Source organism: Strongylocentrotus purpuratus, unplaced genomic scaffold (genome assembly GCF_000002235.5).
Source record: "Strongylocentrotus purpuratus isolate Spur 01 unplaced genomic scaffold, Spur_5.0 spur5_scaffold_21, whole genome shotgun sequence".
Lineage (NCBI taxonomy): Eukaryota > Metazoa > Echinodermata > Echinoidea > Camarodonta > Strongylocentrotidae > Strongylocentrotus > Strongylocentrotus purpuratus.
In genome coordinates this window covers 39705787-39777875 of record NW_022145607.1, presented here as the reverse complement: position 1 = coordinate 39777875, position 72089 = coordinate 39705787, and the positions used below count along the sequence as shown (strand labels likewise).

General features: G+C 36.8%; 1 protein-coding gene across 2 annotated transcripts; it reads right to left on the bottom strand.

Annotated features, from left to right (window-relative positions):
• Positions 1–40545: 40545 nt before the first annotated feature.
• On the bottom strand, positions 40546–57301 carry LOC105440244. 2 transcript variants are annotated; one of them, XM_030994781.1, is made up of 3 exons: positions 57113–57301; positions 57052–57082; positions 40546–41158 (listed from the first exon to the last, which is right to left on the bottom strand). In XM_030994781.1, exons 1-3 carry the CDS (start codon positions 57211–57213, stop codon positions 40928–40930), a joined length of 363 nt encoding a protein of 120 aa, XP_030850641.1. In that variant the 5' UTR covers positions 57214–57301; the 3' UTR covers positions 40546–40927. The 2 variants fall into 2 exon arrangements, with proteins under 2 accessions (XP_030850641.1, XP_030850640.1); XM_030994780.1 differs by having other exon boundaries at positions 40553–41158; positions 57052–57298.
• Positions 57302–72089: the final 14788 nt, after the last annotated feature.

The window sequence follows — 72089 nt, the reverse complement described above, 5'->3', positions numbered from 1 at the left end:
TGTGCAATTGGACAGTTTTTGCAAGGTTTTAGAGCTCTATACATCCTTTTATACATTGCGCAATAAATACAGATGAAAACCAGAAACCGATGACGCTAACTATAGAGGAGATCGAGTGCAACTTAATGATACCACTCAGGAGTCCACAGCGTTCTTTTAAAGAAAGATATTTGCAAATGTGATGAAAAACTAACAAATACGCCTCAAATGGTTCTTTTTGTGCAATTGGACAGTTTTTGCAAGAGCTCTATACATCCTTTTATACATTGCGCAATAAATACAGATGAAAACCAGAAACCGATGACGCTAACTTATAGAGGAGATCGAGTGCAACTTAATGATACCACTCAGGAGTCCACAGTGTTCTTTTAAAGAAAGATATTTTGCAAATGTGATGAAAAACTAACATATACGCCTCAAACGGTTCTTTTTGTGCAATTGGACAGTTTTTGCAAGGTTTTAGAGCTCTATACATCCTTTTATACATTGCGCAATAAATACAGATGAAAACCAGAAACCGATGACGCTAACTTATAGAGGAGATCGAGTGCAACTTAATGATACCACTCAGGAGTCCACAGTGTTCTTTTAAAGAAAGATATTTTGCAAATGTGATGAAAAACTAACAAATACGCCTCAAACGGTTCTTTTTGTGCAATTGGACAGTTTTTGCAAGGTTTTAGAGCTCTATACATCCTTTTATACATTGCGCAATAAATACAGATGGAAACCACAAACCGATGACGCTAACTGATAGAGGAGATCGAGTGCAACTTAATGATACCACTCAGGAGTCCACAGCGTTCTTTTAAAGAAAGATATTTTGCAAATGTGATGAAAAACTAACAAATACCCCTCAAATGGTTCTTTTTGTGCAATTGGACAGTTTTTGCAAGGTTTTAGAGCTCTATACATCCTTTTATACATTGCGCAATAAATACAGATGAAAACCAGAAACCGATGACGCTAACTGATAGAGGAGATCGAGTGCAACTTAATGATACCACTCAGGAGTCCACATTGTTCTTTTAAAGAAAGATATTTTGCAAATGTGATGAAAAACTAACAAATACGCCTCAAATGGTTCTTTTTGTGCAATTGGACAGTTTTTGCAAGGTTTTAGAGCTCTATACATCCTTTTATACATTGCGCAATAAATACAGATGAAAACCAGAAACCGATGACGCTAACTTATAGAGGAGATCGAGTGCAACTTAATGATACCACTCAGGAGTCCACAGTGTTCTTTTAAAGAAAGATATTTTGCAAATGTGATGAAAAACTAACAAATACGCCTCAAATGGTTCTTTTTGTGCAATTGGACAGTTTTTGCAAGGTTTTAGAGCTCTATACATCCTTTTATACATTGCGCAATAAATACAGATGAAAACCAGAAACCGATGACGCTAACTTATAGAGGAGATCGAGTGCAACTTAATGATACCACTCAGGAGTCCACATTGTTCTTTTAAAGAAAGATATTTTGCAAATGTGATGAAAAACTAACAAATACCCCTCAAATGGTTCTTTTTGTGCAATTGGACAGTTTTTGCAAGGTTTTAGAGCTCTATACATCCTTTTATACATTGCGCAATAAATACAGATGAAACCACAAACCGATGACGCTAACTTATAGAGGAGATCGAGTGCAACTTAATGATACCACTCAGGAGTCCACAGCGTTCTTTTAAAGAAAGATATTTTGCAAATGTGATGAAAAACTAACAAATACCCCTCAAATGGTTCTTTTTGTGCAATTGGACAGTTTTTGCAAGGTTTTAGAGCTCTATACATCCTTTTATACATTGCGCAATAAATACAGATGGAAACCACAAACCGATGACGCTAACTGATAGAGGAGATCGAGTGCAACTAAATGATACCACTCAGGAGTCCACATTGTTCTTTTAAAGAAAGATATTTTGCAAATGTGATGAAAAACTAACAAATACCCTCAAATGGTTCTTTTTGTGCAATTGGACAGTTTTTGCAAGGTTTTAGAGCTCTATACATCCTTTTATACATTGCGCAATAAATACAGATGAAAACCAGAAACCGATGACGCTAACTGATAGAGGAGATCGAGTGCAACTTAATGATACCACTCAGGAGTCCACAGCGTTCTTTAAAGAAAGATATTTTGCAAATGTGATGAAAAACTAACAAATACCCCTCAAATGGTTCTTTTTGTGCAATTGGACAGTTTTTGCAAGGTTTTAGAGCTCTATACATCCTTTTATACATTGCGCAATAAATACAGATGAAAACGAGAAACCGATGACGCTAACTTATAGAGGAGATCGAGTGCAACTTAATGATACCACTCAGGAGTCCACATTGTTCTTTTAAAGAAAGATATTTTGCAAATGTGATTAAAAACTAACAAATACGCCTCAAATGGTTCTTTTTGTGCAATTGGACAGTTTTTGCAAGGTTTTAGAGCTCTATACATCCTTTTATACATTGCGCAATAAATACAGATGAAAACAAGAAACCGATGACGCTAACTTATAGAGGAGATCGAGTGCAACTTAATGATACCACTCAGGAGTCCACATTGTTCTTTTAAAGAAAGATATTTTGCAAATGTGATGAAAAACTAACATATACGTCTCAAACGGTTCTTTTTGTGCAATTGGATAGTTTTTGCAAGGTTTTAGAGCTCTATACATCCTTTTATACATTGCGCAATAAATACAGATGAAAACCACAAACCGATGACGCTAACTTATAGAGGAGATCGAGTGCAACTTAATGATACCACTCAGGAGTCCACAGTGTTCTTTTAAAGAAAGATATTTGCAAATGTGATGAAAAACTAACATATACGCCTCAAACGGTTCTTTGTTTGCAATTGGACAGTTTTTGCAAGGTTTTAGAGCTCTATACATCCTTTTATACATTGCGCAATAAATACAGATGAAAACCAGAAACCGATGACGCTAACTATAGAGGAGATCGAGTGCAACTTAATGATACCACTCAGGAGTCCACAGCGTTCTTTTAAAGAAAGATATTTGCAAATGTGATTAAAAACTAACAAATACGCCTCAAATGGTTCTTTTTGTGCAATTGGACAGTTTTTGCAAGCTCTATACATCCTTTTATACATTGCGCAATAAATACAGATGAAAACCAGAAACCGATGACGCTAACTTATAGAGGAGATCGAGTGCAACTTAATGATACCACTCAGGAGTCCACAGTGTTCTTTGAAAGAAAGATATTTTGCAAATGTGATGAAAAACTAACATATACGCCTCAAACGGTTCTTTTTGTGCAATTGGACAGTTTTTGCAAGGTTTTAGAGCTCTATACATCCTTTTATACATTGCGCAATAAATACAGATGAAAACCAGAAACCGATGACGCTAACTTATAGAGGAGATCGAGTGCAACTTAATGATACCACTCAGGAGTCCACAGTGTTCTTTTAAAGAAAGATATTTGCAAATGTGATGAAAAACTAACATATACGCCTCAAACGGTTCTTTTTGTGCAATTGGACAGTTTTTGCAAGGTTTTAGAGCTCTATACATCCTTTTATACATTGCGCAATAAATACAGATGAAAACCAGAAACCGATGACGCTAACTTATAGAGGAGATCGAGTGCAACTTAATGATACCACTCAGGAGTCCACAGTGTTCTTTTAAAGAAAGATATTTTGCAAATGTGATGAAAAACTAACAAATACGCCTCAAACGGTTCTTTTTGTGCAATTGGACAGTTTTTGCAAGGTTTTAGAGCTCTATACATCCTTTTATACATTGCGCAATAAATACAGATGAAAACGAGAAACCGATGACGCTAACTTATAGAGGAGATCGAGTGCAACTTAATGATACCACTCAGGAGTCCACAGTGTTCTTTTAAAGAAAGATATTTGCAAATGTGATGAAAAACTAACAAATACGCCTCAAACGGTTCTTTTTGTGCAATTGGACAGTTTTTGCAAGGTTTTAGAGCTCTATACATCCTTTTATACATTGCGCAATAAATACAGATGAAAACCAGAAACCGATGACGCTAACTGATAGAGGAGATCGAGTGCAACTTAATGATACCACTCAGGAGTCCACAGTGTTCTTTTAAAGAAAGATATTTTGCAAATGTGATGAAAAACTAACATATACGCCTCAAACGGTTCTTTTTGTGCAATTGGACAGTTTTTGCAAGGTTTTAGAGCTCTATACATCCTTTTATACATTGCGCAATAAATACAGATGGAAACCACAAACCGATGACGCTAACTGATAGAGGAGATCGAGTGCAACTTAATGATACCACTCAGGAGTCCACAGTGTTCTTTTAAAGAAAGATATTTTGCAAATGTGATGAAAAACTAACAAATACGCCTCAAACGGTTCTTTTTGTGCAATTGGACAGTTTTTGCAAGGTTTTAGAGCTCTATACATCCTTTTATACATTGCGCAATAAATACAGATGGAAACCACAAACCGATGACGCTAACTGATAGAGGAGATCGAGTGCAACTTAATGATACCACTCAGGAGTCCACAGCGTTCTTTTAAAGAAAGATATTTTGCAAATGTGATGAAAAACTAACAAATACCCCTCAAATGGTTCTTTTTGTGCAATTGGACAGTTTTTGCAAGGTTTTAGAGCTCTATACATCCTTTTATACATTGCGCAATAAATACAGATGAAAACCACAAACCGATGACGCTAACTGATAGAGGAGATCGAGTGCAACTTAATGATACCACTCAGGAGTCCACATTGTTCTTTTAAAGAAAGATATTTTGCAAATGTGATGAAAAACTAACAAATACCCCTCAAATGGTTCTTTTTGTGCAATTGGACAGTTTTTGCAAGGTTTTAGAGCTCTATACATCCTTTTATACATTGCGCAATAAATACAGATGAAAACCACAAACCGATGACGCTAACTGATAGAGGAGATCGAGTGCAACTTAATGATACCACTCAGGAGTCCACATTGTTCTTTTAAAGAAAGATATTTTGCAAATGTGATGAAAAACTAACAAATACCCCTCAAATGGTTCTTTTTGTGCAATTGGACAGTTTTTGCAAGGTTTTAGAGCTCTAAACATCCTTTTATACATTGCGCAATAAATACAGATGAAAACCAGAAACCGATGACGCTAACTGATAGAGGAGATCGAGTGCAACTTAATGATACCACTCAGGAGTCCACAGCGTTCTTTTAAAGAAAGATATTTTGCAAATGTGATGAAAAACTAACAAATACCCCTCAAATGGTTCTTTTTGTGCAATTGGACAGTTTTTGCAAGGTTTTAGAGCTCTATACATCCTTTTATACATTGCGCAATAAATACAGATGAAAACCACAAACCGATGACGCTAACTTATAGAGGAGATCGAGTGCAACTTAATGATACCACTCAGGAGTCCACAGTGTTCTTTTAAAGAAAGATATTTGCAAATGTGATGAAAAACTAACATATACGCCTCAAACGGTTCTTTTTTGCAATTGGACAGTTTTTGCAAGGTTTTAGAGCTCTATACATCCTTTTATACATTGCGCAATAAATACAGATGAAAACCAGAAACCGATGACGCTAACTATAGAGGAGATCGAGTGCAACATAATGATACCACTCAGGAGTCCACAGCGTTCTTTTAAAGAAAGATATTTGCAAATGTGATGAAAAACTAACAAATACGCCTCAAATGGTTCTTTTTGTGCAATTGGACAGTTTTTGCAAGCTCTATACATCCTTTTTTATACATTGCGCAATAAATACAGATGAAAACCAGAAACCGATGACGCTAACTTATAGAGGAGATCGAGTGCAACTTAATGATACCACTCAGGAGTCCACAGTGTTCTTTGAAAGAAAGATATTTTGCAAATGTGATGAAAAACTAACAAATACCCCTCAAACGGTTCTTTTTGTGCAATTGGACAGTTTTTGCAAGGTTTTAGAGCTCTATACATCCTTTTATACATTGCGCAATAAATACAGATGAAACCAGAAACCGATGACGCTAACTTATAGAGGAGATCGAGTGCAACTTAATGATACCACTCAGGAGTCCACATTGTTCTTTGAAAGAAAGATATTTTGCAAATGTGATGAAAAACTAACAAATACCCCTCAAATGGTTCTTTTTGTGCAATTGGACAGTTTTTGCAAGGTTTTAGAGCTCTATACATCCTTTTATACATTGCGCAATAAATACAGATGAAAACGAGAAACCGATGACGCTAACTTATAGAGGAGATCGAGTGCAACCAAATGATACCACTCAGGAGTCCACAGTGTTCTTTTAAAGAAAGATATTTGCAAATGTGATGAAAAACTAACATATACGTCTCAAACGGTTCTTTTTGTGCAATTGGATAGTTTTTGCAAGGTTTTAGAGCTCTATACATCCTTTTATACATTGCGCAATAAATACAGATGGAAACCACAAACCGATGACGCTAACTGATAGAGGAGATCGAGTGCAACTTAATGATACCACTCAGGAGTCCACAGCGATCCTTTAAAGAAAGATATTTTGCAAATGTGATGAAAAACTAACAAATACCCCTCAATTGGTTCTTTTTGTGCAATTGGACAGTTTTTGCAAGGTTTTAGAGCTCTATACATCCTTTTATACATTGCGCAATAAATACAGATGAAAACGAGAAACCGATGACGCTAACTTATAGAGGAGATCGAGTGCAACTTAATGATACCACTCAGGAGTCCACATTGTTCTTTTAAAGAAAGATATTTTGCAAATGTGATGAAAAACTAACAAATACGCCTCAAATGGTTCTTTTTGTGCAATTGGACAGTTTTTGCAAGGTTTTAGAGCTCTATACATCCTTTTATACATTGCGCAATAAATACAGATGAAAACAGAAACCGATGACGCTAACTTATAGAGGAGATCGAGTGCAACTTAATGATACCACTCAGGAGTCCACAGTGTTCTTTGAAAGAAATATATTTTGCAAATGTGATGAAAAACTAACATATACGCCTCAAACGGTTCTTTTTGTGCAATTGGACAGTTTTTGCAAGGTTTTAGAGCTCTATACATCCTTTTATACATTGCGCAATAAATACAGATGAAAACCAGAAACCGATGACGCTAACTTATAGAGGAGATCGAGTGCAACTTAATGATACCACTCAGGAGTCCACATTGTTCTTTTAAAGAAAGATATTTTGCAAATGTGATGAAAAACTAACAAATACGCCTCAAATGGTTCTTTTTGTGCAATTGGACAGTTTTTGCAAGGTTTTAGAGCTCTATACATCCTTTTATACATTGCGCAATAAATACAGATGAAAACCAGAAACCGATGACGCTAACTGATAGAGGAGATCGAGTGCAACTTAATGATACCACTCAGGAGTCCACAGCGTTCTTTTAAAGAAAGATATTTTGCAAATGTGATGAAAAACTAACAAATACCCCTCAAATGGTTCTTTTTGTGCAATTGGACAGTTTTTGCAAGGTTTTAGAGCTCTATACATCCTTTTATACATTGCGCAATAAATACAGATGGAAACCACAAACCGATGACGCTAACTGATAGAGGAGATCGAGTGCAACTTAATGATACCACTCAGGAGTCCACATTGTTCTTTTAAAGAAAGATATTTTGCAAATGTGATGAAAAACTAACAAATACCCCTCAAATGGTTCTTTTTGTGCAATTGGACAGTTTTTGCAAGGTTTTAGAGCTCTATACATCCTTTTATACATTGCGCAATAAATACAGATGAAAACCACAAACCGATGACGCTAACTGATAGAGGAGATCGAGTGCAACTTAATGATACCACTCAGGAGTCCACATTGTTCTTTTAAAGAAAGATATTTTGCAAATGTGATGAAAAACTAACAAATACCCCTCAAATGGTTCTTTTTGTGCAATTGGACAGTTTTTGCAAGGTTTTAGAGCTCTAAACATCCTTTTATACATTGCGCAATAAATACAGATGAAAACCAGAAACCGATGACGCTAACTGATAGAGGAGATCGAGTGCAACTTAATGATACCACTCAGGAGTCCACAGCGTTCTTTTAAAGAAAGATATTTTGCAAATGTGATGAAAAACTAACAAATACCCCTCAAATGGTTCTTTTTGTGCAATTGGACAGTTTTTGCAAGGTTTTAGAGCTCTATACATCCTTTTATACATTGCGCAATAAATACAGATGAAAACCACAAACCGATGACGCTAACTTATAGAGGAGATCGAGTGCAACTTAATGATACCACTCAGGAGTCCACAGTGTTCTTTTAAAGAAAGATATTTGCAAATGTGATGAAAAACTAACATATACGCCTCAAACGGTTCTTTGTGCAATTGGACAGTTTTTGCAAGGTTTTAGAGCTCTATACATCCTTTTATACATTGCGCAATAAATACAGATGAAAACCAGAAACCGATGACGCTAACTATAGAGGAGATCGAGTGCAACTTAATGATACCACTCAGGAGTCCACAGCGTTCTTTTAAAGAAAGATATTTGCAAATGTGATGAAAAACTAACAAATACGCCTCAAATGGTTCTTTTTGTGCAATTGGACAGTTTTTGCAAGCTCTATACATCCTTTTTTATACATTGCGCAATAAATACAGATGAAAACCAGAAACCGATGACGCTAACTTATAGAGGAGATCGAGTGCAACTTAATGATACCACTCAGGAGTCCACAGTGTTCTTTTAAAGAAATATATTTTGCAAATGTGATGAAAAACTAACAAATACCCTCAAACGGTTCTTTTTGTGCAATTGGACAGTTTTTGCAAGGTTTTAGAGCTCTATACATCCTTTTATACATTGCGCAATAAATACAGATGGAAACCAGAAACCGATGACGCTAACTGATAGAGGAGATCGAGTGCAACTTAATGATACCACTCAGGAGTCCACATTGTTCTTTTAAAGAAAGATATTTTGCAAATGTGATGAAAAACTAACAAATACCCCTCAAATGGTTCTTTTTGTGCAATTGGACAGTTTTTGCAAGGTTTTAGAGCTCTATACATCCTTTTATACATTGCGCAATAAATACAGATGAAAACCAGAAACCGATGACGCTAACTTATAGAGGAGATCGAGTGCAACCAAATGATACCACTCAGGAGTCCACAGCGTTCTTTTAAAGAAAGATATTTGCAAATGTGATGAAAAACTAACATATACGTCCTCAAACGGTTCTTTTTGTGCAATTGGACAGTTTTTGCAAGGTTTTAGAGCTCTATACATCCTTTTATACATTGCGCAATAAATACAGATGGAAACCACAAACCGATGACGCTAACTGATAGAGGAGATCGAGTGCAACTTAATGATACCACTCAGGAGTCCACAGCGTTCCTTTAAAGAAAGATATTTTGCAAATGTGATGAAAAACTAACAAATACCCCTCAAATGGTTCTTTTTGTGCAATTGGACAGTTTTTGCAAGGTTTTAGAGCTCTATACATCCTTTTATACATTGCGCAATAAATACAGATGAAAACGAGAAACCGATGACGCTAACTTATAGAGGAGATCGAGTGCAACTTAATGATACCACTCAGGAGTCCACATTGTTCTTTTAAAGAAAGATATTTTGCAAATGTGATGAAAAACTAACAAATACGCCTCAAATGGTTCTTTTTGTGCAATTGGACAGTTTTTGCAAGGTTTTAGAGCTCTATACATCCTTTTATACATTGCGCAATAAATACAGATGAAAACCAGAAACCGATGACGCTAACTTATAGAGGAGATCGAGTGCAACTTAATGATACCACTCAGGAGTCCACAGTGTTCTTTGAAAGAAAGATATTTTGCAAATGTGATGAAAAACTAACATATACGCCTCAAACGGTTCTTTTTGTGCAATTGGACAGTTTTTGCAAGGTTTTAGAGCTCTATACATCCTTTTATACATTGCGCAATAAATACAGATGAAAACCAGAAACCGATGACGCTAACTTATAGAGGAGATCGAGTGCAACTTAATGATACCACTCAGGAGTCCACATTGTTCTTTTAAAGAAAGATATTTTGCAAATGTGATGAAAAACTAACAAATACGCCTCAAATGGTTCTTTTTGTGCAATTGGACAGTTTTTGCAAGGTTTTAGAGCTCTATACATCCTTTTATACATTGCGCAATAAATACAGATGAAAACCAGAAACCGATGACGCTAACTGATAGAGGAGATCGAGTGCAACTTAATGATACCACTCAGGAGTCCACAGCGTTCTTTTAAAGAAAGATATTTTGCAAATGTGATGAAAAACTAACAAATACCCCTCAAATGGTTCTTTTTGTGCAATTGGACAGTTTTTGCAAGGTTTTAGAGCTCTATACATCCTTTTATACATTGCGCAATAAATACAGATGGAAACCACAAACCGATGACGCTAACTTATAGAGGAGATCGAGTGCAACTTAATGATACCACTCAGGAGTCCACAGCGTTCTTTTAAAGAAAGATATTTTGCAAATGTGATGAAAAACTAACAAATACCCCTCAAATGGTTCTTTTTGTGCAATTGGACAGTTTTTGCAAGGTTTTAGAGCTCTATACATCCTTTTATACATTGCGCAATAAATACAGATGAAACCACAAACCGATGACGCTAACTGATAGAGGAGATCGAGTGCAACTTAATGATACCACTCAGGAGTCCACATTGTTCTTTTAAAGAAAGATATTTTGCAAATGTGATGAAAAACTAACAAATACCCCTCAAATGGTTCTTTTTGTGCAATTGGACAGTTTTTGCAAGGTTTTAGAGCTCTATACATCCTTTTATACATTGCGCAATAAATACAGATGGAAACCACAAACCGATGACGCTAACTTATAGAGGAGATCGAGTGCAACTAATGATACCACTCAGGAGTCCACAGCGTTCCTTTAAAGAAAGATATTTTGCAAATGTGATGAAAAACTAACAAATACCCCTCAAATGGTTCTTTTTGTGCAATTGGACAGTTTTTGCAAGGTTTTAGAGCTCTATACATCCTTTTATACATTGCGCAATAAATACAGATGGAAACCACAAACCGATGACGCTAACTGATAGAGGAGATCGAGTGCAACTTAATGATACCACTCAGGAGTCCACATTGTTCTTTTAAAGAAAGATATTTTGCAAATGTGATGAAAAACTAACAAATACCCCTCAAATGGTTCTTTTTGTGCAATTGGACAGTTTTTGCAAGGTTTTAGAGCTCTATACATCCTTTTATACATTGCGCAATAAATACAGATGAAAACGAGAAACCGATGACGCTAACTGATAGAGGAGATCGAGTGCAACTTAATGATACCACTCAGGAGTCCACAGCGTTCCTTTAAAGAAAGATATTTTGCAAATGTGATGAAAAACTAACAAATACCCCTCAATGGTTCTTTTTGTGCAATTGGACAGTTTTTGCAAGGTTTTAGAGCTCTATACATCCTTTTATACATTGCGCAATAAATACAGATGAAAACGAGAAACCGATGACGCTAACTTATAGAGGAGATCGAGTGCAACTTAATGATACCACTCAGGAGTCCACATTGTTCTTTTAAAGAAAGATATTTTGCAAATGTGATGAAAAACTAACAATACGCCCCAAATGGTTCTTTTTGTGCAATTGGACAGTTTTTGCAAGGTTTTAGAGCTCTATACATCCTTTTATACATTGCGCAATAAATACAGATGAAAACAAGAAACCGATGACGCTAACTTATAGAGGAGATCGAGTGCAACTTAATGATACCACTCAGGAGTCCACATTGTTCTTTTAAAGAAAGATATTTTGCAAATGTGATGAAAAACTAACATATACGTCTCAAACGGTTCTTTTTGTGCAATTGGACAGTTTTTGCAAGGTTTTAGAGCTCTATACATCCTTTTATACATTGCGCAATAAATACAGATGAAAACCACAAACCGATGACGCTAACTTATAGAGGAGATCGAGTGCAACTTAATGATACCACTCAGGAGTCCACAGTGTTCTTTTAAAGAAAGATATTTGCAAATGTGATGAAAAACTAACAAATACGCCTCAAATGGTTCTTTTTGTGCAATTGGACAGTTTTTGCAAGCTCTATACATCCTTTTTATACATTGCGCAATAAATACAGATGAAAACCAGAAACCGATGACGCTAACTTATAGAGGAGATCGAGTGCAACTTAATGATACCACTCAGGAGTCCACAGTGTTCTTTTAAAGAAAGATATTTTGCAAATGTGATGAAAAACTAACATATACGCCTCAAACGGTTCTTTTTGTGCAATTGGACAGTTTTTGCAAGGTTTTAGAGCTCTATACATCCTTTTATACATTGCGCAATAAATACAGATGAAAACGAGAAACCGATGACGCTAACTTATAGAGGAGATCGAGTGCAACTTAATGATACCACTCAGGAGTCCACAGTGTTCTTTTAAAGAAAGATATTTTGCAAATGTGATGAAAAACTAACATATACGCCTCAAACGGTTCTTTTTGTGCAATTGGACAGTTTTTGCAAGGTTTTAGAGCTCTATACATCCTTTTATACATTGCGCAATAAATACAGATGAAAACCAGAAACCGATGACGCTAACTTATAGAGGAGATCGAGTGCAACCAAATGATACCACTCAGGAGTCCACAGTGTTCTTTTAAAGAAAGATATTTTGCAAATGTGATGAAAAACTAACATATACGCCTCAAACGGTTCTTTTTGTGCAATTGGACAGTTTTTGCAAGGTTTTAGAGCTCTATACATCCTTTTATACATTGCGCAATAAATACAGATGGAAACCACAAACCGATGACGCTAACTGATAGAGGAGATCGAGTGCAACTTAATGATACCACTCAGGAGTCCACAGCGTTCTTTTAAAGAAAGATATTTTGCAAATGTGATGAAAAACTAACAAATACCCCTCAAATGGTTCTTTTTGTGCAATTGGACAGTTTTTGCAAGGTTTTAGAGCTCTATACATCCTTTTATACATTGCGCAATAAATACAGATGAAAACCACAAACCGATGACGCTAACTGATAGAGGAGATCGAGTGCAACTTAATGATACCACTCAGGAGTCCACATTGTTCTTTTAAAGAAAGATATTTTGCAAATGTGATGAAAAACTAACAAATACCCCTCAAATGGTTCTTTTTGTGCAATTGGACAGTTTTTGCAAGGTTTTAGAGCTCTATACATCCTTTTATACATTGCGCAATAAATACAGATGAAAACCAGAAACCGATGACGCTAACTGATAGAAGAGATCGAGTGCAACTTAATGATACCACTCAGGAGTCCACAGTGTTCTTTTAAAGAAAGATATTTGCAAATGTGATGAAAAACTAACATATACGCCTCAAACGGTTCTTTTTGTGCAATTGGACAGTTTTTGCAAGGTTTTAGAGCTCTATACATCCTTTTATACATTGCGCAATAAATACAGATGGAAACCAGAAACCGATGACGCTAACTGATAGAGGAGATCGAGTGCAACTTAATGATACCACTCAGGAGTCCACATTGTTCTTTTAAAGAAAGATATTTTGCAAATGTGATGAAAAACTAACAAATACCCCTCAAATGGTTCTTTTTGTGCAATTGGACAGTTTTTGCAAGGTTTTAGAGCTCTATACATCCTTTTATACATTGCGCAATAAATACAGATGAAAACCACAAACCGATGACGCTAACTGATAGAGGAGATCGAGTGCAACTTAATGATACCACTCAGGAGTCCACATTGTTCTTTTAAAGAAAGATATTTTGCAAATGTGATGAAAAACTAACAAATACCCTCAAATGGTTCTTTTTGTGCAATTGGACAGTTTTTGCAAGGTTTTAGAGCTCTATACATCCTTTTATACATTGCGCAATAAATACAGATGAAAACCACAAACCGATGACGCTAACTGATAGAGGAGATCGAGTGCAACTTAATGATACCACTCAGGAGTCCACATTGTTCTTTTAAAGAAAGATATTTTGCAAATGTGATGAAAAACTAACAAATACCCCTCAAATGGTTCTTTTTGTGCAATTGGACAGTTTTTGCAAGGTTTTAGAGCTCTATACATCCTTTTATACATTGCGCAATAAATACAGATGAAAACCACAAACCGATGACGCTAACTGATAGAGGAGATCGAGTGCAACTTAATGATACCACTCAGGAGTCCACATTGTTCTTTTAAAGAAAGATATTTTGCAAATGTGATGAAAAACTAACAAATACCCTCAAATGGTTCTTTTTGTGCAATTGGACAGTTTTTGCAAGGTTTTAGAGCTCTAAACATCCTTTTATACATTGCGCAATAAATACAGATGAAAACCAGAAACCGATGACGCTAACTGATAGAGGAGATCGAGTGCAACTTAATGATACCACTCAGGAGTCCACAGCGTTCTTTTAAAGAAAGATATTTTGCAAATGTGATGAAAAACTAACAAATACCCCTCAAATGGTTCTTTTTGTGCAATTGGACAGTTTTTGCAAGGTTTTAGAGCTCTATACATCCTTTTATACATTGCGCAATAAATACAGATGAAAACCAGAAACCGATGACGCTAACTGATAGAGAGATCGAGTGCAACTTAATGATACCACTCAGGAGTCCACAGCGTTCTTTTAAAGAAAGATATTTTGCAAATGTGATGAAAAACTAACAAATACCCCTCAAATGGTTCTTTTTGTGCAATTGGACAGTTTTTGCAAGGTTTTAGAGCTCTATACATCCTTTTATACATTGCGCAATAAATACAGATGGAAACCACAAACCGATGACGCTAACTTATAGAGGAGATCGAGTGCAACCAAATGATACCACTCAGGAGTCCACAGCGTTCTTTTAAAGAAAGATATTTTGCAAATGTGATGAAAAACTAACAAATACCCCTCAAATGGTTCTTTTTGTGCAATTGGACAGTTTTTGCAAGGTTTTAGAGCTCTATACATCCTTTTATACATTGCGCAATAAATACAGATGAAAACCAGAAACCGATGACGCTAACTGATAGAAGAGATCGAGTGCAACTTAATGATACCACTCAGGAGTCCACAGTGTTCTTTTAAAGAAAGATATTTGCAAATGTGATGAAAAACTAACATATACGCCTCAAACGGTTCTTTTTGTGCAATTGGACAGTTTTTGCAAGGTTTTAGAGCTCTATACATCCTTTTATACATTGCGCAATAAATACAGATGAAAACCACAAACCGATGACGCTAACTTATAGAGGAGATCGAGTGCAACTTAATGATACCACTCAGGAGTCCACATTGTTCTTTTAAAGAAAGATATTTTGCAAATGTGATGAAAAACTAACAAATACCCCTCAAATGGTTCTTTTTGTGCAATTGGACAGTTTTTGCAAGGTTTTAGAGCTCTATACATCCTTTTATACATTGCGCAATAAATACAGATGAAAACGAGAAACCGATGACGCTAACTTATAGAGGAGATCGAGTGCAACCAATGATACCACTCAGGAGTCCACAGTGTTCTTTTAAAGAAAGATATTTGCAAATGTGATGAAAAACTAACATATACGTCTCAAACGGTTCTTTTTGTGCAATTGGACAGTTTTTGCAAGGTTTTAGAGCTCTATACATCCTTTTATACATTGCGCAATAAATACAGATGGAAACCACAAACCGATGACGCTAACTGATAGAGGAGATCGAGTGCAACTTAATGATACCACTCAGGAGTCCACAGCGATCCTTTAAAGAAAGATATTTTGCAAATGTGATGAAAAACTAACAAATACCCCTCAATTGGTTCTTTTTGTGCAATTGGACAGTTTTTGCAAGGTTTTAGAGCTCTATACATCCTTTTATACATTGCGCAATAAATACAGATGAAAACGAGAAACCGATGACGCTAACTTATAGAGGAGATCGAGTGCAACTTAATGATACCACTCAGGAGTCCACATTGTTCTTTTAAAGAAAGATATTTTGCAAATGTGATTAAAAACTAACAAATACGCCTCAAATGGTTCTTTTTGTGCAATTGGACAGATTTTGCAAGGTTTTAGAGCTCTACACATCCTTTTATACATTGCGCAATAAATACAGATGAAAACCAGAAACCGATGACGCTAACTTATAGAGGAGATCGAGTGCAACTTAATGATACCACTCAGGAGTCCACATTGTTCTTTTAAAGAAAGATATTTTGCAAATGTGATGAAAAACTAACAAATACCCCTCAAATGGTTCTTTTTGTGCAATTGGACAGTTTTTGCAAGGTTTTAGAGCTCTATACATCCTTTTATACATTGCGCAATAAATACAGATGAAAACCAGAAACCGATGACGCTAACTGATAGAAGAGATCGAGTGCAACTTAATGATACCACTCAGGAGTCCACAGCGTTCTTTTAAAGAAAGATATTTTGCAAATGTGATGAAAAACTAACAAATACCCCTCAAATGGTTCTTTTTGTGCAATTGGACAGTTTTTGCAAGGTTTTAGAGCTCTATACATCCTTTTATACATTGCGCAATAAATACAGATGGAAACCACAAACCGATGACGCTAACTTATAGAGGAGATCGAGTGCAACTTAATGATACCACTCAGGAGTCCACATTATTCTTTTAAAGAAAGATATTTTGCAAATGTGATGAAAAACTAACAAATACCCCTCAATGGTTCTTTTTGTGCAATTGGACAGTTTTTGCAAGGTTTTAGAGCTCTATACATCCTTTTATACATTGCGCAATAAATACAGATGGAAACCACAAACCGATGACGCTAACTGATAGAGGAGATCGAGTGCAACCTAATGATACCACTCAGGAGTCCACATTATTCTTTTAAAGAAAGATATTTTGCAAATGTGATGAAAACTAACATATACGCCTCAAACGGTTCTTTTTGTGCAATTGGACAGTTTTTGCAAGGTTTTAGAGCTCTATACATCCTTTTATACATTGCGCAATAAATACAGATGAAAACGAGAAACCGATGACGCTAACTTATAGAGGAGATCGAGTGCAACCAAATGATACCACTCAGGAGTCCACAGTGTTCTTTTAAAGAAAGATATTTTGCAAATGTGATAAAAACTAACAAATACGCCTCAAACGGTTCTTTTTGTGCAATTGACAGTTTTTGCAAGGTTTTAGAGCTCTATACATCCTTTTATACATTGCGCAATAAATACAGATGGAAACCACAAACCGATGACGCTAACTGATAGAGGAGATCGAGTGCAACTTAATGATACCACTCAGGAGTCCACAGCGTTCTTTTAAAGAAAGATATTTTGCAAATGTGATGAAAAACTAACAAATACCCCTCAAATGGTTCTTTTTGTGCAATTGGACAGTTTTTGCAAGGTTTTAGAGCTCTATACATCCTTTTATACATTGCGCAATAAATACAGATGAAAACCACAAACCGATGACGCTAACTGATAGAGGAGATCGAGTGCAACTTAATGATACCACTCAGGAGTCCACATTGTTCTTTTAAAGAAAGATATTTTGCAAATGTGATGAAAAACTAACATATACGTCTCAAACGGTTCTTTTTGTGCAATTGGACAGTTTTTGCAAGGTTTTAGAGCTCTATACATCCTTTTATACATTGCGCAATAAATACAGATGAAAACCACAAACCGATGACGCTAACTTATAGAGGAGATCGAGTGCAACTTAATGATACCACTCAGGAGTCCACAGTGTTCTTTTAAAGAAAGATATTTGCAAATGTGATTAAAAACTAACAAATACGCCTCAAATGGTTCTTTTTGTGCAATTGGACAGTTTTTGCAAGCTCTATACATCCTTTTTTATACATTGCGCAATAAATACAGATGAAAACCAGAAACCGATGACGCTAACTTATAGAGGAGATCGAGTGCAACTTAATGATACCACTCAGGAGTCCACAGTGTTCTTTTAAAGAAATATATTTTGCAAATGTGATGAAAAACTAACATATACGCCTCAAACGGTTCTTTTTGTGCAATTGGACAGTTTTTGCAAGGTTTTAGAGCTCTATACATCCTTTTATACATTGCGCAATAAATACAGATGAAAACGAGAAACCGATGACGCTAACTTATAGAGGAGATCGAGTGCAACCAAATGATACCACTCAGGAGTCCACAGTGTTCTTTGAAAGAAAGATATTTTGCAAATGTGATGAAAAACTAACATATACGCCTCAAACGGTTCTTTTTGTGCAATTGGACAGTTTTTGCAAGGTTTTAGAGCTCTATACATCCTTTTATACATTGCGCAATAAATACAGATGAAAACCAGAAACCGATGACGCTAACTTATAGAGGAGATCGAGTGCAACCAAATGATACCACTCAGGAGTCCACAGTGTTCTTTTAAAGAAAGATATTTTGCAAATGTGATAAAAACTAACATATACGCCTCAAACGGTTCTTTTTGTGCAATTGGACAGTTTTTGCAAGGTTTTAGAGCTCTATACATCCTTTTATACATTGCGCAATAAATACAGATGGAAACCACAAACCGATGACGCTAACTGATAGAGGAGATCGAGTGCAACTTAATGATACCACTCAGGAGTCCACAGCGTTCTTTTAAAGAAAGATATTTTGCAAATGTGATGAAAAACTAACAAATACCCCTCAAATGGTTCTTTTTGTGCAATTGGACAGTTTTTGCAAGGTTTTAGAGCTCTATACATCCTTTTATACATTGCGCAATAAATACAGATGAAAACCACAAACCGATGACGCTAACTGATAGAGGAGATCGAGTGCAACTTAATGATACCACTCAGGAGTCCACATTGTTCTTTTAAAGAAAGATATTTTGCAAATGTGATGAAAAACTAACAAATACCCCTCAAATGGTTCTTTTTGTGCAATTGGACAGTTTTTGCAAGGTTTTAGAGCTCTATACATCCTTTTATACATTGCGCAATAAATACAGATGAAAACCAGAAACCGATGACGCTAACTGATAGAGAGATCGAGTGCAACTTAATGATACCACTCAGGAGTCCACAGTGTTCTTTTAAAGAAAGATATTTGCAAATGTGATGAAAAACTAACATATACGCCTCAAACGGTTCTTTTTGTGCAATTGGACAGTTTTTGCAAGGTTTTAGAGCTCTATACATCCTTTTATACATTGCGCAATAAATACAGATGGAAACCAGAAACCGATGACGCTAACTGATAGAGGAGATCGAGTGCAACTTAATGATACCACTCAGGAGTCCACATTGTTCTTTTAAAGAAAGATATTTTGCAAATGTGATGAAAAACTAACAAATACCCCTCAAATGGTTCTTTTTGTGCAATTGGACAGTTTTTGCAAGGTTTTAGAGCTCTATACATCCTTTTATACATTGCGCAATAAATACAGATGAAAACCACAAACCGATGACGCTAACTGATAGAGGAGATCGAGTGCAACTTAATGATACCACTCAGGAGTCCACATTGTTCTTTTAAAGAAAGATATTTTGCAAATGTGATGAAAAACTAACAAATACCCCTCAAATGGTTCTTTTTGTGCAATTGGACAGTTTTTGCAAGGTTTTAGAGCTCTATACATCCTTTTATACATTGCGCAATAAATACAGATGAAAACCACAACCGATGACGCTAACTGATAGAGGAGATCGAGTGCAACTTAATGATACCACTCAGGAGTCCACATTGTTCTTTTAAAGAAAGATATTTTGCAAATGTGATGAAAAACTAACAAATACCCCTCAAATGGTTCTTTTTGTGCAATTGGACAGTTTTTGCAAGGTTTTAGAGCTCTATACATCCTTTTATACATTGCGCAATAAATACAGATGAAAACCACAAACCGATGACGCTAACTGATAGAGGAGATCGAGTGCAACTTAATGATACCACTCAGGAGTCCACATTGTTCTTTTAAAGAAAGATATTTTGCAAATGTGATGAAAAACTAACAAATACCCCTCAAATGGTTCTTTTTGTGCAATTGGACAGTTTTTGCAAGGTTTTAGAGCTCTATACATCCTTTTATACATTGCGCAATAAATACAGATGAAAACCAGAAACCGATGACGCTAACTGATAGAAGAGATCGAGTGCAACTTAATGATACCACTCAGGAGTCCACAGTGTTCTTTTAAAGAAAGATATTTGCAAATGTGATGAAAAACTAACAAATACGCCTCAAACGGTTCTTTTTGTGCAATTGGACAGTTTTTGCAAGGTTTTAGAGCTCTATACATCCTTTTATACATTGCGCAATAAATACAGATGAAAACCACAAACCGATGACGCTAACTTATAGAGGAGATCGAGTGCAACTTAATGATACCACTCAGGAGTCCACATTATTCTTTTAAAGAAAGATATTTTGCAAATGTGATGAAAAACTAACAAATACCCCTCAAATGGTTCTTTTTGTGCAATTGGACAGTTTTTGCAAGGTTTTAGAGCTCTATACATCCTTTTATACATTGCGCAATAAATACAGATGAAAACGAGAAACCGATGACGCTAACTTATAGAGGAGATCGAGTGCAACCAATGATACCACTCAGGAGTCCACAGTGTTCTTTTAAAGAAAGATATTTGCAAATGTGATGAAAAACTAACATATACGTCCTCAAACGGTTCTTTTTGTGCAATTGGACAGTTTTTGCAAGGTTTTAGAGCTCTATACATCCTTTTATACATTGCGCAATAAATACAGATGGAAACCACAAACCGATGACGCTAACTGATAGAGGAGATCGAGTGCAACTTAATGATACCACTCAGGAGTCCACAGCGTTCCTTTAAAGAAAGATATTTTGCAAATGTGATGAAAAACTAACAAATACCCCTCAATTGGTTCTTTTTGTGCAATTGGACAGTTTTTGCAAGGTTTTAGAGCTCTATACATCCTTTTATACATTGCGCAATAAATACAGATGAAAACGAGAAACCGATGACGCTAACTTATAGAGGAGATCGAGTGCAACTTAATGATACCACTCAGGAGTCCACATTGTTCTTTTAAAGAAAGATATTTTGCAAATGTGATTAAAAACAACAAATACGCCTCAAATGGTTCTTTTTGTGCAATTGGACAGATTTTGCAAGGTTTTAGAGCTCTATACATCCTTTTATACATTGCGCAATAAATACAGATGAAAACAAGAAACCGATGACGCTAACTTATAGAGGAGATCGAGTGCAACTTAATGATACCACTCAGGAGTCCACATTGTTCTTTTAAAGAAAGATATTTTGCAAATGTGATGAAAAACTAACAAATACCCCTCAATGGTTCTTTTTGTGCAATTGGATAGTTTTTGCAAGGTTTTAGAGCTCTATACATCCTTTTATACATTGCGCAATAAATACAGATGGAAACCACAAACCGATGACGCTAACTGATAGAGGAGATCGAGTGCAACTTAATGATACCACTCAGGAGTCCACATTGTTCTTTTAAAGAAAGATATTTTGCAAATGTGATGAAAACTAACATATACGCCTCAAACGGTTCTTTTTGTGCAATTGGACAGTTTTTGCAAGGTTTTAGAGCTCTATACATCCTTTTATACATTGCGCAATAAATACAGATGAAAACGAGAAACCGATGACGCTAACTTATAGAGGAGATCGAGTGCAACCAAATGATACCACTCAGGAGTCCACAGTGTTCTTTGAAAGAAAGATATTTTGCAAATGTGATAAAAACTAACATATACGCCTCAAACGGTTCTTTTTGTGCAATTGGACAGTTTTTGCAAGGTTTTAGAGCTCTATACATCCTTTTATACATTGCGCAATAAATACAGATGGAAACCACAAACCGATGACGCTAACTGATAGAGGAGATCGAGTGCAACTTAATGATACCACTCAGGAGTCCACAGCGTTCTTTTAAAGAAAGATATTTTGCAAATGTGATGAAAAACTAACAAATACCCCTCAAATGGTTCTTTTTGTGCAATTGGACAGTTTTTGCAAGGTTTTAGAGCTCTATACATCCTTTTATACATTGCGCAATAAATACAGATGAAAACCACAAACCGATGACGCTAACTGATAGAGGAGATCGAGTGCAACTTAATGATACCACTCAGGAGTCCACATTGTTCTTTTAAAGAAAGATATTTTGCAAATGTGATGAAAAACTAACAAATACCCCTCAAATGGTTCTTTTTGTGCAATTGGACAGTTTTTGCAAGGTTTTAGAGCTCTATACATCCTTTTATACATTGCGCAATAAATACAGATGAAAACCAGAAACCGATGACGCTAACTGATAGAAGATCGAGTGCAACTTAATGATACCACTCAGGAGTCCACAGCGTTCTTTTAAAGAAATATATTTTGCAAATGTGATGAAAAACTAACAAATACCCCTCAAATGGTTCTTTTTGTGCAATTGGACAGTTTTTGCAAGGTTTTAGAGCTCTATACATCCTTTTATACATTGCGCAATAAATACAGATGGAAACCACAAACCGATGACGCTAACTTATAGAGGAGATCGAGTGCAACCAAATGATACCACTCAGGAGTCCACAGCGTTCTTTTAAAGAAAGATATTTTGCAAATGTGATGAAAAACTAACAAATACCCCTCAAATGGTTCTTTTTGTGCAATTGGACAGTTTTTGCAAGGTTTTAGAGCTCTATACATCCTTTTATACATTGCGCAATAAATACAGATGAAAACCAGAAACCGATGACGCTAACTGATAGAAGAGATCGAGTGCAACTTAATGATACCACTCAGGAGTCCACAGTGTTCTTTTAAAGAAAGATATTTGCAAATGTGATGAAAAACTAACATATACGCCTCAAACGGTTCTTTTTGTGCAATTGGACAGTTTTTGCAAGGTTTTAGAGCTCTATACATCCTTTTATACATTGCGCAATAAATACAGATGGAAACCAGAAACCGATGACGCTAACTGATAGAGGAGATCGAGTGCAACTTAATGATACCACTCAGGAGTCCACATTGTTCTTTGAAAGAAAGATATTTTGCAAATGTGATGAAAAACTAACAAATACCCCTCAAATGGTTCTTTTTGTGCAATTGGACAGTTTTTGCAAGGTTTTAGAGCTCTATACATCCTTTTATACATTGCGCAATAAATACAGATGAAAACCACAAACCGATGACGCTAACTGATAGAGGAGATCGAGTGCAACTTAATGATACCACTCAGGAGTCCACATTGTTCTTTTAAAGAAAGATATTTTGCAAATGTGATGAAAAACTAACAAATACCCCTCAAATGGTTCTTTTTGTGCAATTGGACAGTTTTTGCAAGGTTTTAGAGCTCTATACATCCTTTTATACATTGCGCAATAAATACAGATGAAAACCACAAACCGATGACGCTAACTGATAGAGGAGATCGAGTGCAACTTAATGATACCACTCAGGAGTCCACATTGTTCTTTTAAAGAAAGATATTTTGCAAATGTGATGAAAAACTAACAAATACCCCTCAAATGGTTCTTTTTGTGCAATTGGACAGTTTTTGCAAGGTTTTAGAGCTCTATACATCCTTTTATACATTGCGCAATAAATACAGATGAAAACCACAAACCGATGACGCTAACTGATAGAGGAGATCGAGTGCAACTTAATGATACCACTCAGGAGTCCACATTGTTCTTTTAAAGAAAGATATTTTGCAAATGTGATGAAAAACTAACAAATACCCTCAAATGGTTCTTTTTGTGCAATTGGACAGTTTTTGCAAGGTTTTAGAGCTCTAAATATCCTTTTATACATTGCGCAATAAATACAGATGAAAACCAGAAACCGATGACGCTAACTGATAGAAGAGATCGAGTGCAACTTAATGATACCACTCTGGAGTCCACAGCGTTCTTTTAAAGAAAGATATTTTGCAAATGTGATGAAAAACTAACAAATACCCCTCAAATGGTTCTTTTTGTGCAATTGGACAGTTTTTGCAAGGTTTTAGAGCTCTAAACATCCTTTTATACATTGCGCAATAAATACAGATGAAAACCAGAAACCGATGACGCTAACTGATAGAAGAGATCGAGTGCAACTTAATGATACCACTCAGGAGTCCACAGCGTTCTTTTAAAGAAAGATATTTTGCAAATGTGATGAAAAACTAACAAATACCCCTCAAATGGTTCTTTTTGTGCAATTGGACAGTTTTTGCAAGGTTTTAGAGCTCTATACATCCTTTTATACATTGCGCAATAAATACAGATGGAAACCACAAACCGATGACGCTAACTTATAGAGGAGATCGAGTGCAACCAAATGATACCACTCAGGAGTCCACAGCGTTCTTTTAAAGAAAGATATTTTGCAAATGTGATGAAAAACTAACAAATACCCCTCAAATGGTTCTTTTTGTGCAATTGGACAGTTTTTGCAAGGTTTTAGAGCTCTATATATCCTTTTATACATTGCGCAATAAATACAGATGAAAACCAGAAACCGATGACGCTAACTGATAGAAGAGATCGAGTGCAACTTAATGATACCACTCAGGAGTCCACAGTGTTCTTTTAAAGAAAGATATTTGCAAATGTGATGAAAAACTAACATATACGCCTCAAACGGTTCTTTTTGTGCAATTGGACAGTTTTTGCAAGGTTTTAGAGCTCTATACATCCTTTTATACATTGCGCAATAAATACAGATGAAAACCACAAACCGATGACGCTAACTTATAAGGAGATCGAGTGCAACTTAATGATACCACTCAGGAGTCCACATTATTCTTTTAAAGAAAGATATTTTGCAAATGTGATGAAAAACTAACAAATACCCCTCAAATGGTTCTTTTTGTGCAATTGGACAGTTTTTGCAAGGTTTTAGAGCTCTATACATCCTTTTATACATTGCGCAATAAATACAGATGAAAACAAGAAACCGATGACGCTAACTTATAGAGGAGATCGAGTGCAACCAAATGATACCACTCAGGAGTCCACAGTGTTCTTTTAAAGAAAGATATTTGCAAATGTGATGAAAAACTAACATATACGTCTCAAACGGTTCTTTTTGTGCAATTGGATAGTTTTTGCAAGGTTTTAGAGCTCTATACATCCTTTTATACATTGCGCAATAAATACAGATGGAAACCACAAACCGATGACGCTAACTGATAGAGGAGATCGAGTGCAACTTAATGATACCACTCAGGAGTCCACAGCGATCCTTTAAAGAAAGATATTTTGCAAATGTGATGAAAAACTAACAAATACCCCTCAATTGGTTCTTTTTGTGCAATTGGACAGTTTTTGCAAGGTTTTAGAGCTCTATACATCCTTTTATACATTGCGCAATAAATACAGATGAAAACGAGAAACCGATGACGCTAACTTATAGAGGAGATCGAGTGCAACTTAATGATACCACTCAGGAGTCCACATTGTTCTTTTAAAGAAAGATATTTTGCAAATGTGATTAAAAACTAACAAATACGCCTCAAATGGTTCTTTTTGTGCAATTGGACAGATTTTGCAAGGTTTTAGAGCTCTACACATCCTTTTATACATTGCGCAATAAATACAGATGAAAACAAGAAACCGATGACGCTAACTTATAGAGGAGATCGAGTGCAACTTAATGATACCACTCAGGAGTCCACAGTGTTCTTTTAAAGAAAGATATTTTGCAAATGTGATGAAAAACTAACATATACGCCTCAAACGGTTCTTTTTGTGCAATTGGACAGTTTTTGCAAGGTTTTAGAGCTCTATACATCCTTTTATACATTGCGCAATAAATACAGATGAAAACCAGAAACCGATGACGCTAACTTATAGAAGAGATCGAGTGCAACTTAATGATACCACTCAGGAGTCCACATTGTTCTTTTAAAGAAAGATATTTTGCAAATGTGATGAAAAACTAACAAATACCCCTCAAATGGTTCTTTTTGTGCAATTGGACAGTTTTTGCAAGGTTTTAGAGCTCTAAATATCCTTTTATACATTGCGCAATAAATACAGATGAAAACCAGAAACCGATGACGCTAACTGATAGAAGCGATCGAGTGCAACTTAATGATACCACTCAGGAGTCCACAGCGTTCTTTTAAAGAAAGATATTTTGCAAATGTGATGAAAAACTAACAAATACCCCTCAAATGGTTCTTTTTGTGCAATTGGACAGTTTTTGCAAGGTTTTAGAGCTCTATACATCCTTTTATACATTGCGCAATAAATACAGATGGAAACCACAAACCGATGACGCTAACTTATAAGGAGATCGAGTGCAAAATAATGATACCACTCAGGAGTCCACATTATTCTTTTAAAGAAAGATATTTTGCAAATGTGATGAAAAACTAACAAATACCCCTCAAATGGTTCTTTTTGTGCAATTGGACAGTTTTTGCAAGGTTTTAGAGCTCTATAAATCCTTTTATACATTGCGCAATAAATACAGATGGAAACCACAAACCGATGACGCTAACTGATAGAGGAGATCGAGTGCAACCTAATGATACCACTCAGGAGTCCACATTATTCTTTTAAAGAAAGATATTTTGCAAATGTGATGAAAAACTAACAAATACCCCTCAAATGGTTCTTTTTGTGCAATTGGACAGTTTTTGCAAGGTTTTAGAGCTCTATACATCCTTTTATACATTGCGCAATAAATACAGATGAAAACGAGAAACCGATGACGCTAACTTATAGAGGAGATCGAGTGCAACCAAATGATACCACTCAGGAGTCCACAGTGTTCTTTTAAAGAAAGATATTTGCAAATGTGATGAAAAACTAACATATACGTCTCAAACGGTTCTTTTTGTGCAATTGGACAGTTTTTGCAAGGTTTTAGAGCTCTATACATCCTTTTATACATTGCGCAATAAATACAGATGGAAACCACAAACCGATGACGCTAACTGATAGAGGAGATCGAGTGCAACTTAATGATACCACTCAGGAGTCCACAGCGATCCTTTAAAGAAAGATATTTTGCAAATGTGATGAAAAACTAACAAATACCCCTCAATTGGTTCTTTTTGTGCAATTGGACAGTTTTTGCAAGGTTTTAGAGCTCTATACATCCTTTTATACATTGCGCAATAAATACAGATGAAAACGAGAAACCGATGACGCTAACTTATAGAGGAGATCGAGTGCAACTTAATGATACCACTCAGGAGTCCACATTGTTCTTTTAAAGAAAGATATTTTGCAAATGTGATTAAAAACTAACAAATACGCCTCAAATGGTTCTTTTTGTGCAATTGGACAGATTTTTGCAAGGTTTTAGAGCTCTATACATCCTTTTATACATTGCGCAATAAATACAGATGAAAACAAGAAACCGATGACGCTAACTTATAGAGGAGATCGAGTGCAACTTAATGATACCACTCAGGAGTCCACATTGTTCTTTTAAAGAAAGATATTTTGCAAATGTGATGAAAAACTAACATATACGCCTCAAACGGTTCTTTTTGTGCAATTGGACAGTTTTTGCAAGGTTTTAGAGCTCTATACATCCTTTTATACATTGCGCAATAAATACAGATGAAAACCAGAAACCGATGACGCTAATAGGTAGAGGAGATCGAGTGCAACATAATGATACCACTCAGGAGTCCACAGTGTTCTTTTAAAGAAAGATATTTGCAAATGTGATTAAAAACTAACAAATACGCCTCAAATGGTTCTTTTTGTGCAATTGGACAGTTTTTGCAAGCTCTATACATCCTTTTATACATTGCGCAATAAATACAGATGGAAACCACAAACCGATGACGCTAACTTATAGAGGAGATCGAGTGCAACTTAATGATACCACTCAGGAGTCCACAGCGTTCTTTTAAAGAAAGATATTTTGCAAATGTGATGAAAAACTAACAAATACCCCTCAAATGGTTCTTTTTGTGCAATTGGACAGTTTTTGCAAGGTTTTAGAGCTCTATACATCCTTTTATACATTGCGCAATAAATACAGATGAAAACCACAAACCGATGACGCTAACTGATAGAGGAGATCGAGTGCAACTTAATGATACCACTCAGGAGTCCACATTGTTCTTTTAAAGAAAGATATTTTGCAAATGTGATGAAAAACTAACAAATACCCCTCAAATGGTTCTTTTTGTGCAATTGGACAGTTTTTGCAAGGTTTTAGAGCTCTATACATCCTTTTATACATTGCGCAATAAATACAGATGAAAACCACAAACCGATGACGCTAACTGATAGAGGAGATCGAGTGCAACTTAATGATACCACTCAGGAGTCCACATTGTTCTTTTAAAGAAAGATATTTTGCAAATGTGATGAAAAACTAACAAATACCCCTCAAATGGTTCTTTTTGTGCAATTGGACAGTTTTTGCAAGGTTTTAGAGCTCTAAACATCCTTTTATACATTGCGCAATAAATACAGATGAAAACCAAAAACCGATGACGCTAACTGATAGAAGAGATCGAGTGCAACTTAATGATACCACTCTGGAGTCCACAGCGTTCTTTTAAAGAAAGATATTTTGCAAATGTGATGAAAAACTAACAAATACCCCTCAAATGGTTCTTTTTGTGCAATTGGACAGTTTTTGCAAGGTTTTAGAGCTCTAAACATCCTTTTATACATTGCGCAATAAATACAGATGAAAACCAGAAACCGATGACGCTAACTGATAGAAGAGATCGAGTGCAACTTAATGATACCACTCAGGAGTCCACAGCGTTCTTTTAAAGAAATATATTTTGCAAATGTGATGAAAAACTAACAAATACCCCTCAAATGGTTCTTTTTGTGCAATTGGACAGTTTTTGCAAGGTTTTAGAGCTCTATACATCCTTTTATACATTGCGCAATAAATACAGATGGAAACCACAAACCGATGACGCTAACTTATAAAGGAGATCGAGTGCAACCAAATGATACCACTCAGGAGTCCACAGCGTTCTTTTAAAGAAAGATATTTTGCAAATGTGATGAAAAACTAACAAATACCCCTCAAATGGTTCTTTTTGTGCAATTGGACAGTTTTTGCAAGGTTTTAGAGCTCTATATATCCTTTTATACATTGCGCAATAAATACAGATGAAAACCAGAAACCGATGACGCTAACTGATAGAAGAGATCGAGTGCAACTTAATGATACCACTCAGGAGTCCACAGTGTTCTTTTAAAGAAAGATATTTGCAAATGTGATGAAAAACTAACATATACGCCTCAAACGGTTCTTTTTGTGCAATTGGACAGTTTTTGCAAGGTTTTAGAGCTCTATACATCCTTTTATACATTGCGCAATAAATACAGATGAAAACCAGAAACCGATGACGCTAACTGATAGAGGAGATCGAGTGCAACTTAATGATACCACTCAGGAGTCCACATTAATCTTTTAAAGAAAGATATTTTGCAAATGTGATGAAAAACTAACAAATACCCCTCAAATGGTTCTTTTTGTGCAATTGGACAGTTTTTGCAAGGTTTTAGAGCTCTATACATCCTTTTATACATTGCGCAATAAATACAGATGAAAACGAGAAACCGATGACGCTAACTTATAGAGGAGATCGAGTGCAACTTAATGATACCACTCAGGAGTCCACAGTGTTCTTTTAAAGAAAGATATTTGCAAATGTGATGAAAAACTAACAAATACGCCTCAAACGGTTCTTTGTAATTGGACAGTTTTTGCAAGGTTTTAGAGCTCTATACATCCTTTTATACATTGCGCAATAAATACAGATGAAAACCACAAACCGATGACGCTAACTTATAGAGGAGATCGAGTGCAACTTAATGATACCACTCAGGAGTCCACAGTGTTCTTTTAAAGAAAGATATTTGCAAATGTGATGAAAAACTAACATATACGCCTCAAACGGTTCTTTGTTTAATTGGACAGTTTTTGCAAGGTTTTAGAGCTCTATACATCCTTTTATACATTGCGCAATAAATACAGATGAAAACCAGAAACCGATGACGCTAATATAGAGGAGATCGAGTGCAACATAATGATACCACTCAGGAGTCCACATTGTTCTTTTAAAGAAAGATATTTGCAAATGTGATGAAAAACTAACAAATACGCCTCAAATGGTTCTTTTTGTGCAATTGGACAGTTTTTGCAAGCTCTATACATCCTTTTATACATTGCGCAATAAATACAGATGGAAACCACAAACCGATGACGCTAACTTATAGAGGAGATCGAGTGCAACTTAATGATACCACTCAGGAGTCCACAGCGTTCTTTTAAAGAAAGATATTTTGCAAATGTGATGAAAAACTAACATATACGCCTCAAACGGTTCTTTTTGTGCAATTGGACAGTTTTTGCAAGGTTTTAGAGCTCTATACATCCTTTTATACATTGCGCAATAAATACAGATGAAAACGAGAAACCGATGACGCTAACTTATAGAGGAGATCGAGTGCAACTTAATGATACCACTCAGGAGTCCACATTGTTCTTTTAAAGAAAGATATTTTGCAAATGTGATGAAAAACTAACAAATACGCCTCAAATGGTTCTTTTTGTGCAATTGGACAGTTTTTGCAAGGTTTTAGAGCTCTATACATCCTTTTATACATTGCGCAATAAATACAGATGAAAACAGAAACCGATGACGCTAACTTATAGAGGAGATCGAGTGCAACTTAATGATACCACTCAGGAGTCCACATTGTTCTTTTAAAGAAAGATATTTTGCAAATGTGATGAAAAACTAACATATACGCCTCAAACGGTTCTTTTTGTGCAATTGGACAGTTTTTGCAAGGTTTTAGAGCTCTATACATCCTTTTATACATTGCGCAATAAATACAGATGAAAACCAGAAACCGATGACGCTAATAGGTAGAGGAGATCGAGTGCAACATAATGATACCACTCAGGAGTCCACAGTGTTCTTTTAAAGAAAGATATTTGCAAATGTGATTAAAAACTAACAAATACGCCTCAAATGGTTCTTTTTGTGCAATTGGACAGTTTTTGCAAGCTCTATACATCCTTTTATACATTGCGCAATAAATACAGATGGAAACCACAAACCGATGACGCTAACTTATAGAGGAGATCGAGTGCAACTTAATGATACCACTCAGGAGTCCACAGCGTTCTTTTAAAGAAAGATATTTTGCAAATGTGATGAAAAACTAACAAATACCCCTCAAATGGTTCTTTTTGTGCAATTGGACAGTTTTTGCAAGGTTTTAGAGCTCTATACATCCTTTTATACATTGCGCAATAAATACAGATGAAAACCACAAACCGATGACGCTAACTGATAGAGGAGATCGAGTGCAACTTAATGATACCACTCAGGAGTCCACATTGTTCTTTTAAAGAAAGATATTTTGCAAATGTGATGAAAAACTAACAAATACCCCTCAAATGGTTCTTTTTGTGCAATTGGACAGTTTTTGCAAGGTTTTAGAGCTCTATACATCCTTTTATACATTGCGCAATAAATACAGATGAAAACCACAAACCGATGACGCTAACTGATAGAGGAGATCGAGTGCAACTTAATGATACCACTCAGGAGTCCACATTGTTCTTTTAAAGAAAGATATTTTGCAAATGTGATGAAAAACTAACAAATACCCCTCAAATGGTTCTTTTTGTGCAATTGGACAGTTTTTGCAAGGTTTTAGAGCTCTATACATCCTTTTATACATTGCGCAATAAATACAGATGAAAACCAGAAACCGATGACGCTAACTGATAGAGGAGATCGAGTGCAACTTAATGATACCACTCAGGAGTCCACAGCGTTCTTTTAAAGAAAGATATTTTGCAAATGTGATGAAAAACTAACAAATACCCCTCAAATGGTTCTTTTTGTGCAATTGGACAGTTTTTGCAAGGTTTTAGAGCTCTAAACATCCTTTTATACATTGCGCAATAAATACAGATGAAAACCAGAAACCGATGACGCTAACTGATAGAAGAGATCGAGTGCAACTTAATGATACCACTCAGGAGTCCACAGCGTTCTTTTAAAGAAATATATTTTGCAAATGTGATGAAAAACTAACAAATACCCCTCAAATGGTTCTTTTTGTGCAATTGGACAGTTTTTGCAAGGTTTTAGAGCTCTATACATCCTTTTATACATTGCGCAATAAATACAGATGGAAACCACAAACCGATGACGCTAACTTATAAAGGAGATCGAGTGCAACCAAATGATACCACTCAGGAGTCCACAGCGTTCTTTTAAAGAAAGATATTTTGCAAATGTGATGAAAAACTAACAAATACCCCTCAAATGGTTCTTTTTGTGCAATTGGACAGTTTTTGCAAGGTTTTAGAGCTCTATATATCCTTTTATACATTGCGCAATAAATACAGATGAAAACCAGAAACCGATGACGCTAACTGATAGAAGAGATCGAGTGCAACTTAATGATACCACTCAGGAGTCCACAGTGTTCTTTTAAAGAAAGATATTTGCAAATGTGATGAAAAACTAACATATACGCCTCAAACGGTTCTTTTTGTTTAATTGGACAGTTTTTGCAAGGTTTTAGAGCTCTATACATCCTTTTATACATTGCGCAATAAATACAGATGGAAACCAGAAACCGATGACGCTAACTGATAGAGGAGATCGAGTGCAACTTAATGATACCACTCAGGAGTCCACATTAATCTTTGAAAGAAAGATATTTTGCAAATGTGATGAAAAACTAACAAATACCCCTCAAATGGTTCTTTTTGTGCAATTGGACAGTTTTTGCAAGGTTTTAGAGCTCTATACATCCTTTTATACATTGCGCAATAAATACAGATGAAAACGAGAAACCGATGACGCTAACTTATAGAGGAGATCGAGTGCAACTTAATGATACCACTCAGGAGTCCACAGTGTTCTTTTAAAGAAAGATATTTGCAAATGTGATGAAAAACTAACATATACGCCTCAAACGGTTCTTTTTTAATTGGACAGTTTTTGCAAGGTTTTAGAGCTCTATACATCCTTTTATACATTGCGCAATAAATACAGATGAAAACCACAAACCGATGACGCTAACTTATAGAGGAGATCGAGTGCAACTTAATGATACCACTCAGGAGTCCACAGTGTTCTTTTAAAGAAAGATATTTGCAAATGTGATGAAAAACTAACATATACGCCTCAAACGGTTCTTTGTTTAATTGGACAGTTTTTGCAAGGTTTTAGAGCTCTATACATCCTTTTATACATTGCGCAATAAATACAGATGAAAACCAGAAACCGATGACGCTAATAGGTAGAGGAGATCGAGTGCAACATAATGATACCACTCAGGAGTCCACATTGTTCTTTTAAAGAAAGATATTTGCAAATGTGATTAAAAACTAACAAATACGCCTCAAATGGTTCTTTTTGTGCAATTGGACAGTTTTTGCAAGCTCTATACATCCTTTTATACATTGCGCAATAAATACAGATGGAAACCACAAACCGATGACGCTAACTTATAGAGGAGATTGAGTGCAACTTAATGATACCACTCAGGAGTCCACAGCGTTCTTTTAAAGAAAGATATTTTGCAAATGTGATGAAAAACTAACATATACGCCTCAAACGGTTCTTTTTGTGCAATTGGACAGTTTTTGCAAGGTTTTAGAGCTCTATACATCCTTTTATACATTGCGCAATAAATACAGATGAAAACCAGAAACCGATGACGCTAACTTATAGAGGAGATCGAGTGCAACCAAATGATACCACTCAGGAGTCCACAGTGTTCTTTTAAAGAAAGATATTTTGCAAATGTGATAAAAACTAACATATACGCCTCAAACGGTTCTTTTTGTGCAATTGACAGTTTTTGCAAGGTTTTAGAGCTCTATACATCCTTTTATACATTGCGCAATAAATACAGATGGAAACCACAAACCGATGACGCTAACTGATAGAGGAGATCGAGTGCAACTTAATGATACCACTCAGGAGTCCACATTGTTCTTTTAAAGAAAGATATTTTGCAAATGTGATGAAAAACTAACAAATACCCCTCAAATGGTTCTTTTTGTGCAATTGGACAGTTTTTGCAAGGTTTTAGAGCTCTATACATCCTTTTATACATTGCGCAATAAATACAGATGAAAACCACAAACCGATGACGCTAACTGATAGAGGAGATCGAGTGCAACTTAATGATACCACTCAGGAGTCCACATTGTTCTTTTAAAGAAAGATATTTTGCAAATGTGATGAAAAACTAACAAATACCCCTCAAATGGTTCTTTTTGTGCAATTGGACAGTTTTTGCAAGGTTTTAGAGCTCTAAATATCCTTTTATACATTGCGCAATAAATACAGATGGAAACCAGAAACCGATGACGCTAACTGATAGAGGAGATCGAGTGCAACTTAATGATACCACTCAGGAGTCCACAGCGTTCTTTTAAAGAAATATATTTTGCAAATGTGATGAAAAACTAACAAATACCCTCAATTGGTTCTTTTTGTGCAATTGGACAGTTTTTGCAAGGTTTTAGAGCTCTATACATCCTTTTATACATTGCGCAATAAATACAGATGGAAACCACAAACCGATGACGCTAACTTATAAGGAGATCGAGTGCAACCAAATGATACCACTCAGGAGTCCACAGCGTTCTTTTAAAGAAAGATATTTTGCAAATGTGATGAAAAACTAACAAATACCCCTCAAATGGTTCTTTTTGTGCAATTGGACAGTTTTTGCAAGGTTTTAGAGCTCTATACATCCTTTTATACATTGCGCAATAAATACAGATGAAAACCAGAAACCGATGACGCTAACTGATAGAAGAGATCGAGTGCAACTTAATGATACCACTCAGGAGTCCACAGTGTTCTTTTAAAGAAAGATATTTGCAAATGTGATGAAAAACTAACATATACGCCTCAAACGGTTCTTTTTGTGCAATTGGACAGTTTTTGCAAGGTTTTAGAGCTCTATACATCCTTTTATACATTGCGCAATAAATACAGATGGAAACCAGAAACCGATGACGCTAACTGATAGAGGAGATCGAGTGCAACTTAATGATACCACTCAGGAGTCCACATTAATCTTTGAAAGAAAGATATTTTGCAAATGTGATGAAAAACTAACAAATACCCCTCAAATGGTTCTTTTTGTGCAATTGGACAGTTTTTGCAAGGTTTTAGAGCTCTATACATCCTTTTATACATTGCGCAATAAATACAGATGGAAACCACAAACCGATGACGCTAACTTATAGAGGAGATCGAGTGCAACTTAATGATACCACTCAGGAGTCCACAGTGTTCTTTGAAAGAAATATATTTTGCAAATGTGATGAAAAACTAACATATACGCCTCAAACGGTTCTTTTTGTGCAATTGGACAGTTTTTGCAAGGTTTTAGAGCTCTATAAATCCTTTTATACATTGCGCAATAAATACAGATGAAAACCAGAAACCGATGACGCTAACTTATAGAGGAGATCGAGTGCAACCAAATGATACCACTCAGGAGTCCACAGTGTTCTTTGAAAGAAAGATATTTTGCAAATGTGATAAAAACTAACATATACGCCTCAAACGGTTCTTTTTGTGCAATTGACAGTTTTTGCAAGGTTTTAGAGCTCTATACATCCTTTTATACATTGCGCAATAAATACAGATGGAAACCACAAACCGATGACGCTAACTGATAGAGGAGATCGAGTGCAACTTAATGATACCACTCAGGAGTCCACAGCGTTCTTTTAAAGAAAGATATTTTGCAAATGTGATGAAAAACTAACAAATACCCCTCAAATGGTTCTTTTTGTGCAATTGGACAGTTTTTGCAAGGTTTTACAGCTCTATACATCCTTTTATACATTGCGCAATAAATACAGATGAAAACCACAAACCGATGACGCTAACTGATAGAGGAGATCGAGTGCAACTTAATGATACCACTCAGGAGTCCACATTGTTCTTTTAAAGAAAGATATTTTGCAAATGTGATGAAAAACTAACAAATATCCCTCAATTGGTTCTTTTTGTGCAATTGGACAGTTTTTGCAAGGTTTTAGAGCTCTATAATCCTTTTATACATTGCGCAATTAATACAGATGAAAACCAGAAACCGATGACGCTAACTTATAGAGGAGATCGAGTGCAACCAAATGATACCACTCAGGAGTCCACAGTGTTCTTTGAAAGAAAGATATTTTGCAAATGTGATAAAAACTAACATATACGCCTCAAACGGTTCTTTTTGTGCAATTGACAGTTTTTGCAAGGTTTTAGAGCTCTATACATCCTTTTATACATTGCGCAATAAATACAGATGGAAACCACAAACCGATGACGCTAACTGATAGAGGAGATCGAGTGCAACTTAATGATACCACTCAGGAGTCCACATTGTTCTTTTAAAGAAAGATATTTTGCAAATGTGATGAAAAACTAACAAATACCCCTCAAATGGTTCTTTTTGTGCAATTGGACAGTTTTTGCAAGGTTTTAGAGCTCTATACATCCTTTTATACATTGCGCAATAAATACAGATGGAAACGAGAAACCGATGACGCTAACTGATAGAGGAGATCGAGTGCAACTTAATGATACCACTCTGGAGTCAACAGCGTTCTTTTAAAGAAATATATTTTGCAAATGTGATGAAAAACTAACAAATATCCCTCAATTGGTTCTTTTTGTGCAATTGGACAGTTTTTGCAAGGTTTTAGAGCTCTATACATCCTTTTATACATTGCGCAATAAATACAGATGGAAACCACAAACCGATGACGCTAACTTATAAAGGAGATCGAGTGCAACCAAATGATACCACTCAGGAGTCCACAGCGTTCTTTTAAAGAAAGATATTTTGCAAATGTGATGAAAAACTAACAAATACCCCTCAAATGGTTCTTTTTGTGCAATTGGACAGTTTTTGCAAGGTTTTAGAGCTCTATATATCCTTTTATACATTGCGCAATAAATACAGATGAAAACCAGAAACCGATGACGCTAACTGATAGAAGAGATCGAGTGCAACTTAATGATACCACTCTGGAGTCCACAGTGTTCTTTTAAAGAAAGATATTTGCAAATGTGATGAAAAACTAACATATACGCCTCAAACGGTTCTTTTTGTTTAATTGGACAGTTTTTGCAAGGTTTTAGAGCTCTATACATCCTTTTATACATTGCGCAATAAATACAGATGGAAACCAGAAACCGATGACGCTAACTGATAGAGGAGATCGAGTGCAACTTAATGATACCACTCAGGAGTCCACATTAATCTTTGAAAGAAAGATATTTTGCAAATGTGATGAAAAACTAACAAATACCCCTCAAATGGTTCTTTTTGTGCAATTGGACAGTTTTTGCAAGGTTTTAGAGCTCTATACATCCTTTTATACATTGCGCAATAAATACAGATGAAAACGAGAAACCGATGACGCTAACTTATAGAGGAGATCGAGTGCAACTTAATGATACCACTCAGGAGTCCACATTGTTCTTTTAAAGAAGATATTTTGCAAATGTGATAAAAAACTAACATATACGTCTCAAACGGTTCTTTTTGTGCAATTGGATAGTATTTGCAAGGTTTTAGAGCTCTATACATCCTTTTATACATTGCGCAATAAATACAGATGAAAACCACAAACCGATGACGCTAACTTATAGAGGAGATCGAGTGCAACTTAATGATACCACTCAGGAGTCCACAGTGTTCTTTTAAAGAAAGATATTTGCAAATGTGATTAAAAACTAACAAATACGCCTCAAATGGTTCTTTTTGTGCAATTGGACAGTTTTTGCAAGCTCTATACATCCTTTTATACATTGCGCAATAAATACAGATGGAAACCACAAACCGATGACGCTAACTTATAGAGGAGATTGAGTGCAACTTAATGATACCACTCAGGAGTCCACAGTGTTCTTTGAAAGAAATATATTTTGCAAATGTGATGAAAAACTAACATATACGCCTCAAACGGTTCTTTTTGTGCAATTGGACAGTTTTTGCAAGGTTTTAGAGCTCTATAAATCCTTTTATACATTGCGCAATAAATACAGGTGAAAACCAGAAACCGATGACGCTAACTTATAGAGGAGATCGAGTGCAACCAAATGATACCACTCAGGAGTCCACAGTGTTCTTTGAAAGAAAGATATTTTGCAAATGTGATAAAAACTAACATATACGCCTCAAACGGTTCTTTTTGTGCAATCTGACAGTTTTTGCAAGGTTTTAGAGCTCTATACATCCTTTTATACATTACGCAATAAATACAGTTGGAAACCACAAACCGATGACGCTAACTGATAGAGGAGATCGAGTGCAACTTAATGATACCACTCAGGAGTCCACAGCGTTCTTTTAAAGAAAGATATTTTGCAAATGTGATGAAAAACTAACAAATACCCCTCAAATGGTTCTTTTTGTGCAATTGGACAGTTTTTGCAAGGTTTTACATCTCTATACATCCTTTTATACATTGCGCAATAAATACAGATGAAAACCACAAACCGATGACGCTAACTGATAGAGGAGATCGAGTGCAACTTAATGATACCACTCAGGAGTCCACATTGTTCTTTTAAAGAAAGATATTTTGCAAATGTGATGAAAAACTAACAAATATCCCTCTATTGGTTCTTTTTGTGCAATTGGACAGTTTTTGCAAGGTTTTAGAGCTCTATAAATCATTTTATACATTGCGCAATTAATACAGATGGAAACCAGAAACCGATGACGCTAACTGATAGAGGAGATCGAGTGCAACTTAATGATACCACTCTGGAGTCCACAGCGTTCTTTTAAAGAAAGATATTTTGCAAATGTGATGAAAAACTAACAAATACCCCTCTATTGGTTCTTTTTGTGCAATTGGACAGTTTTTGCAAGGTTTTAGAGCTCTATAAATCATTTCATACATTGCGCAATTAATACAGATGGAAACCACAAACCGATGACGCTAACTTATAGAGGAGATCGAGTGCAACTTAATGATACCACTCAGGAGTCCACATTATTATTTTAAAGAAAGATATTTTGCAAATGTGATGAAAAACTAACAAATACCCCTCAAATGGTTCTTTTTGTGCAATTGGACAGTTTTTGCAAGCTTTATACATTGCGCAATAAATACAGATGAAACCCAGAAACCGATGACGCTAATGTGATGAAAAACTAACAAATACGCCTCAAACGAGTATTATTTTTGTTACTGTTCTGTATAAATGTTATAAACGATGTAAATATGTTCATTCAGGGCCCCATGGAAGACAACTACTTGTTGGTGAATGGGCTACCCTTGTCAAAAGAATAGAAATAAATAAATAAAACAAATTTGAGGCGTATTTGTTAGTTTTTCATCACATTTGCTAAAATCTTTCTTTAAAAGAACGCTGTGGACTCCTGAGTGGTTTCATTATGTTGCACTCGAGCTCCTCTATCTGTTCGCGACATATGTTTATTTTTCTCATCCTTATTTATTGCGCAATAGTGAAAACGATTAAATGGCGTGAATATTGCGCAATGAAGGAGTCATTTGAAGCCTTTTTTTTACATTTGCAAATATCTTTCTTTAAAAGAACGCTGTGGTCTCCTGAGTGGTATCATTATGTTGCGCTTGAGCTCCTCTATCTGTTAGCGTCAATCGGTTTATGTTTTTCATCTGTATTTATTGCGCAATGTTTAAAACTGGTGGTCAAATTCACCAACACAGTGAACCATATTAAATTGCATATCAAATTACCCGTCTGGTCATAAGGATTCCAAAAATGTATAGGTTGTTATACCTCCGACCTTAAATGAGGGCGCTACGGTAAAAAAGGTCAATGCAGTTTAGAAATTCAGTTACACAATTAACATCGTCCGATTCTAATAATTTAAGTGTTTAATAATATGTTTTCTGACATAACAAATTCAACTAAGCAACTCTTAAAATCAAAAGCGGTTGCCCATAACCTTGAAATTTGCCTCAAACCCATGGATAAGAAGTTGTTTGATGTATGTCACCGAAACGGCAACCATTTTTAATGTACATGGTCAAGGTAAGCACTTTTACTTTTGAAAGTTGTATAGTTGAATTTGGAATCCTCATGACCAGACGAGTAATTTGATATGCATATCGACACGATTGAAATCTACCCTGTATGACCTTTGTTGACCCCTCACGAAAATGCCCGGGATTTTCAAGGGGGCAGCCCAAGTCACAATGGTTCGGTATTCATCAGGGAACACAAAACACTTTCAAATCTTTGTTCCCAGAGAATGGCTTTGCGTGGGAAAATAAAGACCATTAGTTGTCGACTTGACATAAGTGATTGTAATCACCTAAATAATAGTCTGATTTTCAGAAACCTTGTAGTTGTACCAAGTGGTCGTACGTTTTGTGCTGCACAAAGATTCAATCAGTTTAATTTTGGCCATTACAAGTAGTGGGTTATTGATGTAGAAAAGTGCTCATGTACATGTACTTGTTACAGCTCATTTTATGTACACGGGTTTCCTTGCATAATATGAATACTAGGACATGGCTAATGTTTAAATTTCACAAGTAAGACAGACATGACATATTCATAATTCCTGCAAAGTTCTACAGAATTGAAGTTGGCTGCAAAAGGAAGATAATATCTTTAAAGAGAAAATAAATAATTTTTAAGTATTTCATGAAAATCAAATGTTCTTCTTGCAAATTAAATGAATTATGCAGGGTTTGGAAGCAAAACACTTTTCAGTCAATCAGCTATTGGCATGCAATAAATTCATCTGACAATACTATACCATGTAGTGCTTAAAACATTTACATACATGTTACTGCCCCAGAATTTGGGTTTGCCTGCAGGCAATGTATGCACATTTTTTACTCCCTAGAGAGCATTCCAGACAGGCGCTATTTTACAGATGCACACAATACTGAGCAAACTACATTGAATTTGGTTATATAACAAATCCGTGTTGTGAGGATCCTACGTCACAAAAAATGCATTGTGCAGGGGTGATGGTGTGCAGGGGGTGATAGTGAGCACTAAACAAAACAAATCCCCCTCAACCACCCACTTTCCCTAGCTTCTCTTGTGCTGACCGTTCTCTGAAGAGCAGCGGGGTTGACAACGCTTGTTGTATCTGCCTCCCTGATGAGGTAGCATTGGTCCTCTTACCCCGCCCTTTCTTCCCCTTTGCAACAGGCTTGGTGTGATAATTTAGGGGTGTGTATAGGCATCCAGGGGACTGGGTTGTAGTAGCTGGAAATGGCGTAGCTTGCCTTGTCATGGTAGTCTACGTGTGAACACAAGTGGTAAAAAATACAGCATTTTTTAATTAAGCTTCTGATAGTGATGTAAAAAGCCATTGGCAGTCAACAGCAAACAAACAATCCTCACATTTACAAGTTTGCTGACATGACTGCAAAATTGTTTTAGGCATAACTATGAGCCAACAGTAAATAACTGATTTCTTTAGCAAAACACATAAAAAGGTACCCATGTGTTTTCTGATAGGCAGGCAAGGGTTAAAAGATATAATAACAAAGGAAATTTGGAGTAGGGACCATCACCCCTTAAGACAAAATCAATTAGACAAAATAATTGTTTCAAATCAAGACTTGGACTGGTAAGACTTAGAGAGAGCTCTGAAGGTATCCAAAGGGATTAGCTAGTTGTAGTGATCTCATCTTAGCTATGTCTTGGCCTGGGTTATTTTGGAACTGCATTGCCTGGGGGGGGGGGGGGGGCTTCTAAATTGTTAGAGATGCTGAAATGTCTCATGATAGTTGACAAATTATAAAGCGGAGTGATATTTTAAGGCAAAATTTGAGTGATTCGCCTTACGATTAGCCTTGTTTAAATCGTTCTAGGTGTAACATCGCGATACTTGTTTTAATAGTTAGGAAAGAGAATGAATCATTGTAATGTGATTTATAATTTGCTGATAGATTTATGATTCAGAAACAAGACGACAATATATTCATTACTTTGCTTTAAAGAAGTTTGAACATGAATCTCAATATTTCTAATTGCTTTACTCTAGTCTCAAACTTGATAAATACTCTTTGAAGGTTATGTATTTACTTAAGTTTGCTTTACAAAGAAAGCATTCTAAGGGAAAAGAACATATTACAGATGAAAGTGTAGAAAGTATTTATGTATTTTTCGGTTTAAATAGTTTCAATTATTTTTACTATGTGAAAGGAACAATTTGTGTACTTTGAAACAATAGTCATTCTTTGTTTTATCTCTGTTATTCACTACAGGATTCACACGCAGTATTCCGCAGGATATTAAAGGTACTATGTCCCATTTGCAGGCCAAACAAATGAAAAAGTTAAATTCTAACAGCATTTGAAAGATAATACGAATTTAGAACTTCCCTAAAAAAAAAGGGGGGGGGCCTGAAAATGTCTTTAAGTGGGAAAATAACGACTATTAGTTGTCAAATCGACTTAATAGCTATAGAGCCAGTAAGTAATAGTCTGATTTTTAGACCATTGAACTGTATGGTCGTACGTTTTATGCTGCGCAAAGATTCAATAAGTTTAATTTTGGCCATTACAAGAAGTGGGTTATTGATGTAGATAAATGCTCATGTACCCTTTACAGCTCATTTTATGTATGTTTACCAAAGAAGAAGAACCAAAAAAAAAAGCCATTCAGTCACTCAATAGTGTCTGACAGTGAAGTCTAGCATAACCAGGTTTTTTTGTGCATAATTTGAATTTAAGGACACTGCTAATTATAAATTGGCTGCAAAAGAAACAGTATCTTTAAAAGCCCGGCAGCCCAGAGCACTTTGATCAAACGAACGAGGTACCAATATCTGAGTATTGGAACATTTGGGGAAAAACCTAGGATATCCAAATGTGGACGTCTGCCGGTGTCCCTCTGCTGCATGTGGCCCCTGGGGCCAGTTGAGAGGGGATCAAACGAACGAGGTACCACTTGAACCAGTGTGAACTAAATGCATGAATGCCACAGAGCACTGAATGGCCCATGCCAGACAAAATTTCTGCTGCAAAGGGCCCGCCAGACGCCCCCAAAGGGGGCCCCCTAAAAATGCATTTGATCAAACGAACGAGATACCACTTGAAACCAGTGTTAACTAAATGCATGAATGCCACATTTTCTGCTGCTAAGGGCCCACCAGACGCCCCTTAATATGGCCCAAAAGCCCATAATGTAGCATTGACCCAGATTAAATTTGCAAAGTACCACTCAAAACCAATTTTGAATGGTCGGGTTTATTTTACAGACTACGGAAATCATCATGCCAGATAAATTTCCTCCTGCAAATGGGCCCACAGACACACTGAAAAAGTGGGCCCCAAATGAAGGAGAAACCACTTGAAACTAATTGTAACTTAATAGTTGAATGCTACAATGCACTGCCAGACACATTTTTCGCTTCTTAGGGCCTGCCAGACGCCCCCAAAATGTGGCCAAAGGCCCATTTTTGTATCATTGACCAAAGTTTAATATAAAGTCCTACTTTAGGTACGACTCGAAATCGATTTGGAAAGGTCGGGTTAATTGCACAGACTAAGGAAATTACCATGACAAATTTTCTGACAAACGTCAGTGATACTACACGTTTAAATGAAAACAATATGAAATAAAAAGGCACATTCCACAGAGTAAATAACTGCCGCTGCAAGACAAATTTTATTCTGAATAGGGCCCAACAGATGGAAAAGGTGTGGCTCAATGTGGATTCTGGGCTTAAGGAATTGAACATTAATGTAGATTAAATTTGCCTTGTAACATGACATTTCAAGCAGATTACATTATTGCAATCCTAAATTTGATTACAGAATTAAAACATGGTATATTCTACTAAATGAATATGTTGACTATCAGAATTCTACTCAAGACATGTGACCTCATTTTACTACAATTAACAACTAACAGTTACATAGCGTATGCCTATATGTTTCTCAGAAACACCACAAGTTGCAGAGGATCTTTTGTAATCCCTTATTTAGCTCTGTATCTCTATATCAGTCCTTTCCTTCTTTTCCCTCTTATCTGCACTCAAAAAGAAATTGGAATTAACAAGTATAGTCTTGTGTTACATGTATGTTATATAAGATGTGTTTTAAATACCGGTAAGTAGATATTGAATACTTTTTACATTCATTGTCAACCTCAAATAAGGGCCCTTATTCTATTTTGGGTGCTGTATACTTCATAATACATGTACTTATCTGTTTATAGTACCGGTATTCGACTATTTCATGTGATGTGTCTCGTCCTTTAAAAATGTTCCTGTAATATTTTATGCCATTGAAATGAAATGAATAACCGTTTATGCCCTACACGGGACCAGCAATTGTTTGAGTTTCTTTAGCTATTGGCTGCTCTAAGCAAAGTTACTTGTAAGGAAAAACATTTACATGCCATAGGCCTAAGAAAAAGAAGCACTGTCATATATCAGGTTGCATTGTAAATAAATGAGGAATACTTTCTTCCCATCAATTTCAAAGTTCAACCATAAAACAGTTTTGTAACTAATGACAGCATTTCCTCTCTGTAATTGAGGCATATGCCCTTAGACTCTTTGTAGATGCTAATAATTTGGTGGAATGATATAAACACAATTCAACAAATCGAGCTTGTAACCCTCATTATTCAAGAGCCTACTTGATTAGTATATTGGTTTATAGCAAGACTGCAAAAATCATTCAATTATGCTGAACGTTGATAGGAAAGAGAGTAAATGCCATAATTTAGCAAACATTGCACACATTATTTTCATGTATGTCTACCTTATAAAATGCTTCCGGATGGTGAGCTAGTAAATCTCAGTTGGAATGTCATATTGCTCCATTTTGAGTCTAATATCGGAAATGTGTTACATTGCTTCATATTTCATCCAGTATAGAAACATATTATACCAGGTGAGAGATGTGCAACTCTACTTCAGAGTGTGAGTATAAACAACTAGGTCACATTCTAACCGAACTAGCTGAAACAAAAATCAATGGGATATACTGTTAATATGTTGGTCAGCCCATTGGATTGGACGTAGCAGGGTTGGGCGGGATGATACATCCCCCAGCAGTAGACCAGCGAAGCACAGGCGCACCGAGTTTCCAAGCTAGGAATTAATAGGACTCTACCTCAACACGACTAAAGAACTAGACTAGGCGTAAATAGGCAAATTTGACTGAATGCCCAAAATATAACAAACAACAGCAACATTAGATGGCAAACAAAGTACCTGTATAGAGGCTAATGTGATCCAAGTGTTCTTTAAAATGTTTTTTTTTCCATACTGGAAAGTTTGCTTGGAGCAGGAAATATAGCTAAAGAAACAAAAGCAATAGCTGGTGGAAACATAAGAAATTACAGGAGAATCTTAAAAAGATAAGATACATCATATCGAATAGTCAAATACTATAAACAGGTAAGTACATGTACAGTAGCAGGCAACCCCCAAAAGAGCATAAGGGCCCTTATTTAAGGTTGACAATGAATGTAAAAAGAATTCAATATCTACATATTTAAAACACATTTCATATCGCATAAGACAAGACTATACTTGTTAATTCCAAGTTCTGTTTGAGAGCAGATAAGAGGGAAAAGAAGGGAAGGACTGATATACAGATACAAAGAGATAATTATCTGATCTGAGGAGGGAGTACAATGGCGCACCATGAGCCACTATTATTATTATCATAGATCCTCTGTAACGTGTGGTATCTAAGAAACATATAGGCATATGCTATATGTTACTGTTAATTGGAGTAAAATCAGGTAACATGTCTTAAGTACAATATTTATTTAGTAGTATACACCACATTTTAATTATGTAATCAAATTTAAGATTGCAATAATGTAATCTGTTTGAAATGTCATGTTACAAGGCAATGTCCATTTCCTCAGGCCCAGGATCCATATATTGAGCCAGCCTTTTTTCTATCTGGTGGCCGCATGCAGATTAAAATTTGTCTTGCATCGGCAGTTATTTATTCTGTGGAATATGCCTTTTTAAAGGTAAAGACCAGTATTGGAACCGCCCCAAGTTCAAAAAATGAAAAAGAAGCTATTATTTTCCAATCATGTGAAAGAATATGTTTTGACTCATACATGATGATAGAAATTTTGCCGGGAAACCGCCTTCTAATTGATATATTAGGTAAATTAGTTTATCTATTGGTGTGTGAGAGATAAACGCACGTGTAGCGCACGTGTGCGTAGTCCCATATACATCTTTCTGTGTACAGTGCTTGTAACTTTACGAAGACTGGGCCAAATTTCTTATCATTTTCATGATTCCAGAACCTTGCAGTACACACCAATACTTATATGCTAGATGATCAACCTTTTCTGATCGATTCCACAACGTTTCTTTCACAATGCAATCGCATGACCATATTAAACTGGTATTTACCTTTAATCTATATTGGTTTTGTGTAGTTTCTCTTATGTTTGTTCATAGGCCATTTGGGGCTCCTCTTTTTGAGGGTGTCATTCGACACTTTTGCAGCAGAAAATAAGTATGTCATGGTGATTTCCTTAGTCTGTAAGAATGAACTAGACCATTCTAAATCAGTTTTAGTCGTACCTAAAGTGGGCCTTTATATTAAACTTTGGTCAATGATACAATAATGGGCCTTTAGTCACATTTTGGGGGCGTCTGGCTGGCCCTAAGAAGCGAAAAATGTGTCTGGCATGGGCCATTCAGTGCATTATGGCATTCAATTATTAAGTTACAATTAGTTTCAAATGGTTTCTCCTTCATTTGATCATGGCCCATTCGGGGCCCACTTTTTCAGTGTGTCTGTGGGCCCATTTGCAGGAGGAAATTAATCTGGCATGATGATTTCCATAGTCTGTAACATAAACCCGACCATTCAAAACTGGTTTTGAGTGGTACCTTGCATATTTAATCTGGGTCAATGCTACATATATGGGCTTTGGGCCAAATTTAGGGGCGTCTGGCGGGCCCTTAGCAGCAGAAATTTTGTCTGGCATGGGCCATTCAGTGCTCTGTGGCATTCATGCATTTAGTTAACACTGGTTTCAAGTGGTACCTCGTTCGTTTGATCCCCTCTCAACTGGCCCCAGGGCCACATGCAGCAGAGGGACACCGGCAGACGTCCACATTTGGATATCCTAGGTTTTTCCCCAAAATGCTCCAATACTCAGATATTGGTACCTCGTTCGTTTGATCAAAGTGCTCTGGGCTGCCAGGCTATAAGCTCACGCCTCCTTTCGTGGTTATTGTAGCAACGTGGATTTTTGACACAGTCTTATAACATAGATTACTATGGTAATTATTTTTTCACTCATTCACTCATTTGCATATTTATGGTAATTTATAGAAATAAGGTAATAAAATTCACATTTTTACCCATCAATCATATTATCTTCATATTCAAACATCAGTTTTCACTACATATATTCTTTAGACCATTTGGGATAATAATACAAAACTAGATGGAATTCGACTGCGCGCAGTCGAAAATGATGCCTCCGTCATAGAGCAATTTTACAAACCAAAACAGAAGAAATTTTTCGGATTCAAGTTCAATTGTAATCCATTGACAGGTTCTCAGAATATCGTGATTACAAGCAATTTCTCATATACATATATGACCCTTTGATCTTTGACCTCATGACCCTAAAATCTACTCAGTTCATTGGCTCTTCAAGATGTCCTGAGTTAAAATAGTAATCCATCTGTCAGTTCTAATGAGAATGCGTTCACAAGCTATTTTTGCATACATAATGAGCCCATGATCTTTGACCTTATGAACCAAGAATCTACTCAGTTCATTGGCTCTGCAAGTAACATACATGACCTAATTTTGGCAGCAATCCATCAATCGGTTCTTGAGATAACGCGATCACAAGTTGTTTATGCATACATAATGAGCCCTGTGACCTTTGACCTTTAACCTCATGACCCCAAAATCTAATCAGTTCATTGGCTCTGCAAGATACATACATGACCAAAGTTTGGCAGGAATCCATCGATCGGTTCTTCAGATAACGTGATCACAAGAACGGGACGTACGTACGTACGTACGGACAACCCGAAAACATAATGCCTCCGGCTACTTCGTAACGGAGGCATAAAAACAAACAAGGGAATCGCTCTCGGCGGTCTCGCCTGCATAACGCAATTCGACATGATGAAAAATTGAAGCTGGAACAATATTACTAGGCAGGGTGGTCCATTAGCAGGCCCCCCCAAAATGAAATCCTCTGAATATAATCAGCATTTTGAAGTGAATATTGATTAAGAATCATGAACAAATAACAAAAAAAATGTATTCATTTTTCTCATATTAAGTTGTGAAAACATAATCCCAGACTACTGACTTAAAATGACCTTTGACCTTGTGACCTGGAATTTGTGTCATATGATTTGTGATACTTTGATAACCCTTGGGTACAAGTTTCATGGAATTTGAACAAACACTTTTGAAAATATGCTAAAAAAGTCTAAAGTTTGTTGACCTAAAATGACCTTTGACCTTAACTTAGTGACCTGAATTCTACTCACATGATTGGGGATACTTGATTACCTTTATAGTCCAAGTTTCATCGACTTAGGACTTATACTTTCAAAATTATATCAAAAATTCGAAAACTGAACCCTAAGTTAAGATTTTGATGTTGACGCTGTCAACGCCGCCGCAGTCACCGAAAAAGCAGCGCCTATGTCTTGCTTTTTTAGTGATTTTTAGTGACATCAGTTGAGTTGTGTACAGTGGTGTTTGAAATGTTGAGAATCAATAGAACAGTTTTTAATACAGCAGCAATTGGAGCCACAGTTTTCAAATTAAATACGGTAACCCATACAAAGAAACCAGTTCTAACCAAGTACAGGTTGGGCAACGTCACCCTGGAAGAAGTGCAACACCTGAATTCAATTTTTAATACAGCAGCAATTGGAGCCACAGTTTTCAAATTAAATACGGTAACCCATACAGAGAAACCAGTTCAAACCAAGTACAGGTTGGGCAACGTCGCCCTGGAAGAAGTGCAACACCTGAATTCAAAGGGACTCGGTTGGGCCACACATATTGACCAAACTTCATCAAATTACATGTAGGCCCAAATTAGAGTTCTATGCAGCTACATGTACGGTACATGGGACCCACAGCAGTCAGACCAGGACAAACTAAACATTCACAACGAGGGACTACGACAGGGAATCAAGTGTTACAAAGATGCTGGAAAATCTAAAATGGGAATCTTTGAAAGTCCGCAGAACCAAAGCCAGACTACCTGCATTGTATAAGGAAACACATAACACATGGATTAACACCCAGCAACATATCAACTTATCTTCTCATTTGAAAATGGTGCTACGGTACATACTTTATACTCTTTGCATTGCAGCTTTCTTGCATCCAAAACAACCACTGAGCTGATAAGAGTTTTAAGCAACTACCCAAACGTTGATATTTAAAAACTAGATATCTTTGAAACAATATTATTTCCACCTTTCAATTAACATCAAATACTCCACTTTTGAAATTGATCATGTCTGGTGACGTGGAGCGTAATCCGGGACCTGAACATTCAAATTCGTTACGTCATACACTCAATTGTCTACTACTAAATGACTGTTCCCTTGGTAATAAACTGAATGACCTGAAAGTGAGTTACTTCCGATAAAATAGATGGATGAACTCTGATTCCTGCGATGGTGAAATCTTAGATGTACAACAATATCAAATCTTTCGTAAAGACTGCAATCACAACGGAGGAGTTGTACTTTTTGCATGAAAACGATTCACGGCTCCGAGTTTTAGATTCCCAGCTGCGAGTTGTTATGGATTCCATTTAGTTTACCACGAAATAAAGGCAAGCTCTTTTTGGGTGTATGCTATCGTCCCCCATCATTTAATGCTACCTTCCGTGATGCACTAAATAAGTCCTTTGTTCTTATCACCCACATATTTCTTCTTTCAAATACATTATTTTATGCAGTGGTTTCCATATTCATAACTCGGTTCCATTTGAATTGGACTGTAGTCGTGTGCCACAGTTGCTTCCTAGGGTTTTCCATCAATTTCAAAAAGCAGATAGCGTACACTATGAATATGACTGACAAAGAAAGCGGACAAAATATACAGTTCCTCAGGTAGACAAAGGAACATACCTTCCCCGGCCACCCCACTCCGAGAACGGACGGACCCCATGCGTGTTGCCAAAATGTCCTTTTCGTAACAAAAGAAAAAGGTCAACCCATATTGACTTTACACCTTGGACTTTTGCTGAAAAGGGGGGGGGGTGCTGAAAAAGGCTTGTATACAAAAGAAAAAGGTCGAGCCATATTGACTTTACACACCGGACTTTTGCTGAAAAGGGGGGGGGGGGTCGGTTGTAACACGCATATGCGTAACCTAAATAACACTGAGTGGGGGGGGGGGCCGGGATCCCTTCACTGCTATTATGTAAAAATGTGTAGAACAGGTGTCACATGCATATTCACCATTTTACATAATAGCAGTGAAGGGAAGTTCCTTTGTCTACCTGAGGAACTGTATATTTTGTCCGCTTTCTTTGTCCGTCATATTCATAGTTGTAGATTTACAGAAAACGATTGAATTTATTCCATGGAATCTATTTATTGATGAAGAGAGCATTGATAACACATGTGAACTTTACACTGACTTGTGTTGCAGGCAACAATCAAAGATGTATTTATCAAAGGAAATAGAATATCCAGAAGAAAGAGAAGAGCTTACAGAAGAGCTTTAATACAGGAAAGCAAAGAAAGCAAATAATCACATACTGTACATGTAAAGAGGATTTCCATAACAATGAAACACCTTGCTCTATTGTGTACACTCCAAGACATTTAAATGCCATTACCAAATCATGCATGCCCAAGTCTTGCCAGTATCATTCTTTGAGTATTTAAATAGAGGAATAGCTGAAAAGTCTTTTATCTATTCACAGATTGAAAAGTGATTGTTATAACTTTCACTGATTGTGCATATATTAAGATGCATGGTGGGAAATCAATTGTTCAGGCAATGATTATTCATCAGCTCATCATGTTTATGCATAAGTCACAAGAAATGTTGGTGAGGAGGGGATAAGTTGTACTAACTGTCTAAAAACTCTTTATCTGTTGGTGAGGTATATATGGAGGAGACTGCACTTGTACTGGATGTGACGCCATGTTCACATGCAGGGCCAGATCATCAGTTGGGGGGAAAATGGGGTTAAAATTTGTGGGGTAAGTATATGCTGTATATCTGGCTCTGTTGTCACAGTTCCATGTTAGTAGTTTTCTGCTGGCATGGATCTCCCCTGATGGCAATTTTCGAATATGATAAATCAAAATATATCAAAGCTCTCGACATATCTTGAGCATTTCTCACTCTGTTTAACCATTATTTTCGTGCATTTGTTAGATGTGTATTTTTCGTTTTGTTTTTGAGACTTTGAGACGGTTTCAGTAATGTAGTAAAACATGCTGATGCGTATTGACCTCTAGAGCGGTATACTTGCTGAGAGGCAGCACGATTTGAATTTTCAAAGTATTCTTTCTAACATCATTAAGTTGAAACAAGGGAAACGCTCTCGGCGGTCTCGCCTGCATAACACAATTCGACATGATGAAAAATTGAAGCTGGAACATTATTACTAGGCAGGGTGGTCCATTAGCAGGCCCCAAAAAATGAAATCCTCTGAATATAATCAGCATTTTGAAGTGAATATTGATTAAGAATCATGAACAAATAACAAAAATTGATTCATTTATTTTCATATTAAGTTGTGAAAACATAATCCAAGGCTACTGACCTTTGACCTTGTGACCTGGAATTTGTGAAATATGGTTTGTGATACTTGAACAAACACTTTTGAAAATATGCTAAAAATTAAAAATCTTGATGTTGATAACACAAAAAAAAGTCTAAGTTTGTTGACCTAAAATGACCTTTGACCTCAACTTAGTGACCTGAATTCTACTCACATGATTGGGGATACTTGATTACCCTATAGTCCAAGTTTCATTGACAAAGAACTTATACTTTCAAAATTATATCAAAAATTAAAAAACTTAAGCTTAGGTTAAGTTTTTGATGTCGCCGCCGCCGTCACTGGAAAAGCGGCACTTAAATGTCTCGCCTTTTTGCTACGCAGGCGAGACAAAAAAGGAAGAGCCAGGTTATTCCTTATGTTATCTATTGTTCTGATAATTTCTCATGTATTTCCTTGTTTTTTAACTCATGTATTTTGTTGTTTTATTTCATTTCTAACTGTAATTCAACTATTTTGACCCCCCAAATAAGTATAAACAAGACCAAATAACCAATGTTTTATCTCTTTTTTGGAAAAATGAGATTTCCATATGTTTTGTACACAAATCACAAAAATGAGTGATTTGGGCCGACATGCACAGACAAAAGGTCATGTGACTTTGTCCGTTTTTTGAAAAATCTATTTCAAAAGATGCGCCAGAAAAAAGTTATACATTTCAGCACAAGATTCTTTTGCGTTAAAAATGTATCAGGAACTAGATGGAATTCGACTGCGCGCAGTCGAAAATGATGCCTCCGTCATAGAGCAATTTTACAAACCGAAACGGAAGAAATTTTTCAAATTCAAGTTCAATTGTAATCCATTAACATGTTCTCAGAATATCGTGATTACAAGCAATTTCTCATATACATATATGACCTATTGATCTTTGACCTCATGACCCTAAAATCTACTCAGTTCATTGGCTCTGCAAGATTTCCTGAGTTAAATAGTAATCCATCTGTCAGTTCTAATGAGAATGCGTCCACAAGCTATTTTTGCATACATAATGAGCCGCATGACCTTGACCTTTACCTCATGACCCCAAAATCTAATCAGTTCATCAGCTCTGCAAGTAACATACATGACCTAAGTTTGGCAGGAATCCATCAATCGGTTCTTGAGATAAGGCGATCACGAGCTGTTTTTGCATACACAATGTGCGCTGTGACCTTTGACCTCGTGACCCAAAATCTAATCAGTTCATTGGCTTTGCAAGATACATACATGACCAAAGTTTGGCAGGAATCCATCAATCGGTTCTTCAGATAACGCGATCACAAGCTGTTTTTGCATACATAATGAGCCCTGTGACCTTTGACCTTTGACCTCGTGACCCCAAAATCTAATCAGTTCATCAGCTCTGCAAGATACATACATGACCAAAGTTTGGCAGGAATCCATCAATCGGTTGTTCAGATAACGCGATCACAAGCTGTTTTTGCATACATAATGAGCCCTGTGACCTTTGACCTTTGACCTCGTGACCCAAAATGTAATCAGATTGTTTTCCTATAGTGATACACACTATCACTAAGTTTGAAGTTTAAATCTCCAGTGGTTCTTGAGATATCATGATAACAATCTCAATGTATGGAATTTCATAAGTTGACCTCTGTGACCCTTGACCTTTGACATACGTGCTCCAAAATCTAATCAGATCGTCTTCCTATGGTGATACATACTATCCTTAAGTTTGAAGTTTAAATCTCAAATGGTTCTTGAGATATCGCGCTAACAAACTCAATACAAGGAATTTCATAAGTTGACCTCTGTGACCTGTGACCTTTGACCTACGTACTCCAAAATCTAATCAGATCGTCTTCCTATGGTGATAAATACTATTCCCGAGTCTTAAGTTTAAATCTTAAATGGTTCTTGAGATATTGTGATAACGGTCAAACGGGACGGACGGACGGACGTACGGACGGACGTACGGACGGACGTACGGACGGACAACCCGAAAACATGATGCCTCCGGCACCACCTTCGGTGGCGGAGGCATAAAAATGTAGGGGGGGGGCTTCTGAAGACCCCCCCCCCCCCCCAAAGGCTAGATAGGGCTTAAGATAAAGTTGATTTCTGGTCATGCGATTGCATTGTGAAAGAAACGGTGAGGAATCGATCAGAAAAGTTGTGTACTGGAAGGTTCTGGAATCATCAAAATGATAACAAATGTGGACCAGTCTTGGTAAAGTTACAAGCACTATACACAGAAATATGTATATGCAGGGCTTAAATTAATCCAATGCCACCAAGGCCATGGCCGTGGATGCCCCTTTGATTGGCCTCAATGCTTGGCCTTGGAGATTTTTTGTACCCTTTCCTATTCTTCTTATTTGTGCTGTAATATAGGAATGTGCCCTACAGAAAAGTGGCCTTGCCCTGAAAATGTTGAAATTTAAGGCCTGTATATGGGACTACATGAACATTTGGCTTAAAAATCCGTCCTGATTTTTATACTGTTACATGAAATATTTAGAATATTAAGGCATTTGAAGAGCCATGCTTTTCAGGAAACATTTGTTATCTAATGTTCTTCCAGACTTGTATGATAACAATGATAATTTATTTATTTATTTATTTATTTATCATTCTTCGTCATCTTTAAAAGTTTACAGCCAGTTGCTTTATCTATACTCAGATTATCAATCTGTTTCAATACAAAATCCTCAGTAATCAAATTCAAATTAAATTGCGAATGAGTTGGACCAATATTATTGTCCTCGTCTAATGCTCACAAATTATTGTCCACCTCTTCCCAGAACTCAACCTTCTCTTTAAGAGAGCCCTGTTAGCCATAGAAATTGCCTACGGGAAGTGGTCTTATTCTATACTTACTTCACAAACCCACGCTCTCATTATCCCCAATAAAATAATACATATGGAGCAATCAAATTTGCATTTGCAAACTCTGCAAAAATCACATGATAATGATAATTAAACAAGTTACACAAAACTTAGGCCTAAAAGAAAAGTAATTTGGTTGTCCTTGACTGCCAGCTCGTCATTTTCGGGCAGCTCATCAAAACATCACCAAACACTAAAAAGGTGTAGATGATTGTACTAAGACATACCTCCATACAACATTTGAAAGAAATCTGTCAAGAAATGTGGCAGTTAGAGCGCATTAAAGACATATTTGACCTTTGACCATATAAAAGACGGAACAATGAGGGCAGCTTCACCCAAAGTGTCGATTGGTAACAAGATACATTTCTAATTCTCTATACAAAATTTGAAAGAAATCCATCATGAAATATGATCTGCAGAGCGCAAACTAGACACCCACCGAAATATGAACTCTTGACCCTATACAAGACGGAAAACTGGGGGCAGCATCACCAAAATCTATATGCTTGTAGATTATACCAAGATACACCTCGATACAAAATTTGAAAGAAATCCGTCAAGGAATGATGCAGTTAGAGCGCACACAATAAAATATGGCCTTTTACCCTGTAAAAGACAGAACACTGGGGGCAGCATCACCAAAAGTTATAGGTGTGTAGATTATCCAAAGATACACCTTGATACAAAATTTGAAAGAAATCCGTCAAGGAAAGATGCAGTTAGAGCGCACACAAGAATAAAATATGGCCTTTTACCCTGTAAAAGACGGAACACAGGGGGCAGCATCACCAAAAATTATAGGTGTGTAGATTATACCAAGATACACCTCCATACAAAATTTGAAAGAAATCCGTCAAGGAATGATGCAGTTAGAGTGCACACAAAAATAAAATATGGCCTTTTACCCTATAAAAGACGGAACACTGAGGGCAGCATCACCAACAGTTATAGGTGTGTAGATTATCCAAAGATACACCTCGATACAAAATTTGAAAGAAATCCGTCAAGGAATGATGCAGTAAGAGCGCCGACTAAAAACAAACATATTTTTCGGGACAATGTGGCAAGGGGAATCGGCTCTAACATGACAACGGGCAAGACCGGGCAGCCAAATTTGGTATCAACTTAAAGCTTAGACATCAGACAAAATTGTGGTATTAAAATACAAGCGGAACTCTGCGGAAATCTAAACGTTTCCTCTGGATTTATAAAAAACATGGATAATTAGTCCATTTTTCAGTGAATTAACCTTTAATATATCATGAAGATTGTGTTTATATACATTTTAACCGATTCATGCAACAGAATGAACTATCAGAAATATGTGAGAGCAATTTCATATCAATAACTTAAGAACTTCATGTTAAATTGAAAGATTTATAAAATAAGTCACTTTTGCACTAAAACTGTGAATATGTGGTATTTTGATGTTTGAAGGAGTAAATTTATACCCTAGTTGTGCTTACTGGAATTAAATATTTTACTGAGGTATTCCTCAATGTATTACAGTTCAACTGGTTAAGAAAAGAATTGAAGAAAAAAAAAATCACCAAAATAAGTTTTGGAGCACTTTGGTTCCTCCCTGGCCCACTGTGCGTTGCCATGGTTATGTGGACGAGCGTTGAATCGGCTGTGCGTAATACAAATGTGTACCGATTATGCCTAATAATAATCGATGGACGTGGGGAGGAAAAGCGCCTGCACATGCAGTGTTGCAAATTCTGGCAAAAAGAAATACCATACATGGAAAGCTTAGGTTTGGGCGGACATTTTGAGATTAACATCACTGCGGGAATCGGCCGGAATCCAAATAAACATGCTTACTTTTATTAAAAATTGCAATTTTTTCCTTTTTTTGGTGAAATTTAATGCTCATTTTTCCCAAAATGAAGCTTCCATAAATTTGGTCATTGTATTTTCTAATTGGGTTACCAATAGGCAAGAAGTGCACGCAATATCAAGTTGATTGCTTTTCCCTTCATAAATTCTCAACACCTATTGTAAAGTTGCCTCTTTTATCATTTTGGAGCAACATATAGATTTTCCAATGTTCGCAGGGGTATATGACACTTTTAAAACTCGCTAAATATTAAAATATTGGTGGGAAAATATTCTTTAGAATGTTTTCTTCCCCAAGCGAATGAAAAAAATGTAAAAATTCACATTCGCCAATTTTGAATTTTGACACACTTTGATGCGATTCTGGCCCACTGTGCGGCGGCGTAATGCTGCTGAATCCAAAGTACCCCACCGGCATACTGCTGGGGGATACAATTTTTTCAAAGATGTTTTTATACAACCCCTGTATGAATCATATTTTCCCTAACCAATAAGTAAGAAAAAGAAAGTTTATCAAATTGGAGAGGAGCTTGCAAGATATGTCACAGTGTTGCCAATTTGTGTTTCAATGATGACAACTTTGAAAATATATAACTTTCTTATTTCTAGTCAGTTTTTGCTCAAACTTTCACTGACCTGTTTCTCTCATTTTCCTGCTTTTACTAAAAGCAACTTAATATCAGGGTGGACTTCCCCTTTAACACTCACCTTTGCTTTCTCCTGGACTCCCCTCTTCTCTTCTGCTTCACGTTGTTTCTTTGTCTTCTCTAGCCTCCAGTTGGCTTTTCTCGATTCCTGCTCCTTAGTTGTTCTTTCCTCAATCCACATGTTGACCTTGACCTCAATGACCTTAGCTTTCTCCACCTTCATCTTCTTCTCTTCTGCAATCTTCAGCTGTTTCTCCCTCTGCAGCTTGGCCTAAACTCGATAAAGAGAGAAAAGAAGAGAAAAGAGTGAGTGAGAGTGAGAAAGGGGGAGGAAGGAGAGGGAGAGTAAGAGAGAGAGGAGGGAGAGTGAGAGAGGGGGAAGGGGAGGAGAGGCTGGAGAGAGAGAGAGAGAGAGAGTAAGAGAGAGAGGGAGAGTAAGGGAGAGTGAGAGAGGGGGAAGGGGAGAGGCTGGATAGAGAGAGAGAGAGAGAGAGCAAGATAGAGAGGGAGAGTGAGAGAGAAGGGAGAGAGAGGGAGGAGAGTAGGGGAAGGGAGACAGAGAGAGACAGAGAGAGAGAGAGAGAGAAGAGAGAGAGAGAAGAGAGTGAGAGAGAAAGGGGGAAGGAAGAGAAAGGGGAAGGAGAGGGAGAGAGACAGACAGACAGAGGAGGGAGAGTGAGAGAGAGATGGAAAAGGGGGCGGGGAGGGAAGGGGAGAGGGAGGAGGGGAGAGGGGGAGAAGATTCAGAATACGGTGAAAAGGTAAGGATCACGACACCTCACCAACAGCTAAGGTAAAGACAATACTCTCAATTTGTGGTCATAAAGGGTGCTAGAAATTCTAGCACCAACTTAAATAACATTTTACATCAAATACCACACTTTAAACAAAATGAAGTTAGCAAAACTTTAAACAATATGCGGCAAACGCTGGTAGCCCTAAGAATAAGTTCATTAATGAAGACTTAATACAAATATTTATTGGAGATTGCTTAATACAGTTCCGCCTGCGATCAACGTCACACTGATCGCACGCAATTGATCGCGCTCAAAATGCGCGACTATGAGCGCGATCGCGCGCTCTTGTTATGCGTTATCACTGAATGCGCATACTGTCCTCTACGGCAGAAAAGAGGCGCGATATTCTGTACGGCAGTATTACAAAAGCGCTCGATTCCGTTCAAAACGGCAGTAAAAAGTGGGGGTGTTTTAAAAATATCTCTCCCGTTTCAATTTTGTTTTCCTCATTAATACGTTGATTGTTTTCCCTTTTTGAAGATTATCTAGATCATGCATGCCTGCTTTTTTTTTAATTTTCTACTTCTAAAAACAATAATTATCAGCAAGGTTTTGTTGCCCCTACGGAGATCTAAAAACGATAATTATCGGCAATACTTTGTTGCCCCTACGGTGATCTAAAAACAATAATTATCGGCAAGGTTTTGTTGCCCCTACGGAGATCTAAAAACAATAATTATTGGCAAGGCTTTGTTGCCCCTACGGAGATCTAAAAACAATAATTATCAGCAAGGTTTTGTTGCCCCTACGGATATCTAATAACAATAATTATCGGCAAGGTTTTGTTGCCCCTACGAAGATCTAAAAACAATAATTATCGGCAAGACTTTGTGGCCCCTACGGAGATCTGAAAACTATAATTATCGGCAAGGTTTTGTTGACCCTCCGGAGATCTAAAAACAATAATTATCGGCAAGACTTTGTTGCCCCTACGGAGATCTAAAAACAATAATTATCAGCAAGGTTTTGTTGCCCCTACGGAGATCTAAAAACAATAATTATCGGCAAGGTTTTGTTGCTCCTACGGAGATCTAAAAACAATAATAATCGGCAAGACTTAGGTGCCCCTACGGAGATCTTAAAACAATAATTATCGGCAAGACTTTGTTGCCCCTCCGGAGATCTAAAAACAAAAATTATCGGCAAGGTTTAGTTGCCCCTCCGGAGATCTAAAAACAATAATTATCTGCAACGTTTTGTTGCCCCTATGGAGATCTAAAAACAATAAGTATCGGCAAGGTTTTGTTGCCCCTACGGAGATCTAAAAACAATAATTATCGACAAGACTTTGTTGCCCCTACGGAGACAATTAGTTGTCGCTGATATTACCGGCTTTGTGACAAAAATTAAGCCGACGGAAAGAAAGAAACGAATAAAGAAAATTAATTCAAATATCACTTGCGCTAGAGAAACAAAAAGTGAGAGAGATAGAAGCGAAAACGATTAAATATCGCTGATTTTACCGGCTTTCATGATAAAACTTAAGCCGTCGGAAATAAATAAAGAAAATGAATTGCAATATCACTGGCACTAGAGAAATAAAAAGTGAGAGAAAGAGATTGGTGAAAACAATGCAGTGTCGCTGATATTACCGGCTTTCACGACAAAAATTAAGCCGACGGAAAGAAAGAAACGAATAAAGAAAATATCACTTGCGCTAGAGAAATAAAAAGTGAGATTTTTTTCTTCTTCTCCACCTCACTTTGTCACTATGATTCTATTTTGTACTTAAATTTTTGTAAATAATTATGGGTTCACTTATTAAAACTTGCATATTTGTTTGTAAAGTGTATTTTCATTGTTTTATATTCTGTTCTAACAAAACAATGGATTCTGAGTGGGGCATTCTGGCGACATTCCGAATGCCAATTGTATAAATCCGTGACGTAATTAACTATGAGGCCTACAAAATAAAAATATATTGTGCCTTAGGTGCTAAAACATGGGTCGGTCGGAAAATAATCATCTTTTTTTTTTTTTTTTTTTTTCTTTTTTTTCTCGCCCTTTTTGGGCTGATATTTTTCAGTTTTTAATGTTTTTTTTTTTTTTTTTTTTCTCGCCCTCTTTGGCCTGCTATTTCTCAGTTTTTAATGCTTTAATACATGTGTTTCAGCGACATCATTCCATTCATATCTTTTCACCTTATACTAATCCATGGTTTACAATGTTGTGTTGAGACAACACTCTCTGCTTCCCAGCTGATGAGGTTTTTCAACTGCCTGTAAAACTTGCTAGCAATGTGAAGATTGTTGACAAATTGTACAGGTAGTCCCGGGCACAAAGTGGTCTCTTTACTAACCAAAGAAGGGACCGAAACTGACACAGGAAAAGACAGCCAGACAGTTTTGCATGCAAGAGGTTCAAATCATAGCCTATCACAAAATTTGTATCTAAACTGGCCCAATTCATAAAATATGCTCTTCATTCCTGTTTCAGTCCTGGGGATTGTTCCAAGTGTATGTTTGTATCCGTTTGTTGAGTCTGAAATGAGTCAAATCTGACCCCAAAAAACAAACAATAATCAAATACATGAATGTTTGAACTCACTGTATCTCCATGTTTTAATCTGAGTTGTACAATTAACAAAGTTACAAACCAACTTACACTTTGTCTTGCTGGAAAACTTTAATAAAGAAACAATATTCAAATAAATAAACACAAATACATGTGTGTTTTCTCGCTCACATGAGTTTCATGGAACAGAGCGCATACGATCCCATTTGATTGCAACTGATCGCAGACAATTACTGCGTGTTCTGGTAACGTAGAGGCTTGTGGATAGTTCTCAATGTTGTAGGGTAAGTTTGAAGGAAAGAAAAAGACAAAACTCTAACATTTGAGATTCGAGGAAACATAATAAGGGGATGTATGAGTAGTTTCTTTCATGGGCGGAGATTCCTTTTCGAAAGGTTTACAAACGTGTATAGTCTCATTGCAACAGCATTCATTTGCGATCAGATGCAATCGCGTGAAGAAAAAAGGGTCTAGCGGTAAAAGGCACAACAATTATAATTTTGGTGTAGAAAGCCCGGTCGACAAAGCCTATTCAAGTTATACATGCAGGTAGATGAAGCACAAATTATGTTCTTTGTAAACTTTATATTGCTATGGTGTCCTTTGAAAATCAATCTACGGATCATTCTCATGGCTCCTCTTTGAAAAGACATAACGGAAGAATGTAGTCTCACCGTAGCAGGTGTTTCGGGGTCAAGTTAAACATTTTATGCATCCTCAAAAGATTCCTTTTTTCTTTCAAACACAATTCTTGTCGTTAAGCAATATCCCTATTTCTGTGAGAGCATTCGCACTCAAGCAGACTATGAATCTTAATTTTGTTATGTCTCTCCAATGTATATAATAGTTTAAATAAAACGACTATCAATCGATCTTTCCGTACTGTAGCTTTATGCTTGAATTTCATTTTAATTATCCACCCCGACCGCCGCCTATATTATTAAGTGGACACTGTTCAGCTATCGCATCCGAAACAGTTTAATCCAGCCCAGCAAAGATGAAAAATTATAAATGTGGCTGGGGAGAGAGATGCGGAAAGCTTAATAATCTTCTATACAAGGAACAGAGCGCATACGATCCCATTTGATTGCAACTGATCGCAGCTGATCGCAGACAATAACTGTGTGTTCTGGTTACGTAGAGGCTTGTGGATAGTTCTCAATAGTTTGAAGAAAAGAAAAAAAACAGAACCCTAACGTTTGAGATTCGAGGAAACATAATATGGGGATGTATGAGTAGATTCTGTCATGGGCGGAGATTCCTTTTCGAAAGGTTTACAAACGTGTATAGTCTCATTGCAACAGCATTCATTTGCGATCAGATGCAATCGCGTGAAGAAAAAAGGGTCTAGCGGTAAAAGACACAACAATTATAATTTTGGTGTAGAAAGCCCGGTCGACAAAGCCTATTCAAATTATACAAGCAGGTAGATAAAACACAAATTATGTTCTTTGTAAACTTTATACTATGGGGGACTTTGAAAATCAATCGACGGATCATTCTCATGGCTCCTCTTTGAAAAGACATAACGGAAGAATGTACTCTCACCGTACCAGGTATATCAGGGTCAAGTAAAACATTTTATGCGTCCTCAAAAGATTCCCTTTTTCTTTCAAACACAATTCTTGTCGTTAAGCAATATCCCTATTTCTGTGAGAGCATTCGCACTCAAGCAGACTATGAATCTTAATTTGTTATGTCTCTCCAATGTATATAATAGTTTAAATAAAACGACTATCAATCGATCTTTCCGTACTGTAGCTTTATGCTTGAATTTCATTTTAATTGTCCACCCCGACCGCCGCCTATATTATTAAGTGGACACTGTTCAGCTATCGCATCCGAAACAGTTTAATCCAGCCCAGCAAAGTTGAAAAATTATAAATGTGGCTGGGGAGAGAGATGCGGAAAGCTTGAAAATCTTCTATACAAGGAACAGAGCGCATACGATCCCATTTGATTGCAACTGATCGCAGCTGATCGCAGACAATAACTGTGTGTTCTGGTTACGTAGAGGCTTGTGGATGGTTCTCAATAGTTTGAAGAAAAGAAAAAAAAACAGAACCCTAACGTTTGAGATTCGAGGAAACATAATATGGGGATGTATGAGTAGATTCCGTCATGGGCGGAGATTCCTTTTCGAAAGGTTTACAAACGTGTATAGTCTCATTGCAACAGCATTCATTTGCGATCAGATGCAATCACGTGAAGAAAAAAGGGTCTAGCGGTAAAAGGCACAACAATTATAATTTTGGTGTAGAAAGCCCGGTCGACAAAGCCTATTCAAATTTTACAAGCAGGTAGATAAAACACAAATTATGTTCTTTGTAAACTTTATAGTGCTATTGGGTACTTTGAAAATCAATCGACTGATCATTCTCATGGCTCCTCTTTGAAAAGACATAACGGAAGAATGTACTCTCACCGTACCAGGTGTTTCGGGGTCGAGTTAAACATTTTTATGCATCCTCCAAAGATTCCCTTTTTCTTTCAAACACAATTCTTGACGTTAAGGAATATCCCTATTTCTGTGAGAGCATTCGCACTTAAGCAGACTATGAATCTTAATTTTGTTTTGTCTCTCCAATGTATAGTTTAAATAAAACGACTATCAATCGATCTTTCCGTACTGTAGCTTTATGCTTGAATTTCATTTAAATTATCCATCCGACTGGCGCCTTTATATTAAGAGCACACTGTTCAGCTATCGCATCCAAAACAGTTTAATCCGGCCCAGCAAAGACTAAAAAACTATAAATGTGGCTGGGAGAGAGATACGGAAAGCTTGAAAATCTTCTATACAAGGAACAGAGCGCATACGATCCCATTTGATTGCAACTGATCGCAGCTGATCGCAGACAATAACTGTGTGTTCTGGTTACGTAGAGGCTTGTGGATAGTTCTCAATAGTTTGAAGAAAAGAAAAAAAACAGAACCCTAACGTTTGAGATTCGAGGAAACATAATATGGGGATGTATGAGTAGATTCTGTCATGGGCGGAGATTCCTTTTCGAAAGGTTTACAAACGTGTATAGTCTCATTGCAACAGCATTCATTTGCGATCAGATGCAATCGCGTGAAGAAAAAAGGGTCTAGCGGTAAAAGACACAACAATTATAATTTTGGTGTAGAAAGCCCGGTCGACAAAGCCTATTCAAATTATACAAGCAGGTAGATAAAACACAAATTATGTTCTTTGTAAACTTTATACTATGGGGGACTTTGAAAATCAATCGACGGATCATTCTCATGGCTCCTCTTTGAAAAGACATAACGGAAGAATGTACTCTCACCGTACCAGGTATATCAGGGTCAAGTAAAACATTTTATGCGTCCTCAAAAGATTCCCTTTTTCTTTCAAACACAATTCTTGTCGTTAAGCAATATCCCTATTTCTGTGAGAGCATTCGCACTCAAGCAGACTATGAATCTTAATTTGTTATGTCTCTCCAATGTATATAATAGTTTAAATAAAACGACTATCAATCGATCTTTCCGTACTGTAGCTTTATGCTTGAATTTCATTTTAATTGTCCACCCCGACCGCCGCCTATATTATTAAGTGGACACTGTTCAGCTATCGCATCCGAAACAGTTTAATCCAGCCCAGCAAAGTTGAAAAATTATAAATGTGGCTGGGGAGAGAGATGCGGAAAGCTTGAAAATCTTCTATACAAGGAACAGAGCGCATACGATCCCATTTGATTGCAACTGATCGCAGACAATAACTGTGTGTTCTGGTTACGTAGAGGCTTGTGGATAGTTCTCAATAGTTTGAAAAAAAGAAAAAAAAACAGAACCCTAACGTTTGAGATTCGAGGAAACATAATATGGGGATGTATGAGTAGATTCCGTCATGGGCGGAGATTCCTTTTCGAAAGGTTTACAAACGTGTATAGTCTCATTGCAACAGCATTCATTTGCGATCAGATGCAATCGCGTGAAGAAAAAAGGGTCTAGCGGTAAAAGGCACAACAATTATAATTTTGGTGTAAAAAGCCCAAAGCCTATTCAAATTATACAAGCAGGTAGATGAAACACAAATTATGTTCTTTGTAAACTTTATAGTGCTATGGGGTACTTTGAAAATCAATCGACGGATCATTCTCATGGCTCCTCTTTGAAAAGACATAACGGAAGAATGTACTCTCACCGTACCAGGTATATCGGGGTCAAGTAAAACATTTTATGCGTCCTCAAAAGATTCCCTTTTTCTTTCAAACACAATTCTTGTCGTTAAGCAATATTCCTATTTCTGTGAGAGCATTCGCACTCAAGCAGACTATGAATCTTAATTTGTTATGTCTCTCCAATGTATATAATAGTTTAAATAAAACGACTATCAATCGATCTTTCCGTACTGTAGCTTTATGCTTGAATTTCATTTAAATTATCCATCCGACTGGCGCCTTTATATTAAGAGCACACTGTTCAGCTATCGCATCCAAAAAAGTTTAATCCGGCCCAGCAAAGATTAAAAAATTATAAATGTGGCTGGGGAGAGAGATGCGGAAAGCTTGAAAATTTTCTATACAAGGAACAGAGCGCATACGATCCAATTTGATTGCAACTGATCGCAGACAATAACTGTGTGTTCTGGTTACGTAGAGGCTTGTGGATAGTTCTCAATAGTTTGAAGAAAAGAAGAAAAAAAACAGAACCCTAACGTTTGAGATTCGAGGAAACATAATATGGGGATGTATGAGTAGATTCCGTCATGGGCGGAGATTCCTTTTCGAAAGGTTTACAAACGTGTATAGTCTCATTGCAACAGCATTCATTTGCGATCAGATGCAATCGCGTGAAGAAAAAAGGGTCTAGCGAAAAAAGGCACAACAATTATAATTTTGGTGTAGAAAGCCCGGTCGACAAAGCCTATTCAAATTTTACAAGCAGGTAGATGAAACACAAATTATGTTCTTTGTAAACTTTATAGTGCTAAAGGGTACTTTGAAAATCAATCGACGGATCATTCTCATGGCTCCTCTTTGAAAAGACATAACGGAAGAATGTACTCTCACCGTACCAGGTGTTTCGGGGTCGAGTTAAACATTTTTATGCATCCTCCAAAGATTCCCTTTTTCTTTCAAACACAATTCTTGACGTTAAGGAATATCCCTATTTCTGTGAGAGCATTCGCACTTAAGCAGACTATGAATCTTAATTTTGTTATGTCTCTCCAATGTATATAATAGTTTAAATAAAACGACTATCAATCGATCTTTCCGTACTGTAGCTTTATGCTTGAATTTCATTTAAATTATCCATCCGACTGGCGCCTTTATATTAAGAGCACACTGTTCAGCTATCGCATCCAAAAAAGTTTAATCCGGCCCAGCAAAGATTAAAAAATTATAAATGTGGCTGGGGAGAGAGATGCGGAAAGCTTGAAAATTTTCTATACAAGGAACAGAGCGCATACGATCCCATTTGATTGCAACTGATCGCAGACAATAACTGTGTGTTCTGGTTACGTAGAGGCTTGTGGATAGTTCTCAATAGTTTGAAGAAAAGAAGAAAAAAAACAGAACCCTAACGTTTGAGATTCGAGGAAACATAATATGGGGATGTATGAGTAGATTCCGTCATGGGCGGAGATTCCTTTTCGAAAGGTTTACAAACGTGTATAGTCTCATTGCAACAGCATTCATTTGCGATCAGATGCAATCGCGTGAAGAAAAAAGGGTCTAGCGAAAAAAGGCACAACAATTATAATTTTGGTGTAGAAAGCCCGGTCGACAAAGCCTATTCAAATTTTACAAGCAGGTAGATGAAACACAAATTATGTTCTTTGTAAACTTTATAGTGCTAAAGGGTACTTTGAAAATCAATCGACGGATCATTCTCATGGCTCCTCTTTGAAAAGACATAACGGAAGAATGTACTCTCACCGTACCAGGTGTTTCGGGGTCGAGTTAAACATTTTTATGCATCCTCCAAAGATTCCCTTTTTCTTTCAAACACAATTCTTGACGTTAAGGAATATCCCTATTTCTATGAGAGCATTCGCACTTAAGCAGACTATGAATCTTAATTTTGTTATGTCTCTCCAATGTATATAATAGTTTAAATAAAACGACTATCAATCGATCTTTCCGTACTGTAGCTTTATGCTTGAATTTCATTTAAATTATCCATCCGACTGGCGCCTTTATATTAAGAGCACACTGTTCAGCTATCGCATCCAAAACAGTTTAATCCGGCCCAGCAAAGACTAAAAAACTATAAATGTGGCTGGGGAGAGAGATGCGGAAAGCTTGAAAATCTTCTATACAAGGAACAGAGCGCATACGATCCCATTTGATTGCAACTGATCGCAGCTGATCGCAGACAATAACTGTGTGTTCTGGTTACGTAGAGGCTTGTGGATAGTTCTCAATAGTTTGAAGAAAAGAAAAAAAACAGAACCCTAACGTTTGAGATTCGAGGAAATATAATATGGGGATGTATGAGTAGATTCTGTCATGGGCGGAGATTCCTTTTCGAAAGGTTTACAAACGTGTATAGTCTCATTGCAACAGCATTCATTTGCGATCAGATGCAATCGCGTGAAGAAAAAAGGGTCTAGCGGTAAAAGGCACAACAATTATAATTTTGGTGTAGAAAGCCCGGTCGACAAAGCCTATTCAAATTTTACAAGCAGGTAGATAAAACACAAATTATGTTCTTTGTAAACTTTATAGTGCTATGGGGTACTTTGAAAATCAATCGACGGATCATTCTCATGGCTCCTCTTTGAAAAGACATAACGGAAGAATGTACTCTCACCGTACCAGGTGTTTCGGGGTCAAGTTAAACATTTTCATGCGTCCTCAAAAGATTCCCTTTTTCTTTCAAACACAATTCTTGACGTTAAGGAATATCCCTATTTCTGTGAGAGCATTCGCACTCAAGCAGACTATGAATCTTAATTTTGTTATGTCTCTCCAATGTATATAATAGTTTAAATAAAACGACTATCAATCGATCTTTCCGTACTATAGCTTTATGCTTGAATTTCATTTTAATTATCGACCCCGACCGCCGCCTATATTATTAAGTGGACACTGTTCAGCTATCGCATCCAAAACAGTTTAATCCAGCCCAGCAAAGATGAAAAATTATAAATGTGGCTGGGGAGAGAGATGCGGAAAGCTTGAAAATCTTCTATACAAGGAACAGAGCGCATACGATCCCATTTGATTGCAACTGATCGCAGCTGATCGCAGACAATAACTGTGTGTTCTGGTTACGTAGAGGCTTGTGGATGGTTCTCAATAGTTTGAAGAAAAGAAAAAAAACAGAACCCTAACGTTTGAGATTCGAGGAAACATAATATGGGGATGTATGAGTAGATTCTGTCATGGGCGGAGATTCCTTTTCGAAAGGTTTACAAACGTGTATAGTCTCCTTCCAACAGCATTCATTTGCGATCAGATGCAATCACGTGAAGAAAAAAGGGTCTAGCGGTAAAAGGCACAACAATTATAATTTTGGTGTAGAAAGCCCGGTCGACAAAGCCTATTCAAATTTTACAAGCAGGTAGATAAAACACAAATTATGTTCTTTGTAAACTTTATAGTGCTATTGGGTACTTTGAAAATCAATCGACTGATCATTCTCATGGCTCCTCTTTGAAAAGACATAACGGAAGAATGTACTCTCACCGTACCAGGTGTTTCGGGGTCGAGTTAAACATTTTTATGCATCCTCCAAAGATTCCCTTTTTCTTTCAAACACAATTCTTGACGTTAAGGAATATCCCTATTTCTGTGAGAGCATTCGCACTTAAGCAGACTATGAATCTTAATTTTGTTATGTCTCTCCAATGTATAGTTTAAATAAAACGACTATCAATCGATCTTTCCGTACTGTAGCTTTATGCTTGAATTTCATTTAAATTATCCATCCGACTGGCGCCTTTATATTAAGAGCACACTGTTCAGCTATCGCATCCAAAACAGTTTAATCCGGCCCAGCAAAGACTAAAAAACTATAAATGTGGCTGGGAGAGAGATACGGAAAGCTTGAAAATCTTCTATACAAGGAACAGAGCGCATACGATCCCATTTGATTGCAACTGATCGCAGCTGATCGCAGACAATAACTGTGTGTTCTGGTTACGTAGAGGCTTGTGGATAGTTCTCAATAGTTTGAAGAAAAGAAAAAAAACAGAACCCTAACGTTTGAGATTCGAGGAAACATAATATGGGGATGTATGAGTAGATTCTGTCATGGGCGGAGATTCCTTTTCGAAAGGTTTACAAACGTGTATAGTCTCATTGCAACAGCATTCATTTGCGATCAGATGCAATCGCGTGAAGAAAAAAGGGTCTAGCGGTAAAAGGCACAACAATTATAATTTTGGTGTAAAAAGCCCGGTCGACAAAGCCTATTCAAATTATACAAGCAGGTAGATGAAACACAAATTATGTTCTTTGTAAACTTTATAGTGCTATGGGGTACTTTGAAAATCAATCGACGGATCATTCTCATGGCTCCTCTTTGAAAAGACATAACGGAAGAATGTACTCTCACCGTACCAGGTATATCGGGGTCAAGTAAAACATTTTATGCGTCCTCAAAAGATTCCCTTTTTCTTTCAAACACAATTCTTGTCGTTAAGCAATATCCCTATTTCTGTGAGAGCATTCGCACTCAAGCAGACTATGAATCTTAATTTGTTATGTCTCTCCAATGTATATAATAGTTTAAATAAAACGACTATCAATCGATCTTTCCGTACTGTAGCTTTATGCTTGAATTTCATTTTAATTGTCCACCCCGACCGCCGCCTATATTATTAAGTGGACACTGTTCAGCTATCGCATCCGAAACAGTTTAATCCAGCCCAGCAAAGTTGAAAAATTATAAATGTGGCTGGGGAGAGAGATGCGGAAAGCTTGAAAATCTTCTATACAAGGAACAGAGCGCATACGATCCCATTTGATTGCAACTGATCGCAGACAATAACTGTGTGTTCTGGTTACGTAGAGGCTTGTGGATAGTTCTCAATAGTTTGAAAAAAAGAAAAAAAACAGAACCCTAACGTTTGAGATTCGAGGAAACATAATATGGGGATGTATGAGTAGATTCCGTCATGGGCGGAGATTCCTTTTCGAAAGGTTTACAAACGTGTATAGTCTCATTGCAACAGCATTCATTTGCGATCAGATGCAATCGCGTGAAGAAAAAAGGGTCTAGCGGGAAAAGGCACAACAATTATAATTTTGGTGTAGAAAGCCCGGTCGACAAAGCCTATTCAAATTTTACAAGCAGGTAGATGAAACACAAATTATGTTCTTTGTAAACTTTATAGTGCTAAAGGGTACTTTGAAAATCAATCGACGGATCATTCTCATGGCTCCTCTTTGAAAAGACATAACGGAAGAATGTACTCTCACCGTACCAGGTGTTTCGGGGTCGAGTTAAACATTTTTATGCATCCTCCAAAGATTCCCTTTTTCTTTCAAACACAATTCTTGACGTTAAGGAATATCCCTATTTCTGTGAGAGCATTCGCACTTAAGCAGACTATGAATCTTAATTTTGTTATGTCTCTCCAATGTATATAATAGTTTAAATAAAACGACTATCAATCGATCTTTCCGTACTGTAGCTTTATGCTTGAATTTCATTTAAATTATCCATCCGACTGGCGCCTTTATATTAAGAGCACACTGTTCAGCTATCGCATCCAAAAAAGTTTAATCCGGCCCAGCAAAGATTAAAAAATTATAAATGTGGCTGGGGAGAGAGATGCGGAAAGCTTGAAAATTTTCTATACAAGGAACAGAGCGCATACGATCCCATTTGATTGCAACTGATCGCAGACAATAACTGTGTGTTCTGGTTACGTAGAGGCTTGTGGATAGTTCTCAATAGTTTGAAGAAAAGAAGAAAAAAAACAGAACCCTAACGTTTGAGATTCGAGGAAACATAATATGGGGATGTATGAGTAGATTCCGTCATGGGCGGAGATTCCTTTTCGAAAGGTTTACAAACGTGTATAGTCTCATTGCAACAGCATTCATTTGCGATCAGATGCAATCGCGTGAAGAAAAAAGGGTCTAGCGAAAAAAGGCACAACAATTATAATTTTGGTGTAGAAAGCCCGGTCGACAAAGCCTATTCAAATTTTACAAGCAGGTAGATGAAACACAAATTATGTTCTTTGTAAACTTTATAGTGCTAAAGGGTACTTTGAAAATCAATCGACGGATCATTCTCATGGCTCCTCTTTGAAAAGACATAACGGAAGAATGTACTCTCACCGTACCAGGTGTTTCGGGGTCGAGTTAAACATTTTCATGCATCCTCCAAAGATTCCCTTTTTCTTTCAAACACAATTCTTGACGTTAAGGAATATCCCTATTTCTGTGAGAGCATTCGCACTGAAGCAGACTATGAATCTTAATTTTGTTATGTCTCTCCAATGTATATAATAGTTTAAATAAAACGACTATCAATCGATCTTTCCGTACTGTAGCTTTATGCTTGAATTTCATTTAAATTATCCATCCGACTGGCGCCTTTATATTAAGAGCACACTGTTCAGCTATCGCATCCAAAACAGTTTAATCCGGCCCAGCAAAGACTAAAAAACTATAAATGTGGCTGGGAGAGAGATACGGAAAGCTTGAAAATCTTCTATACAAGGAACAGAGCGCATACGATCCCATTTGATTGCAACTGATCGCAGCTGATCGCAGACAATAACTGTGTGTTCTGGTTACGTAGAGGCTTGTGGATAGTTCTCAATAGTTTGAAGAAAAGAAAAAGAACAGAACCCTAACGTTTGAGATTCGAGGAAACATAATATGGGGATGTATGAGTAGATTCTGTCATGGGCGGAGATTCCTTTTCGAAAGGTTTACAAACGTGTATAGTCTCATTGCAACAGCATTCATTTGCGATCAGATGCAATCGCGTGAAGAAAAAAGGGTCTAGCGGTAAAAGGCACAACAATTATAATTTTGGTGTAAAAAGCCCGGTCGACAAAGCCTATTCAAATTATACAAGCAGGTAGATGAAACACAAATTATGTTCTTTGTAAACTTTATAGTGCTATGGGGTACTCTGAAAATCAATCGACGGATCATTCTCATGGCTCCTCTTTGAAAAGACATAACGGAAGAATGTACTCTCACCGTACCAGGTGTTTCGGGGTCGAGTTAAACAGTTTTATGCATCCTCCAAAGATTCCCTTTTTCTTTCAAACACAATTCTTGACGTTAAGGAATATCCCTATTTCTGTGAGAGCATTCGCACTTAAGCAGACTATGAATCTTAATTTTGTTATGTCTCTCCAATGTATATAATAGTTTAAATAAAACGACTATCAATCGATCTTTCCGTACTATAGCTTTATGCTTGAATTTCATTTTAATTATCCACCCCGACCGCCGCCTATATTATTAAGTGGACACTGTTCAGCTATCGCATCCAAAACAGTTTAATCCAGCCCAGCAAAGATGAAAAATTATAAATGTGGCTGGGGAGAGAGATGCGGAAAGCTTGAAAATCTTCTATACAAGGAACAGAGCGCATACGATCCCATTTGATTGCAACTGATCGCAGCTGATCGCAGACAATAACTGTGTGTTCTGGTTACGTAGAGGCTTGTGGATAGTTCTCAATAGTTTGAAGAAAAGAAAAAAAAACAGAACCCTAACGTTTGAGATTCGAGGAAACATAATATGGGGATGTATGAGTAGATTCCGTCATGGGCGGAGATTCCTTTTCGAAAGGTTTACAAACGTGTATAGTCTCATTGCAACAGCATTCATTTGCGATCAGATGCAATCGC

Excerpts from the sequence above, each read along its gene's own strand:
- LOC105440244 (XM_030994780.1), bottom strand. The coding sequence starts at position 57,213 with ATGAAGGTGGAGAAAGCTAAGGTCATTGAGGTCAAGGTCAACATGTGG. Across the intron at positions 41,159-57,051 it reads GAGTCCAGGAGAAAGCAAAG|ACTACCATGACAAGGCAAGC; the intron begins GTGAGTGTTAAA and ends GTTCACACGTAG.